We start from the raw sequence: 72,089 nt of genomic DNA, 5'->3' as shown, positions 1-72,089 counted from the left end.
CTATGCCTATCAGTAGTTAGTGCCTTCAGTAGTTAGAATCTTTTATTTAGCTGGCAGTATTGGCGCTCATAGTATTGCAGTAGTTCGAGTAACGAAGATTTTTGTAAGGTAAGTGATCTATAAAAGGTATAGGTTATTGTTAGTCAGGGCCAATCGTTTGTAGGGATTACTGAAAGTCAGACTGCGTTGCGCTAAAAATATTGTGTGTCAATTTAGTGGTGACCAGAATAAGTAAAGAGAGAAATGTCTAAGTACGTTCAGTTCTGCTTAGATGTTTGAAAATCAAATAACGTAAGAATCTTACCAGCACAGTCATTCATAATTTTTCTAAGGGGAGGTAAGAATCTGACGATGGCCCAGAAAGCAGAAATTGGGTTCATAACTAATTATTAAATATATATTACTGTGGAACATCTCCTCTTTCTATACGAGTTGTAAATCAGCCTGCGTTCCTCCAAGTACCAACGGGATATTCCAGAAACTCGATTAATATGCAAGTATCACATGTTTGCATGTTGAAAGACCTTCTTCTGTTCCAGTGTGCAAGATGGTGCACGACCGATGAAGTATGGATCAACTGCCCACTTGTGATATAAACAGTTCTAAAAATATATAGCATTTTACTCATCATAAAATTCTGTATCTGAAGAATTACCAATATATTCCTAACGTATTTTATGTATTATATCTCACTTAGATACGTATAAGGCTAAATATTTACAAATGCTGCGGACAGCACAACCTCATATTTAATAATTACAAAAACTGTAGAAACTGGCGAAAACCCTTGATGGCTGTCTCCAACACATATTTCTTCAAGTGATTCTAATACCAGTCAGTAACTACTGGCCAAAAAACCATCACGTGTTCCTAGGTAGACTGTCCTCTAGGTACAACACTCTGCACCACAGCCGGCCGGAGTGGCCGAGCGGTTCTAGGAGCTACAGTCTGGAACCGCACGACCGCTATGGTCGCAGGTTCGAATCCTGCCATGGGCATGGATGTGTGTGATGTCCTTAGGTTTAAGTAGTTCTAAGCTCTAGGGGACTGATGACCTCAGAAGTTGAGTCCCATAGTGCTCAGAGCCATTTGAACCGTTCTGCCTCACAGATAAATAAAGTGATAAATCATTAAGCTGCGAACGAGTGTTAATAGTTATTGAAGAAAGCGAGTAGAATAATGGGGAAGGAAATAAAATAACAATGAAAACTGAAATGAGTGGTTTTAGGAAACTAAATAAGGTTTCCAAAACTGATGTTCCAAAGCGTCTGAAGGTATTTAACAATCAGTATGGGCAACCAGATTTAACACGCCTCACTGAGAGATGACTTCCGTTTCTGAAATCCTGCAGAAACTGAAAGAAAGACCGATGTTCCAATTTACTTAGAGTGTCTGACGTTGGCCGTTCGTTTTGCTATTTATTAAGGCGACTGAAGTTCGTCAGCAGACGGTCATTAATGTGCATTACTATGTACTACACATGGCGTAGCACAAACGGAGATACGAATGATTATAAAGCTTCTAACAAAATTCTGTGCAGTAATCTCGAAGTTTTTTTCGTTTATCTGCTCAGTGTCCATTTGGCTGAGTCCTGCTTTACGAGAAGAGATACGGATTTTTTATATTTTACGCAATAAATTATGTAACATAAGGATACTTTAAAAATCATGAAAAAACAAATTTATCAAAATTTTGGAAACATACTGCAGATTATTGTTTTTGCTATTATTTATATAATTGTACGATAATTTGAAAACATTTTCAAAGTAAATTGTTAAACACACATGACTTTACCTTAAGTATAAATCAACAACTTGTAATATTTTCGTAGTGGGAGGTTCGCATCCTTGCTGACCATTGTCTAACTTTTGACACCTTGTAATGAAATTGTGTTGCAGGAGCGATATACTAATTATAGCATATACTAATTATAGTATATCACTACTGCAACACAATTCCATTACAAGGTGTCAAAAGTTAGACAAAGGTCAGCAAGGATGCGAATCTCGCAGTACAAAAATATTACAAGTTGTTGATTTATACTTAAGATAAAGTTACGTGTCACTAACAATTTACTTTGAAAATGTTTTAAATTATCGTACAATTATAGAAATAATAGCAATAATAATAATCTGAAATATGATTCCAAAATTTTGACAAATTTGTTTTTTCATAATTTTTTTAAAGCATCGAGAAGCACAGTACGTAGCGAAAATTGACCACTGACTAATTCCATTGCTAGAGGTACACAAACATACAGTTTAATGAGGAGAGAGAATGATGCAGGAGGTGCATTTACGTCCATAAGTGAAATGAAGTGCGTGTGGGCTGTACGCTTAGCGAGAAAATGAACGTCATATGGCCCAAGTAATTTATTTTGTCGATTTGAGACAAGGACGTAAGTCAAAATGGGGAGTTGGTACTATCAAGATTGCTAGAGCGGCATGCACACCTATAGCCGAAGACTACAATCTGTGCAGAGGTGTACAGGAGATCTTTCAGATGGCTACTGCTGATGAAGAATGTTACATTTTCCTTTTTAGTGATTTAGTCTAAATATTAGACAACAGACATATTCTTTCCAGAAATGGGGACTCAATAGAACCTGGAGTGCGCTGTGTCTAATAGTTTCAAATTTAGAAAGACAATTGTCATGTGGTCTGCGCGGAACCCGTACAAACTGCTTTATATCATGCAATAACGTAAAGACCACAGTTTCCCTTTTTGTGGAATTCCAAATTTGGCATAAAAGTTTCAGAGATCAGCACATCGAAAACATGTGCACAGTCATGTATCTCATTCTTGGTAGTTCAGTCATTGTTTAGATAAAAAAAATCTTCTTGGGAAGTCTGAAGTAATGATCGGTGAATTTCCATCAGGAACTTGGAACGCTATCGGAAGGGCAGTGCTGTGAGCCCTGTCGTCCATCCTCAAAAAGTCTTGTGGCTGTTACTGTACCGTCTCTCTGGGCTGGGATTTGCAGGAGGCGTTGTTCATGTCGTGTGTATTTAGTGACTACACGCCCGCACACACAAACACACACACACACACTCACACACTGCATTCCGACCCATACTGAGCTGGCCTGCCTCGAGTAAGGAATTTCATTAGCAGCGCGAAACGTCCTTCGCTGGGCGGACACCTATATGAACTCGCCGTTATGCCCGCCTGTGGACGGCTGCTAGATCCCAGGAGACGCTTCATTTAATGAAGACGTCTTCATCTACACAGCCGGGGCTCCCTTCCGTATACTGCTCCACACAGGGCAGCAGTCTTGGTACTGCAGAAATACGTCAGTGTCTATCATAGACTGGTTTCAAACAACGCTTTTCTAAATTGTCTTTAAACAGATGCAAAAATTTATGATGACTGAATTTATATCTACCTAAACCACTGGGCAGTGTATTTCAGAGGATACATAGCATGGTACCACATGTTTCTACCCTTTCCAACCGCGTGTGGAGAACGGGATGAGTTGAATGCTTAAACGCTTCTGTGCGTGCCGTAATTCATTTAATCGTCTCTTCACTGTCGATACGCGAGCATTAGTAGAGAGACGAAGGAGTTCTCTCGATTCTTCACTTGATACTGGTCCTCAAACATTGTGAGTTGGCTTTTTCGGAATAACAGGCGTCTATCCTAAAGTGTCCGCCAATTCTGATTTTCATCTTTTTCCTGACACTCTCACCAGAGTCAGATGAACCAGTGACCACTCGAGAGCTCTTATTTGTATATGTTCAATACTCGGTTAGTGTAATTTGGTACGCGCGAATCGTAATCTGCCGCCCGTCTTAGCTACGTTGAGTCACTGACAGCGACAGAGTTTTTGAAGTGGTCAAATGGTCAAATGTAGGTTTCTCATAAGTAAAACAAGATAGGAATCTTACTAAGATCTGACTGAATATTTGTGCACCATTCACGGACATTGGGTGCCTGAATCAGTTCTCGTTGTTTTACTAATGCAACGTAGCGGAAACCTATTGAAGCGTAGAAACATCAGTCCTTCAGATCTGGGTGACTTTCGGGGGAGGGGGGGGGGGCTGAAAACAGCCTACGTGTTCATTGGCAATTGAGGAAGTGTTACTGGTTTCATCTTATCCAAATTCGAAGGGTGGAACACCTGGTCTGATATTTGGTAACGAATAACACTGAGCTAGAGTTTTATTAATTTTGATACAAAAACGCTTTCAATAGAAGCAGTACAAATATAATTATAGCAATATTTAGTGAAGCAAGTGCTGCCTTCTAGTTTCTTACCAGTACTGTAATCTTGATCCGTGGTAGAGATCACACTTTACCATTGGCACTTAAAATTGGGCTCTTAAAATTGGCTAAATAATTGAGAGTGCATAGAAATAAAAAATTATACAATTCCGCACCCTACAATACAAGAAAATGTATTGTGTTAAAAGATGCAAAACAAAATAGAAATCTCAGAAATTCAGTTCATTTTAACGTTAACCACTAATGCCAGCTTGGCCCAGTTTCTATCAAATACGAGTAGTACAGATTGAATGTAACAGCGTGAATACTGTCAGAATATGGACACTTATTTTTATAACAGCGTAGAGTTCAATGATTTCTGCAATACATATTATACACTTGTAGAATTTTGTGGGGTGCTTGCGACGGATGTACCCTATGTCCAGTTGCAAAAATGGAGGAAAAACGATTTTGAAAACAGAGGTGTGTTTGCTCTACCACTCATAAGGGTCATCCATCCGTAAAATTCTGCATTTGTGTTCAGCAGATATTTGAGGTTTAACAGTTCTAAAGAGTGAAAAGTCAACGATTGCATAAGAAAAACTACCGTAAAACAGACAACAGTGACCAGCTGATTCTCAACAGCTACAAATGAGGTATTATGTGGCCGAACACCAAAAACATCCTCGAAATAATATACGTTAACTTGCAAAGCACGTAAATTGACATACTTCCCTAGTTAAAAGTTGTTGTGTGGTCGTACGTTCTTCATATGTTCTCCGTCGGCGTCGAAGTGGAATTGAGAAGTGTCAATTAAGTGATTAAAACATAGCGGAAGGGAAAAGTATGCACTCTTGACTGTGGTAACACGTAGACACTGTATATCATTTTCTGTGTATCTGTGCTGCAGTAAGCCAATACCTGAATCCAGTGCGATCGTGTAATCCAGATGCTTTCCAAAAACTATTCTATTCCACAATATCAACAAGACTAATGAAACACCTTACTTATTTTACTTTCCCTAAACCGAGGAGTAATAAAAATGTGAAAACGCCCGAAAATGTTTTGCAACCAGTGTTTAGATATTCTAAATTTTCAACGTATTGCAAATATTGTTTGTAGTACTCGTGTTTCGCCTTATTATTTCAATTACAATCATCACAAGAATGGTGATCTATACTTCCTAAGTCACTGTGTAATGGATGGTAGGCCTACTTTCCGTAATATTGTCACTTATCGCTTTTCTTTTTCCAGTAGCGAAAGGTCTATGGGATGAACAGTTGTTAGTAAGCCATCATTGGAATTCGATCTTTCACAAGATATAAACTGTGTTACCCAACCGTTTTTCCACAGAGTCACATAACATATACAAGTTCATATTCAAAAAGTTATTTGATGGGAACATTTAACTGACACCAAAGAATATGATAAACAGTACTAGTGACTGTCGCCAATTGATTAATGCAAACTTACTCTTCTTTCACTCTTGATTCAGATCTGTATGCCTTTTAGAAGTAACAGAACGCTGGAAACATTGTGAATGTTGGAAATAGCACGAGGATCACCAGAGACAGTAGAATCGGCCACCACACCTAGAGGCAGTCTGCAGAAGGCGTGTTGAGTGGGAGGTAGAGTCAATATCTCACCGACATTGGCCATGCTTTTGTAGTGCTGCACCGGAATGTTCAGCTTTGTTCGGAACGAACGCAGACAGAATCTCGCCAGGCGCAAACTACTCGTGAGAATATTTGACAACCAAGGAGTGGAGTGAGAAGGTTCGCTTTTCAGTAGAAGACACTGTAGTGCTGAAATTTATAAAGCTGACATTTCCTCCAGAAAGACCTGGCATCAACGATAAACTTCTTGAACATGGATGGTGTCCCACAGTTTTTGGCCTTTGAAGGCATGAGACGGTGCTAAACGTTTTGACTTTTTTTTGTTTTTAATGCAGTTTAAGAACACGCAACACTGGCATAAACTACAGGTTACAGAGAGAAATGTGACAGTGAAGGGGAAGAAGAAGACTACAACAGTGGTCAAAGAGGGAAATAAAAAGTGAAGCAACTTTTTTCTCTGGCAGGTGATAAGACGAACGTCAGTGATTAACCAGGTAGGGGAAAGGATTACCTTTTTCTAGAGAGCATTTTCGTAGGTTGGCGCCTGGAAGATTTGGAGCCCAGCTTAATTGAATTTAGTAAGAGAGGCAAAGGATGGCGACGTGAGGTTTCTTTGTAGTAAACATTCGACCAGAAATCTGTTCATCTGCAGTTCCAGTTCAGTCTTCGTGTTATCAGCCTTCGTTGCCAGACTTCCAAGCTCAGAGCCGGCTTAGACTCTGCCAGCCTGCCGCACGGCCTGAATTTATGCATTTGGGACTTGGAAAATTTTTGAGGTGATCTGCACTTAACTACTGGTGAGAGTCATTGGTACTACTTGTGGTTGATTCTGCAGCCACTTGAGCATCTACCTGAAATTTTATGGTGAGATCGAGCCACAACCATGAAACAATGTGTGGTTTTGTAGTCATTCTGTTGCATTCAGTTTCACTATGAATACTTGTAATTTAAAGGCATGATCAAACCTGCTTTCAACTCCGACGACAGGTGTGACGTGTTCCCGTCTGTAGTATTATCTGTTTTCAGCTAACATCACAGCAATCATTGGGTGCTTTGCTTTGTAGTTGATATAAATTGCACGTTTACTAGTGTCTTCCCCCCGACCCATACGTCACATATGCCAATGCCTTATTATGTTAATGTCGCCAATGTTTTTAATTTGTTTTACCAAAAAATTCATGAGAACATGTCAAACTCATTGTTATCCATTCCTTACTTAATAGTCATAAGTTTCCCCAGTGATTACTTTGTAGAGCACCGTAATATTATTGCGACACCTGCTAGGCTCTGTTTCCTATTTTAAACAACCAAGGCACTGTCATATTTAGCGATGGCAGCCTTGAATTCACTGACCTATCATCCCTTGATGCAGAAGCTAGATTTGCGGCAGTTAAAATTAACGGAAAGATATACATCATTATCTCAATAACTAATATTTAATATGTCCATAATGTGGATATGTGTTTTGTCTAGCTGAAGAGTCGTAATAAAAATTTTTAACGGGATATTATTTATTTTGTGTATATGAGTGTCTTACTCTAGAAGGAGAATGAATTACAGTGTGCGTGCAGAGATAGAGGAATTTCGTGTTAGGCTGATCATATTTGCTCAGAATATCAGGTACACTCAAAATTAATATTCGTATTAGGAAATGCCAAGGTATACGAGAGCGAGGGTGAGAAATTTCGCACGAATGAGACAGACAGGGAAATTTCAAATAATTCAGAAACGGTTAGCGGAAATACAGACATGGTGGTGCCGCAGGAAAATATACAGGGAATAGATAACAGTGAACCATAGGAACACCGACGAAAAAAATGACGCGAGATGTAAGAAAAGGAAAGAAATTCTTAGAAAATATTATTGAAAGAACGAGGCACAATTCGAACAGTTAAGTGTACGACTCGAAAATAGCGATGATGAAAACTACTGTAGATATAAGGAAAACTATCAAAAATTGGTGCACTACTTGATGAGAGTAGGCAAGATGGTGGTGGTTGCTAGTGTTTAATGTCCCGTCGACAACGAGGTCATTAGAGACGGAGCGCAAGCTCGGTTTAGGGAAGGACTGGGAAGGAAATCGGCCGTGCCCTTTGAAAGGAACCATCCGAGCATTTGCCTGAAACGATTTAGGGAAATCACGGAAAACCTAAATCAGGATGACTGGAGACGGGATTGAACCGTCGTCCTCCCGAATGCGAGTCCAGTGTGCTAACCACTGCGCCACCTCGCTCGGTAGTAGGCAAGAGTTCAAAGATTTAGACAAAACCTTAGATGAACACGTGGCAGCCATAAAGCAGAAATTAGACGATCGCATTAAGAAAGGCGAAGAAAAGGATGCAACTTTCAATGAGAAAATGGACAACAAGCCGCAAGAAATAAATGCAAGGGTGGCTACATTAATGCAGGACACTAAAAGCGTGACCGACATATTAAGAAAAGATGTAAATTTCAATACCAAGAACAGTGAATAAATGAGATCATGGAGGAAAGAACGGATGGAGACCATACAGGAAGTAACAGAACAAGTGGAGCAGTTATCAAACCGGCAGGAAAGCGCATCTGATAGAATGGTTCTGACACACATTAGTGAAAACGCCAAGATACGAGAATTCCCGCAGTATAAGAATGCACAAGAAACCATAAACTGCCAGAACAAGAAGTTGGACACCCGCCATAGAAAAGGATGGTAGTAGATTGTCAACAATCCATAACAGAGAAGGTAAAAATGACGTCCGAGCGAAGCTCTACGGAAGCGGGAAGAACAAGAGATTCGCGATTATATAGGAAGATTATGCCACATCCGAAGCGAGAACTGAAACTCTGACTGCTGATACGATATCCTGCGACATTGACGAAGAAGAGCTTAGGAAGCAGTTCGTGTTTGTATGGATATTTTCACTGTTTCCGGACATTGCGAACCGTCTACTGTCAAAGTTGTGGATCCTAGAATGGATTGAGACATTATCAAAATTTGTCTTGAAAATTATATTCATGTTCGTTCATTTCAGATAGGAAGCGGCGAAGAAAATGCGAGGTACTGTGACACAACGTAGGACATACGAAGAATTTACACGTGCATTTACAGGAGAATACTGGTCTAAGGGCAAACAAGGGAAAGCAAAACTAATAATCATGATGACACAGAACTATGCAGGACACAGCTGGCTAGATATTGTGCAGTTTTTCAGACATGGTAGTGAGGAACAAATTTTTTACATGTGGTGTTTGAACGATCTGAAATCGTGCGCCTTTGATTGACGAAACTCCCATGTCAGAATCAAAAAGAAATAAGGTTCGCTAATAGGAACAAGCACTTAGTCAAACGATTCCAGCAGCTAATGCTTGAGTTACGCTGTAACAGGAGTAGAGAATGGAGGGTGCTAGTACATTTCGGGCAGAGAAACTTTCCATCAGTAAATCAAATAATAAATACCCAGAGCTGGGGAATGCGCCACCTACCAGGGAGGAATGGCAACAGAGTGTAGAAACGAAATGACAGCCTCACTGAGGGCTGTGCTATCGGCCTGATCACAGTAGAAACAACTGTAGAAATGACAGCAGAAGAAATATCGACCGGAGAGATGACAGACAAGAATAAAAGGGAAGTTAATCGAGGTTAGAGGCCGTGACACCTGACATAAACCCAGTAAAGACGAACAGAGGAAATTACGGAAAAGGTCCGCTCAGTGACGGACAGCATGGTTTAGCAGAACAGTCGTGGCTTTGTACATAGACTGTGAAGGAACTGGTTATATGTTGTTACGAGAGGAAGAGGAGGTAGAGTTACGCGAATACCCAGTTGTAAACATAAAACTTAATGGTACTCTGCACCTAATACAGATAGCCAAGTTCCTAATTTAGACGAGAATATGTATGATAGGAGGAACGAAGAAGTGTTCAAAATCACGAAGAATTGGAAAACGTTAGTGAAAGATACTGACTAGAGCAGACATGAGGAACGAAGAAGACATCAATATCAACAGGAAAACACTAACGAAACATGTAAAAAAGAACAGAAATGGATGATAAAAGGAATTACTAAATACAGAGTTTTCAACCTTAGAAATGTGGAGAATGCATGAAATGTGTATAATGTAAGAAAAGAACACTAGTTAAACAAACGGTCCTTTGATTGTGAAGAAGAGAGAATCTTGATGAAAAGGCAATTTACAGATAGAGTTTTCTGAGATACCGGAAAATCCAAAGAATAACCAGTATCTGCACAAGAAACCTTTCTATACATTTTGAAGACCTTGCCAAGTACGAGGTAATCGAATAATTGTCCACCATAATGTCATGGAATTTTAAACTGTATGGCGTCAGAGGGATCTACCATATTTCACAAATCCAAATATTTAAGGAATAACAAGTTCTGGACAACTGAACAGATATGTAATACCTAGCCACCGGTCTGTCATTAAAAAGAAGCAATAACACAACAATGAGGTGACCCTATGGCGCAGAGTAAACATACAGTTAAAGGAATAAATCTGCATGGCAAAGCGAGATTATACTTAGAAAAAGTGATGAAAATCTTGCAGAATATACAGAAAATGAGAACACCGGAAAGATTATTGGGAATATTGAAGGTTAAATTTTGTAGGTACGCCAGGTGCGATTACGCATTTAACAAGAAGTCATGGTGCTTAACGAGTTGCTAGGAGCCGTGAAGGAACGTTATTCAATTAGGTTTTAAGAGGCATGAAGAGACACAGCACGGTTAGGTATTTAGCAGGCGTAAACGGGCACTGTAAAGTTAGAGTTTTAGAAGACATAGAGAGAGCTGTCTGTTATGAGTGATTACATCTGGATGATACATTTTAACTTGTTTGCTGCCTTAGATACGTATTTCATAAGTAAATGACAGTATGTACTGATCTGATGTATTTCCAGGTGCTGGTGATGTGACAGAAAGACGAAGATACACTTGTAATTCAATTAAAACTGATGAGTAGATGAAAGAGTGCTACGACCTTTTGAAGGCAAGCGTGTTTGTGAATGTTGTATCTACCACAATTATCCAGACAGAGACCAGATGACAGTGTAATATGGTAAAAGGTAAGCGACTAAAACAACAGGGACAGGTAATCAAAAGATGCACAGAATAAGATGAACTGATGTAGAATAGATTTTGTTTGTGTTAACAGCCGAATTATGCTTGCGAACCAAAGTAAGTGAAGGGCGATGACGAATTTACTAGATGAGACGATAAAAGGAAACACTGATGGCCAAAACGGCTAAAATCTGGTGTGAAAACTTTTGTATGGCAGCAGTAGTTTAGAGGGGAAGAGTAATGTATGGCGAGACACGGGTAACTGAGAGAGAACCCATAAGTTCCAGTAGACCTCTCTGGAGTGGGGTAATTCATGAAAGAGAAAATTAATTAAACGAAGGAGCGAAACATTAAGATACCCAACCAATGAATCCTATACTAAGTTAGAAAACTTTGAAAGATAACAGTTTAACAGGTTACAAAGAGAAATTAATAATCATGCAAATATATGGGAAGGGCTGATAATAAGAATAATTATATGATGTTGTGTAATCCAGTTTTAACTGAATGATGAATTAACATAACTTCATTAGAAATAATCTTAACACAAGAACAATGGGCTGCATAAACGCAATTGAATCTTGACGGACTTCAAAGAAACTGAGACTAATAGTTGAGTAAACGTGATTCAATCTTGATGTAGGCCAATGAATATATAGTAGTAGTTTGAAAATGTCGAGAGTTGCTGAAGAGCAACTTTTCAATAAGCATTACGTCCACTTGTGGGCAAAATTGAGTTTTATATGAAATCCGGTATTTTATTATCCAGTCTACACACTCCTGCAATCAGATAGTGTCGAAACGCTATTTAAAACCTTCAAAAAGAGCGCTGAAAAGTAGCAGATGCAACAAATACCACTGTGTCCTCTAGTATGATTGAATCAAACTGCATTAAGTCCAAGAGTTGCCTTTATTTTGTTTTATTAAGCTATATTGGCTACAATTTAAGACTGATGGACTAAAGCGAAACCCTTTTACTGACTAACAATGATCAGTTAATATTCGTTTTCAGTATTACAGCATTGTTATGTGTAAACGTTTATCACTCTGTCTGTTAGAATCATAGAAGTCAGACGTAAAAACGTTATTGTGCTAAGATACAGAGTATTATAGCGAGTGAATGTGTGACTTGAAGAGGAAATGGATTGTTGAATGAGAAATCGATGAAGAGAAAATCAAAAAAGTAGAGTATGAAAACAGGTAAGAGAAAAGAGTGGTAAAGTAATTGTTGTTGCAAAGCTATACAAATTAATCTATTTTTACTTACCTGTATAATATTTTTTCTTGTCATTTTTTATTTTCAGATATTGGGATAAGGATCCTCATCTCATGAGCTTCGAACCTTCTTGCCAGCATAAAGGAAAACGCTTTTACTGTTGTTCGATTCCTGTTAAGTCTACACAAACTGAAAGGGTAGTATTAGCTAAACCAGACCAAAAGGAACAAGATAAAATGCATTCCTTCCTTCTCAATATGAGCAGTCCTAAGCGCAGGAGAGTATGGAATGATCAGAGAAATAAACAAACTGCTCTAACAGTGCAGTATCATGTAACTAAAAGTTCGTCGAATTTATGATTTATTACTCTGATAAAACGTGTTAGAGGAATAGTACAGTAATTGCTATCATTAATGCTTCTCAGGTTTATTCAAAAGGTGGTAGGATTCCTGTGTGATGCCTTTTGGCATTGGTCAAACAAGAATGCATACCATCGCTTATGGCCCTAAGACAGGCGAAGACGTGCCTGACAAGAGAGGAGGAGACCATAAAGCTGGAAAGTATAGTCCAAAAAGAAAAAAGGCAACTGAATTCATTTCACATCTACAAGCAATGGTGAGTCACTACTCCAGAAGTAAGAGCCAGAGCCTTTAATCTGCCAAGAGCCTGATTATAAACAAACTTTTCCTCATGTGTAACAGCTTTTCACAAGTTAATGAAGCAAACTTATGACTGTAGCCTGACATTTGTCTTTGATTTACAGCATGCACAACCTCTTCCAAAATTATCTATTGGTGAGATATACTATGCAAGACAGATATCTCTGAACTCCTTTTGTGTAACAAATGTGCCAGGTACAGAACCTACATCTTAAATTTGGAATGAAACGCAGGCAGGTGGAGGATCACAAGAAATTTCGTCAGTCATCACCGATTTCTTAAATAAACTGACCATTGACGTATCTGTCACATTTCTCAGGTTGTTTGCGGATGGATGTGCTGGCCCAAACAAAAATGAGCACCTTATTCGTGCAATTACTTTCTGGTTATTCAGATAATCTCATGGTACTTCTCTGCTTTCTAGTTCGTGGACATTCCTTTTTACCTCCTAACAGCATTTGGACGAGAAGAAAAGGAACTTCGTAAAATGAAAGAAATATTAAATCCAAACATGTACGAGGATGTTTATGCAGAAGTGACCGAAACAAGGATTTTTTTTTTTTATTTCAAGGAACTAAGCACAATTGTGAGGCCTGTAAATGGGATCAGTGATCTGAAAAGAATCCATTTGAAGAAGTATATGGTAGGTGAAAGGGTAACTGATGTGAAAACCAAAACGAAAACCAACAACTACTCTGATATTCCTTCTAAGAGCTTTTTGCCATTTGGTAAATGTGGATACATCTTGAACAAAGTATCAAATATCTCCAAAGAATCATAACTAATGAGGTTGAAACAAGAAAAGAAGGATGATCTGGGAAAGAGTACTGAACCCCAGATATGGAAACCATTGGAGAGGAAATGAAATTCTTGAATTTTTCACTCAGATTATCAGCCGTCAATGTAACGAACTTATGCCCAAGATACCATTTGTGATTCTTTAGAAGAGGAGCCAGTTTGGGGAAAAATATTGTGAACTTTGTTATTGTAAATGAAGTACAGTTTGATTTTGTTCCTACTTCTGGTGTTAAAATGTTTTACTTAATGCTAAGATATGTATTTTCAAATAATAAAAGTATTTTTGTCACTGAAAACTAATCAAAACGCATTATGTCCAAAATAACGTAGACTAAAAGGCAGATTCTCCAACAGAGCCCAACAAAACGCATTTTGTCCATCACTAAAGTGCTCATAGCTTGAAAGTATAAAAAGCAATTTCCTTGCATTAAACGAATTTTGATCAACAGCCCTGCTTGAGTATGTGGTGTAAAATTCGTAACAATTAATCGAATATTTTTTGCGGTATACATTTACCGATTCTCCTGAAAAATTTACTTTTTGCGACATAATGAGTTTTTAAAAGTAGCTCGTCAGTTGCGAATATGCATCAGAGAATATTGCATATTTGTATGTGTTCGTGTCTATGTAAACTGCATCAGTAATGATTCCTTGCTAAAGTTGTTTCCCGGATACCCAAACCACACGAGAACCATAGGGGAAAAAAAATCAGACTGTAGATGGAAATGATAACATGAAGGGCATTGACACACACGCACACACATGCAGATGCACCCACACATACACATACACACACAGACACATGTACATACACACACACATGTACACACCCATACATGCACACACATAAATACATACACACACATACATTCATACACACACATACATACACACACACACACACACACACACATACATACATACACTCACACACACATACATACAAACACATACACACACATACATACATACACATACATACATTCACACACATACATACATACACACACATACATACACACATACATACACACATACACACATGCATACACAGATACATACACACACACACACACACATATACACACACATATACACATACATATACACACACACACATATACACACACACACACACACACACACACACACACACACACACACACAAAACAAAGATGACAACTGAGTAGCAGGTTGTATCCCTATGCCACATGGGTACAATTATAGCATCGTAGTTGTAATATAGCAGCTTAAAATACATTTATTACATTTTTTGTTTAAAGTGTGACTATAAAAATCCGTGTAAAAAGAATAAATGCTTTCAAATTAGGTTAAATGGATCCATGTTTTCTAACAATGTTTAATAACTTTGAGAATCTAATAAAAGTAAACGAAGTTCAGGTACTGTTTAAGGAACCCAAAACCATAATAATAGATGTGTTATATTATTTTAACGACTGTAATATTCAAAGGTTAGTTGAAAATAGTAACAGCGAAAATAATTATAAAATGCCTTCTGCACCATTCAAAATTTTTCGCCTTTTTAATATCCGTTTATAACTTCTACTCTACTGTAAATTCTGAGTCTGCAGGCTTTATTACAGAAATTACATTTAATATGTAATGGATGTAACAGTGTATTTATTTCTCACTGTGTATAAATGACTAATTATATTATAAAAATCATGATTTGCTGGGTTTTAGCCAAGGGAACTCTATTTCAATGTATCTATAGCAACGACGAAATGGCAGTAGCTGTGCCGTAGTATACCTATGCATAGGGAGAGTCTCTGTCGCGTTGGGAATAAAGAAGCAGCAGAGCAGCTTGAGTCACGAAATTGTGCGAAAGCGTTTGTTGGGCGCTCCCGCAAACTTGGTGTGCTCCTGTGATCGCACCAGTGTGGGTGCACCTAATTTGTTAAGCCGCAAGTATTGAGAGCACGATCGGAGTGGACAGGCGGAAGAAGCTACAATTCTAGCTATTGACTGTCTCATCATCCTTGGCTCTGGAAACTACTCGTGGTTTGCAAACACCAGCGTTGTCGTCTACATCTACATCTACATCTACATTGATACTCCGCAAGCCACCCAACGGTGTGTGGCGGAGGGCACTTTACGTGCCACTGTCATTACCTCCCTTTCCTGTTCCAGTCGCGTATGGTTCGCGGGAAGAACGACTGTCTGAAAGCCTCCGTGCGCGCTATAATCTCTCTAATTTTACATTCGTGATCTCCTCGGGAAGTATAAGTAGGGGGAAGCAATATATTCGATACCTCATCCAGAAACGCACCCTCTCGAAACCTGGCGAGCAAGCTACACCGCGATGCAGAGCGCCTCTCTTGCAGAGTCTGCCACTTTAGTTTATTAAACATCTCCGTAACGCTATCACGGTTACCAAATAACCCAGTGACGAAACGCGCCGCTCTTCTTTGGATCTTCTCTATCTCCTCCGTCAACCCGACCTGGTACGGATCCCACACTGATGAGCAATACTCAAGTATAGGTCGAACGAGTGTTTTGTAAGCCACCTCCTTTGTTGATGGACTACATTTTCTAAGCACTCTCCCAATGAATCTCAACCTGGTACCCGCCTTACCAACAATTAGTTTTATATGATCATTCCACTTCAAATCGTTCCGTACGCATACTCCCAGATATTTTACAGAAGTAACTGCTACCAGTGTTTGTTCCGCTATCATATAATCACACAATAAAGGATCCTTCTTTCTATGTATTCGCAATACATTACATTTGTCTATGTTAAGGGTCAGTCCCACTCCCTGCACCAAGTGCCTATCCGCTGCAGATCTTCCTGTATTTCGCTACAATTTTCTAATGCAGCAACTTCTCTGTATACTACAGCATCATCCGCGAAAAGCCGCATGGAACTTCCGACACTATCTACTAAGTCATTTATATATATTGTGAAAAGCAATGGTCCCATAACACTCCCCTGTGGCACGCCAGAGGTTACTTTAACGTCTGTAGACGTCTCTCCATTGATAACAACATGCTGTGTTCTGTTTGCTAAAAACTCTTCAATCCAGCCACACAGCTGGTCTGATATTCCGTAGGCTCTTACTTTGTTTATCAGGCGACAGTGCGGAACTGTATCGAACGCCTTCCGGAAGTCAAGAAAAATAGCATCTACCTGGGAGCCTGTATCTAATATTTTCTGGGTCTCATGAACAAATAAGGCGAGTTGGGTCTCACACGATCGCTGTTTCCGGAATCCATGTTGATTCCTACATAGTAGATTCTGGGTTTCCAGAAATGACATGATACGCGAGCAAAAAACATGTTCTAAAATTCTACAAGAGATCGACGTAAGAGATATAGGTCTATAGTTTTGCGCATCTGCTCGACGACCCTTCTTGAAGACTGGGACTATCTGTGCTCTTTTCCAATCATTTGGAACCCTCCGTTCCTCTAGAGACTTGCGGTACACGGCTGTTAGAAGGGGGGCAAGTTCTTTCGCGTACTCTGTGTAGAATCGAATTGGTATCCCGTCAGGTCCAGTGGACTTTCCTCTATTGAGTGATTCCAGTTGCTTTTCTATTCCTTGGACACTTATTTCGATGTCAGCCATTTTTTCGTTTGTGCGAGGATTTAGAGAAGGAACTGCAGTGCGGTCTTCCTCTGTGAAACAACTTTGGAAAAAGGTGTTTAGTATTTCAGCTTTACGCGTGTCATCCTCTGTTTCAATGCCAACATCATCCCGTAGTGTCTGGATATGCTGTTTCGAGCCACTTACTGATTTAACGTAAGACCAGAACTTCCTAGGATTTTCTGCCAAGTCGGTACATAGAATTTTACTTTCGAATTCAATGAACGCTTCACGCATAGCCCTCCTTACGCTAACTTTGACATCGTTTAGCTTCTGTTTGTCTGAGAGGTTTTGGCTGCGTTTAAACTTGGAGTGGAGCTGTCTTTGCTTTCGCAGTAGTTTCCTAACTTTGCTGTTGTACCACGGTGGGTTTATCCCGCCCCTCACAGTTTTACTCGGCACGTACCTGTCTAAAACGCATTTTACGATTGCCTTGAACTTTTTCCATAAACACTCAACATTGTCAGTGTCGGAACAGAAATTTTCGTTTTGATCTGTTAGGTAGTCTGAAATCTGCCTTCTATTACTCTTGCTAAACAGATAAACCTTCCTCCTTTTTTTTATATTCCTATTAACTTCCATATTCAGGGATGCTGCAACGGCCTTATGATCACTGATTCCCTGTTCTGTACATACAGATTCGAAAAGTTCGGGTCTGTTTGTTATCAGTAGGTCCAATATGTTATCTCCACGAGTCGGTTCTCTGTTTAATTGCTCGAGGTAATTTTCGGATAGTGCACTCAGTATAATGTCACTCGATGCTCTGTCCCTACCACCCGTCCTAAACATCTGAGTGTCCCAGTCTATATCTGGTAAATTGAAATCTCCACCTAAGACTATAACATGCTGAGAAAATTTATGTGAAATGTATTCCAAATTTTCTCTCAGTTGTTCTGCCACTAATGCTGCTGAGTCGGGAGGTCGGTAAAAGGAGCCAATTATTAACCTAGTTCGGTTGTTTAGTGTAACCTCCACCCATAATAATTCACAGGAACTATCCACTTCTACTTCACTACAGGATAAACTACTACTAACAGCGATGAACACTCCACCACCGGTTGCATGCAATCTATCCTTTCTAAACACCGTCTGTACCTTTGTAAAAATTTCGGCAGAACTTATCTCTGGCTTAAGCCAGCTTTCTGTACCTATAACGATTTCAGCTTCGGTGCTTTCTATCAGCGCTTGAAGTTCCGGTACTTTACCAACGCAGCTTCGACAGTTGACAATTACAATACCGATTGCTGCTTGGTCCCCGCATGTCCTGACTTTGCCCCGCACCCGTTGAGGCTGTTGCCCTTTCTGTACTTGCCCAAGGCCATCTAACCTAAAAAACCGCCCAGCCCACGCCACACAACCCCTGCTACCCGTGTAGCCGCTTGTTGCGTGTAGTGGACTCCTGACCTATCCAGCGGAACCCGAAACCCCACCACCCTATGGCGCAAGTCGAGGAATCTGCAGCCCACACGGTCGCAGAACCGTCTCAGCCTCTGATTCAGACCCTCCACTCGGCTCTGTACCAAAGGTCCGCAGTCAGTCCTGTCGACGATGCTGCAGATGGTGAGCTCTGCTTTCATCCCGCTAGCGAGACTGGCAGTCTTCACCAAATCAGATAGCCGCCGGAAGCCAGAGAGGATTTCCTCCGACCCATAGCGACACACATCATTGGTGCCGACATGAGCGACCACCTGCAGATGGGTGCACCCTGTACCCTTCATGGCATCCGGAAGGACCCTTTCCACATCTGGAATGACTCCCCCCGGTATGCACACGGAGTGCACATTGGTTTTCTTCCCCTCTCTTGCTGCCATTTCCCTCTCCGTCGTCTGCTCAGCGACAACATCGTAAGACGATTAACTCCCAGACTATTATCAATATTGAACAGGCATTACACAGTGGTACCTTTTTTCACAAATTTTAATAATTATAGTGAATAATAACCTACAGCAGTTAAAACTTTTAGGGCATCTGTTTTGCCATTGCCCTCAGACATTACCAGAGTCCCTTTCGTCTCCATGCAATCACCGAGCGTCGTAAAAATGCGAAACTTGGTTAACTACTTCATGCCAGGTTTGTTGGTTTGCTACAGACCAGTTTAAGTCTAAATTTTGCTGCCTCGTAACTGCATAACAGGGGCTTAAACACCCCAAACCCTCTTTCCACACACACTATATATATATATATATATATATATATATATATATATATATATATATATATATATATATCAAATAAATAAATGAGATAATAAAAAGTGATAATTAAATAAGTACAACTCACACCCATTCACCCACACACACAAAATGAGTTGTGCACCCCACAAAGATTGAAAACTCGTGCACAGAAAGCAGTTAGCTAGTTAGGTGTCCGCCAGCTTGTTCTGTTGTTTTGTAAACAGTGACACGAAAAGTGACATAGTGCAGGCCTTCACAGTGAAGATAACTGGAAAACCAGCAAAAGTGAAACATATGGCTAACACACACGCAATCTTCCACATAGTATTAGTTAATAGTAGGCATAGCCATAACATACCCAATCACGAATTTTCGAAGTAAATAACTATTCTGCATTAAGTTCTGAATGGTTGCCGAAGACAAACTTTGAAGCAAAACAAGTGCATGATAAATTATAAAGTCCAGGAAATCCACAGCATATGGTAACAAGGTACACACAACTGTTTCTTAAATATGTAAATACTGTGGTAAGACATTCAAATTTTTGTGCCTACAACTAGTAAAACTATTTTTCCTGTTCTATAGCAGACAACAAAAAAATCCATTGATAATGATGAAGCTTCAGTGAAACATGTCTGACATATAAAAATAAAAATTGTGTTTCCCTTATGGCGGACCCTCACCAAAAAGAAATCGCAAGGATAATCCTTTACACACACGTATTCTTAGAGTACATGACTTGAGTATGGATATAATTCTGGACACTGATCGGATAATTAAACAGCAAGCTTTAATTCATCGTCGACAAAAAATTATTACCTGACGCGCAGAGGAGAAATCTTGAAGAATTTCTTTTGAAGCTGCAAATACATTTAGGAATGTCGACTGCAAGTAAATCACTTAGGAGTGAATGATAGTCTAGGAGATAGTATTGACAAGTTATTTTGTGCGAAGTATTGTCGAGAGTGAAGAGAAGAAATACAACTATAGAAGCATGTTATAATTCACTTACGGAATATAAGAAAAACAAAAAGAGGATTTACTTAAAAAGGTAATGGAAAATGAGAAGGTATTTTCCAACACGCCAGGAAAGATAGTAGGTTTCGAACATCACATGACTGTGATAGAACAGTAACCACTTTACAAACCATCTTTTGCCCATATTATATGCAAGAAAGCTGAACTTCAAAAGGAAATAGACGCAATGATGGAGTGGGGAGTAACTGAACGAAGCGATAGTCCATATAATTACTTGGAAGTGCTTGTAAGTGATAGAACACTAAAAGAAATTGTAAAAGGAAAGATGGATCGTCCTGAATATCAACAACTTCTGCAAACGATTCTTAATAAACAATACATGACCTGTCAAGATAGGACTCCTGGATACTGGCAGATAGCTTTAACATAAAATCGCGGAAATATACAGTGTATCCCTTCGTGGGCAAGAACTATCTGCATAAAGTTTTACCCTTTGTGTTGAACACTTTAGTGTTTATAAGAGTGCTAGATTGTATAACGGATAATGAATTAAATGTCACAGATGTCAGTGTGTGTTAATGATCCAATGATTAGCATGGAAACCTAAAAATAACATTTAATACTACTGGAATAGGTATTCAAAGAATTGACGTAATAAGGTATGACACTGATATTGAAGTATAATTTCATGAAGAAAACAGTAAGTTCCTTGGGTACGTCATTACGATAATCGCTATTGAAAACAATGGCTATAAGAGAATGGGCTAGGCCTAAGTAGAGAAAGTATTTAAAGGCATTTCTAGGCATGTCTTCGTTCTACCTTAAATATGTAAATGATCAAGAATGTAATGATCCAACTTAAACCAGTTACCTTTATGTTCATAAGTACGGCAATTTTGAACCACTGCATCTCGGTAACGGATAATGATACCGAAAACCGTTTCAACGTCCCTGCAGGAAAACATCTTCAGAACTTATGGGAGGAGTTTCGACGATTTGCCATAAATAAAAATTATCGAATTGGCAATCCAAATAAATGGTACATTTGGTGCAACACACTCATGATTTTTCGCATACACCTCAGGAACGGCACGTGAACAAATATTACTGTCAGAAACTGCCTAAGGCCCACCCTAAAGCGTACTTAATATAAAAGATCCAACCAATTTGCTCAATTTGCGTGGCTGGAAGAAGTGCATAATGGTCGCTAGCCAAGCGCTAAGTTCATATACGTGCGCGTGCGGGCCGCTTCCACTTCTTCCAACACCGCTGTCTCTGAATAATTGAACCCGAGTTATGGCCGCTGAAAATCGTAGTTTCAAGCGCAGGTTTTTGGAACATGTTGGTACCATGCAGTGTCATGCAAGGACTGATTCTATATCTATATTTACGTACACATTCCCGAACCATCGATACGGTGTATGGTTGAGAGTATCTTCTACCACTACTAATCCTTCCCTTTCCTGACCAATCCACAAATGGAGCGTGGGAAAACTACTGTTTATACACAACGAATTTTGTATTCTGGCGTCCACAGCTGTTAAAAGGCATGGTGTTAAGAATAATTCCAATGAGAGCTAGTAAAATTCTTGTTTTATTGATTCACAGCCGCCAAAAGCAGCATCATCAGGCGAAACAATGTTGAAAGTTCATATATGTGCTCGTGCGGACCGCTTCTACTTCTTCCAACACCGGGTTCTCCTGCCGTAACACCAATGCAGGGAAATTATAAACAATGGTCTATAACTTTATGATCCACCCACCAGCAACTTCTACGAAATTAATGTATCACGTCTCTGTCACCCATCGTTTGCCAATGTAAAGTAGACAAGATTCACTGAATAATATATCTTGACTTGGAGCCATGGGAACACATATGACCTTTTAACATTGTTGCACCTGATGACGCAGCATGAGGCTTACGAAATCAGTTCTTTATCAACAAAACAAGAATCTTAGCTGCTGTCAGCGGAATTCTCTTTACATCATACAGTTTATATGACTTCATACGAATTCTAATTTCTCTTAGCGGTCCCAATGTTAACTGTACGTTGACTAGAGTAGAATCGTTCTGTAGTCAACAGTAAATGCTGGATCTTTACATTTCTTCAGCAGTGTTTTGCAAAATGAACGTTGTTATCCTTCAGGGATTTCCTTTTGAGTTCACGAAGCATCTCGTCTTGATCGAGACCACCGGTACCAAATCTAATAGCACTCCTTTGAAATGTTTTGGTGTCTTCCTGACGGCAATCGAAAACATTAGATCAGCACTCAAGGATGGGTAGCAACAGTTTTATATACAAAATTTCCTTTATAGGTGAACTACGCATAACTAGAATTCTCACTATAAATGAAGTCGCACATCTGCCGATCTTTCGTGTTCTAGTAATATAGGGTAGCAAGGTTACGGATAGATTTTCAGTCTGTGTAACTGTGTCGTGCAGAACACTATTACTACTCTATTGGAACATTTCAGGATTGTTTTTCCCATTCGCCTGAAGTAAGTTGTATTTTTCTGCATTTTTACATTGTTTTACTCTTTGCAAATCTATATCTTTCCATATTTAGCTGCCATTCATCATACCAATCAGAAACTCGGAGTCATCCTGTGTCCTTCTGAAGTCACTCTACTATGAAATTTCCGTCACAAGCAAACTTTCGCAGGTTGCTGCACAGCACATCGGTCAGGTCTTCTATGAATATAAAAAGCAAGAGTGGTCTTGTCACACTTCCCTCAGACTCTCTTGACGATACGCTAGATCCATTCGAACTCTCAGTGTCCAGGACAACGATCTGAGTTCGGTTACTTAAGGAATTTTCGTATCGCTAACGTATCTGAGAACCTATTCCATATGCATAGAGAATCGTTAATACTCTACAGTGGGGCTCTGTGTCAAACGTTATCCGTAAGTCTAAGAGTATGGAATATGCTTTTGCCGCTCACCCATGCTTCACAGGATATGATGCGAGGAAGGGTCAAGGCGAATTTCACACAAGATATGCTTTCTGATTCCATACTGCTTTTGTCCCAACGAATGTTGTTATACTCGAACTCAGGATATTCTAAAGAGTTTTACAGGAGACCTATGTTAACTTATTGGTATAAAATTTTGTGAGTCTGTTCTTTCATCCTTTTGTTATTGGGTGTCACTTATGGACTAAAATTTTGTGGAACTGTTATTTTATCCATTTGGTATGTGGGAGTCACTTGTGCTTTTTTCCTGTAGCTTGGAACCTGTGCTGGACGAGAGATTCGCAATAAATGTCAGCCAACTAAGGGGTTAATGCCGAAGAATAACCATTACAGAATGAGACTAGGGTTCAATTCGCATCTGATAACCTATTTCCTTTCATCGCTTTCAGTTGCTTCACACCACCGGGTACCTATTTCTACATATTCCATAAACGAGTCTGTGACGGTCAAACGAAAGTACGTCGTTACGATCAGTACCGAAAAGCTGTCCAGATCCCCACATTTGAACTGAGTTAACATCAGCTTCACACGCTAAAATACAAGTTTTTCTGGACAATAAACCGAAGTCTCCGATGAACACATAATAAATATTTCAGAGTGACGATTCAAACAAGCATAGGTCTAGCCTCTTCAAATCTAATCCGAACAATGTGAATGAGCAAGAAGGCGGCCACCCTTTTCTTTCGACAGAAAAACCGAGCATCTAAATCACTGAATGACCACATGCGATCACTAACTTCATTTACAGCTTTTTACAAATAAAAGTTATTAAAAATCTGAATGTGCCATCAGATGCACGCTAAAAATCTAAAACAACACATATACATTTCACTTTTATCCACGTGCAGCAGTTTGCTTCTTCAGCAGGTATTGCACCTATTACCAAATATTACGTCATTGTGTTTGAAATTGAGATGTTTTCATTACAAAAAGCAAAATTACAGAAAATATTTAGAAATATTTTTAGTGAAGCTTGCTCATGTGTAATCACATTTTATCTATTTTTGGTGTGAGAGTCATTGACCCTGTCCAGTATATGAGTGTATAATCCACTTAATCACCATTCATGATTTAAGCATAGTAGGGCTCTGTCTTAAATCTTTGACAATGAATCCAACAACGTGTAGTGTGCCACTTGGAAGATTTGTACAGTCTACTGGCACACATTTGATATTAGATCTAACAATGTGTACTGCGCCAAATTAAAGCCTTGTATATGCACGTGGGACACTACACATTGTTGTATCCATTGTCAAATGTGCGGTATTTTAAAAAGGTTTAAGACAAACTGCTGCAATAGAGAGCTACTATTTTTAAATCACTTACTTTAAATGTTGATAACGTGGATGACATGCACGTGTACTGAAGTCAACCACTCCTACATCGGATATGGGCGATATGTGAATCTACATGAATATGCTTCGCTAAAATTATTTGCAATCATTTCTTGAAAGTTTGCTTATCATAGTCTTACCCTCTCAGTTGCACACGTAATGTCGTAATATTTGTTAATAGGTACAACACTCTCTGAAAACAGTTTTGAAACTGTTGAAACAATGGCTAAGGCTCAATAAGCCTGTGTCCTGGAAATGGTTGACTATTATTTCGAATCCATTGAAGCTCGTGCATGAACAGTTGCAGAACCACAGCAATGTTTAAAATTTTCAGTTAATTACATCAGAATACATGTAAACTGTTCAATCGGTATACGAAGTGTTACTATCTGATAGGTCGATCTTCATGGTACCATAAGAATTATGAAAGTTAAAAATTACTTACTGAATTTCAGATAAATAAATTTTCTCCACACTGTAGCTTTCCACACACATTAATTACAGAGAATATCTTATTAGCAGAATCATTTTCACTTCCTCTTTAAAATGACGTATGGTGCTTCTCTGTAACTTTAATTGTTTGTGTTGCAGGTGTTCAAATGCGATCAATATAAATCTTCTCTTTGTTCACTGTCGGCGCAATTGACGTCATATCCGCCGCATCTGAATCTTGACATACGCATGGTTAATCCAGCCGCCTCTGCTTTGCCTACTAGTCCTAACTGGAGCATGCACAACTGGAGTCTGCAGTACATCATGTTAGAATGATTTTTAACTTGTAAACGTGCATATTCAAACGCCGTACGTGCGTACAGTTATCAACAAATCGCACAATGTGTGTGAGTCCAATGGTGGAACTGGCAAACCACAGGAAATGATGAAGGGACGACAGGCAAAGAGATTCCATGAAAGAGAAAGGTATAGTATAAATCTTGACTCCCCAACCATAAGTGGAGGCCTATAAAAGAAGCCACACTCTCTTTCCTACATGTTCGCAGAGCTATAGGCTGCAGACCTGTGATCGCAATAATAGCGCTGGTAAAATAAAGTACTGGCAAGTGTATCGTTCGATTTTATATTGCGAAATTGTGTCTTCAAGAATGGCAAAATTTGTTGAAAACATTCTTCTTATCTTAATTGACTGACACATATACACTGAAGGGCAAAAAATACTGGTATAGGCATTCGTATTCGAAAACAGAGGTACATAAACAGGCAGAATAAGGCGCTGCGGTCAGCAACGATTACGTAAGACAAAAAGTGTCGGGCGCAGGTGTCAGATCGGTTACTGCTGCTAAAATGGCAGGTTATCAGTATTTAAGTGAGTATGAACGTGGTATTAAAGTTGGAGCACAAGCGATGGGACACTACATCTCCGAGATAGTGATGAAGTGGGGATCTTTCCTTACGACCATTTCACGAGTGTATCTTGATTATCAAGAATCCGGCGAAACATCAAATCTCCGATAGCGCTGCGGCCGGTAAAAGACCCGGCAAGAACGGGACTAACTATGACTGAAGAGAATCGTTCAACTTGAGAGAAGTGCAACCCTACTGCCAATTGCTGCAGATTTCAGTGCCGGGCCATAAACAAGCGTCAGTGTGAGAATCATTCACCGAAACATCATCAGTATAGGATTTTGGAGCCGAAGGCCCACTCTTGTAACCTTGATGGCTGCACGATACAAAGCTTTACGCCTCGCCTGGGCGGACGAGTCTCGTTTCAATATGTATTGAGCGGACGGAAGCGTACGGGTAAGGAGACAACCTTATTAATCCACGGACCCTTCATTTCAGCAGGGGAGTGCTGAAGCTGGTGGAGGCTCTGTAATGGTGTGGGACGTGTGCAGTTGGAGTGATAAGGAATCCCTGCAACGTCTAGATACGACTCTGACAGGTGACACGTACGAAAGCATTCTGTGTAATCACTTGCATCCATTCATATCCATTGTGCAATCTGACACCCCACACGTCCAAAATTGCTACAGAGTGGCTGCAGAAACACTCTTCTGAGTTCAAATACTTCCGCTGGCCATCAAACTCCCCAGACATGAGCGTTATTGAACACATATGGGATGCCTTGGAACTTTGCTGTTCAGATCTCCACCCCCTAGTACTCTTACGGGTTTATAGACAGCCCTGCGGGATTCATGGTGTCAGTTCCCTCCAGCACTACTTCAGACATAGCCGAGTCCATGCCATATTGTGTAGCGGCAATTCCGCGTGCTCAAGGGGGCCCTACACGAAGTAGGCAGATATAACATTTTCTTTGGCTCTTTAGTGTACTGCTGAAATTTGCAAACACATATTCCTGAAATGATATATTTAAGTGACTTGAGATGTAGTGGACGTTATAATAAAGCGATAATATAAACATATTATTATTGCTATGTTAGTGCGATTTATACGTTTTATAGGCATCTGTTTTGTGTTAAAGGTGGTGATGACAGCAACTGCCATTTGCAGGTGGGTTGGGGGTTCGGGCATGGGTATAGAATATACAAGTGTGAGCTACCCAATGAACTGAAGTTTGGAACTACATCTGATTACAGAGTAGTTCCTTCAGGACTTGATGCAGTTTAGATTATTTTCCATTCATGGCATACCATTTATACCATTAAATATCGGCAGGCTGTTTCTTAGTGACAAACTGTCCGGCACTGCTGTCGGGTGGCCGTATAACAGGTCTGTGGTCGCTGAGCTACGAAACGTTAGTAGTTTACCTTGAGCAATTGCAGAGGAGACAGGGAGCTGTTGGAGTGGACTCAGTGCCAAGAAGAGGTCAAAGCATAAGTTGACAGATCTGTGACTAGTGAATCCAATGTAAAAACTAACCTGGACTTCAGGATATATCATGAGCTTCTGTGATCGGTATATTCTACGGCCAGGTCAAGCGAACACGTAATTTAACCGCCGTGTTGGCACATGTTTCACTGTCTGCAGAAGATCAGGAGAGTGCTGGAAGCATCTACTTCCATGAGCTATCACTGTATTCGTTTTATTACTTATCGGTTACCGAACACATCATCAACTGTGACGATGGTAGCAGGAATGTATAGTCGCCACTCAGCTTTCAGATCAACCACGCTGCATCTCAGGTGGCACCAAAATGTTTAACTGTCGGTGTATCTTCGAACACTATCAACAAATTTTTTTCCTTTATTGTAGTGCGGAGCTTTAAACATGTTTAGATATCTACCTCAAGTGAACAGAACTAATGGCAAGAAAGAATAAACTCCACACTTCCAAGTTAAATTAGTATATCTACACTAAAGCACAAATTACAAACACGGAGAGTTAGAACGAATACATATCGAGAACGAGCACTCGAACAATAGATCAAAAAAGTATATACATGAAGATAAAACACATCTAAATCTACCACTGCCGTCTACGTTCACTGATGGATTTCGCTTGCCGCTACACCACCCTCTCGTTTGGAATTTCGGTGCCTCAGCTACATCGCGGGCAGGTGGCGAACACTTCTTCCGGCCCGTGTGATCACTGGAGCAGTAGGAGGAGGGTCTGTAGTATTATACTGTGGTCTGTAGCTCGAGGTCTGTGTGGCCCCCGAACGTTGTGGGTTATAACGGCCGCCCTTGAAATCACTTTGTCCTGTGAATCGAGGTGAGTGTGTTTTATCCGCTCTAGGAGACCTTTTCATGCTTTCCGTTTCAATCTGTCATGAAGTCGTTCAGTAATCCGCGCAGCACTCGGAAGGGACCTGTACATACACTCATGTTCAGAAAAACAGAACATCTTGAACGTCTAGAGACTGGACGTTCATATTCATAGAACACGCAAATTAGTAAGTTCTGTAGAAATGATTAGCGTTTCAGTCGCCTCAGTTCAGAATGCGTCCTGTTGCCTAGTAGGCACAGGGCCGGCCATGGGCACTGATAACTTGTTCCGTGCGTCACAGCATCGATGCGTATAAGGTGCGAATGGTGTGCTGTTGTACAGCCATCCATGCTGCATTGACCTGGCTCGGAAGTTCATCTGCGGTGGTTGCACTGGATCAAAGCCCTGAGTCCATCGTTTGACCATATCCCACACATATTTGATTGGCGACAAGTCTCGTTATCTGGTGGGCCAGGACAAAAGGCTGACATCCCGTGACATCAGGAAGTCACATGTTCGAGTAGGAACATATGGTCGTGCATCGTCTTGCTGAAAAATGGTGTCTGTGGTACGGTGCAGAATGGGTATGGTTACAGGTCGCAGGATGTCATTCAGGTAGATCACACTGGTAACAGTGTCCTGAACACGCTTCAAATGGGATCTGTGGCTGTACCCAACACCATCTCACACTATAGGGCCTTGAATTGGCGCTGTATGTCTTGAGCGAATGCTGTCACTGTGATACTGCTCCCCCTGACCTACGTTGGTCCGAAAACACTGTCTGATCCCGGTCGTATCCCCAGTGACTTCGTTCCACACACCATTGCCATCTAGCATATTTATGCACATAGTAAACAGCAAAGGCGACGGACGCCCCCCCCCCCCCCCCCCTCCATGGTGGTGATGTACGATGTGTTACACTGTTCCCGTATTGCTCCAGAGTCGAGGAAGACGCAGATCAGTTCTTCAACGCCTTTCGGATGATGTGTCGATATTCTCAGGAGATACTTTGGATGGTGCGACGTGATCCATCTCACCGTGTTCTCCGTCCTTCTGTGAACCATTCTGCACACACTCTGTGTACTGCCGAAACACTTCGTCCTATACGAGCAGCATTTTCGCGGATGGGTGCATCCCATCGTCTGAGGCTAATAAGGCGCCCTCTTTCAAGCGCCCTGATTTGATGGTATGGTTCACGCATATGTCTGTGAGGCATCCTGCATGTTGGCTCAAGTAATACTGATCCATTACCTTCCGTTTATAGTGTCAACAGGAGCCTCAGCACATTTTACCTGTAGGTCGTGTTGCGCCGTGATACCGATTTTGACTTTCAACGCGCGGTCCGACATGGTTCAAATGCTAATCATTTCTGCAGAACAAACTAATGTACACGTCCTAGCTCTAGTCGTTCAAGGCGTACAGTGTCAGCCCGTAGCCAGACGTGCGTAGATGCGACCAGCACTTCACGGTTTGTAGTGCTCCATATGCGCTGTGTTTCTGTCTGGAGACGTCGAAAAAAAAAAGACGACAGGAGTTGCCAATCACCATTGGTCCTCTGTGGTAATGTCGCGCCGAATGTTTACCACTTGACGTCAGGCGTGGCAACACCGAATGAGGTGACGCAGTGGTTAGCACACAGGACTCGCATTCGGGAAGACGACGGTTGAAACCCGCGTCCGGTCATCCATATTTAGGTTTTCCGTGATTTCCCTAAATAGCCTCAGGCAAATTCCAGGATGGTTTCTTTGAAAGGGCATGGCCGATTTCCTTATCGAACCTTCCTTAATCAGATCTTGTACTCCGACTCTAATTATCTTGTTGTTGATGGGACGCTGATCGCTAATCTCTTCATCCACCTCCTCCTCCTACTACGTCTGTCAGTTTGGCATCGTGAATAGGATGCTGTAATGATACAGCCTCCGCCATAGCATCCGTAAAATCCTTAGACACCTCCAGTACATTCTCGTTCCGCTGTACCTTCTCGCTCCCTGAGGTGAACTTTCCCTTCAGAAGTGCAGTCAAAGGAACATGTTTCACAGCTGCTTGTGGTAGATGACGTCTGGTAAAAATTAATCGCTCTCAAGAAACTTCATAATTCCATGAAAGTCATCGGAACCGACAAGTCAGGGATGAGTTGTACTCTTTCAGGAGATAGACCTTTAGCGCAGACGATGAACTCGAGAAACTGTAGGCTCTCTTTCCTGAAAATCCACCTGGCTTTCTTGATTACCACTTTGAAGTCCTTAAGCCTCTGAAAAAGGGTTCGTAACTGTGTGTTTTGTTTCGTGTTGTCGATGAAGACTATAAATTCGTCCATGTCTACAAAACCTCATCTAAAATCGTGGCGAGAAAACATTTGCCATAATTGTGCGGCCTTTTGAAGATCAAAGGGCATAAAGTTGAAATGGAACAATCCAAATGGAATAGCGCTAGCAGTCATCTTCCTGTCACCCTTTGCTGCGGGAAACCGTTATGCGCTTTATGGCAGGCGATAACGTTGAAAACTGTCACTCGCGCTAAGGCGTCATTGCAGCCACCTGAGGTAACGGTTATCTACCCGGAATAGTACGGGAACTTCAGACTCTACAACCCCCACAAAGGTGCCAATTTCGTCCTTTTTTTGTGATGGAGACAGGATGCTTTCAGTAATGTGTGTCTCTATGTCATCCTTAACTGCGGTGAATTTTTTGGCGTAAGACTGCGTGGGCAGCCTGTTGCTGGAGATCGGAGTGGAGTCAGAATTTAGTGCTTAGTGTTGTGCTTGCAAGCCTTTCCCGGTTTCCTGATTTCTGTGATCTCCGGAAATTCTAGCAGTTACGCGTCGCATCCGTTGGAAACTTGCGTCAACTTTAGCTATCTACCGTAAGTGAATAAAACCGATGGCGAGAATGAATAATCACCACACTTGCAAGAGTACATCATATATTTACACTAAGGCGCTTATTACCAACACGGAGAGTTAGTGTCAAAATATATTTAAAGTGAGGACCAAAACAATGGAACAAATGAATACAAACTTGAAGACAAAATATACTGATACATACCACTATCTTCTATATCGACTGATCTATATCGCTTGCCGCTACACACTTTACGCCTCTTTTTCAGTGCTATTACCATAATTATGCAGTCTACATGATACGTGTGTATGTACTGTAATGTATCGATCAGAGGAGGCACTCAACTAGCCATCCAGAAACGATAGTCGCCTGCTGACACGTATGCAATTTGGAGTCACACGCTCAAAGACGCCAAAGGACGGTCATCAGCCTCCATTGTATATTCCATCAGGAAGCGTACCGGCCACGCAGTTCCAGCTTAAGAAAGTACACTATGTGATCAGAAGTATCCGTACTCGTGGCTGAAAATATCTTACAAGTTCATGGCGCCCTCCATCGGTAATGCTGGAAGTCAGTATGGTGTTGGCCCACCCTTAGCCTTGATGACAACTTCCACTCTCGCAGGCATACGTTCAGTCAGTTGCTGGAAGGCTTCTTGGGGAATGGCAGCCAATTCTTCACGGAGTGCTGTACTGAGAAGAGGTATCGATGCGGTCCGTGAGGCCTGACACGAAGTCGACGTTCCAAACGTTCCAACGGTGTTCTGTAGGATTCAGGTTAGCACTCTGTGCAGGCCAATCTATTACAGGGATGTTAATGTCGTGTAACCGCTCCGCCACAGACTGTGCATTTATGAACAGGTGCTCGATCGTGTAGAAATATGCGATCGAAATCCCCGAATTCCTCTTCCACAGTGGGAAGCAAGAAAGTGCTTTAAACCTCAATGTGGCCTATGCTGTGATAGTGCCACGCAAAACAACAAGGGTTGCAAGCCCCCTTCACGAAAAACACGACCTTCGAATTTTACTGTTGCCACTACACACGCTGTCAGATGACGTTCACCGGGCATTCGCCATACCCATACCCAGCTACCTGATCGCCACATTGTGCACCGTGATTCGTCACTCCACATAACTTTGTTCCCCTGTTGAATTGTCCAAAGTTTACGCTCCTCGCACCAACCCAGGCGTTGTTTGGCATTAGCCGGCGTTATATGTTGCTTATGAGCAGCCGCTCGACCATGAAATCCAAGTGTTCTCACCTCCTGCCTAACTGTCGTAGTACTTGCAGTGGATCCTGATGTGATGGTGTGGACAGATGTCTGCCTATTACATGTTACGAACCTCTTCTACTGTCGGCGGTCTCCGTCAGTCAACAGACGCCGTCGACCTGTACGCTTTTGTGCTGTACGTGTCCCTTCACGTTTCCACTTCATTATCACATCAGAAACAGTCGACATAGACATGTTTAAGAGTGTGGAAATCTCACGTACAGACGTAGAACAGATGTGACACCCAATCACCTGACCAAGATCGAAGTCCGTGAGCGGCGGAGCGCGCCATTTTGCTCTCTCACGATGTACAATGACTACTGGGGTCGCTTATATGGAGTACCTGGCAATAGGTGTCCGCACAATGCACCTAATATGAAAAACGTATGTTTTTGGGGGTGTCCAGATGCTTTTGATCACATAGTGTATGTTTCGCCAGTGACCGGTACGTTTGTGAATACAAAGGCAGAGGTGACTATTGGGACGCCCACAGTGCATTGTATGTTAACACACAGCAGACGGGACAGAACATGCCAAATGACAGACCAACTACTAGGAATTCCTTTCTCGGCGTTTCTGTGTAGTTTTTGCTCTGAGGAAATTATGGTTTGTACTTAACTGTGTAGAAGGATGAACCCAAACAGTTTTGTTAGCTAGGAAGAAACTTGAGCTCTCCAATTTGGTGTATGGCCACACCAAGAGAGAGATCTGTTTAAAACGCAATGAGAGAGAGCGACTTAGTGCAGGGACTTCGAATCTGCAAAGGAGACGCTTGCTGAAGACGTTTGTAGAGATTTCCGTTGGTGACTCCAAAAGAAGCGCCGTGATGAAGTGCCTGGTACCACTTGTCCTCTGAGCATCACTGTCGTTATCGCAGGATACTCAGCACCGGCCGCACCCGTGACCAACACAGCTCTTGCTGCTATCAGTGCACTGCTTGGACGGGGATGCTGCCAAGACCACACGAGCGTACATTTAGGCACGCCAAAAATTTGCAACCATCACGCGGTAAGTGACCCATTCTGCAGCACTGTCAAGCACAACCCCCTGACACTGTTCTCTTCGTCTGTTAGTAATCACGATTGAAACCTTCGCAACTGTCCTCAGAACCTTTTGTATTGTTAATGGACTTACAATTTTTTTAATTCCATTGGTTTGGAGTTTACTGAAACGGTAATTTGTAAAGCATTGATAGCTGTGGTCCAGACCGCTTTCTTCTTTTTTCTCAAATAGACGTTTGTGACAATCTAATTACATTATTGCAGCTTTATTTGTTGTGCAGATGCTGCTCTCAAATGCAAGAGGAATTAGATCAAAATTCGTAAATACCAGCAGATACTTCAGTCACCAGTACGTAGGATGACGCCCAGCGAGTGGCTGACCTTGGCTACATTTTGGCGGCTACAGTGTGTCTGAAGTCCATAATTTCTCTTCTTTTTGGTTTAAGTACGACTATCGTGTAACTAATGTCTGTGAAGTGCTCCTCATGTCCTTTGGTTTTATATACGCTTCTAATGATGTCAAATTTGATAAAGCATAATTTCACCATACAAGTACGGAGATAAGTCTGGCGTTTGGCCTCCTAGCTCTTTTAGGAAGACCTCAGACACGTTCCCACTTCTAGTAGAGATTAACTGCTGACAAAGAGTAGGCCTAACCGAAATTTTGTACTGTCCGAACACAGAGAGTACTTTCACAGTCCTGGTGTGAATTGCTGGGAGTAAATACTGGCGAACTGAAATCATAAAATTTGGCGATGCTGATCCCTTGTGCACCTACGAAGTTTGAGCAAAATTTATTTTGTGCTTTTAAGTGTTGTATTGGTTTCATCTTGTCCTGTGTATGATGTAGATCATGACGTCTTACTTAGATTGTTGTTTCTTTCCGTAAACAGTAGCAGCCGGCCGAAGTGGCCGTGCTGTTAAAGGCGCTGCAGTCTGGAACCGCAAGACCGCTACGGTCGCAGGTTCGAATCCTGCCTCGGGCATGGATGTTTGTGATGTCCTTAGGTTAGTTAGGTTTAACTAATTCCAAGTTCTAGGGGACTAATGACCTCAGCAGTTGAGTCCCATAGTGCTCAGAGCCATTTGAACCATTTTTGAAACAGTAGCTAGGTGAGCTATAGACATTTACACGTTTAACTTTTGAAAGGCTATAGCCCGCAACCTTCCCCCGACTCCTATGGTGGATTCGACTGAATTCGCTGAAAATTACAGCTGTATGTGAAATATGATTGGAGTTAACTAACAATGTACGAAAAATTTTTCGACTCACGTAAAATAGTTTAGGTACTTGGAGGTAACGTAAATCTTTCGTGTAGCGTCTTTTGCAGGTAAATATTCAAAATACGAGAATTATAAAGGAATAAAATTACAAATACTCTACAGAATGAAATTGCAAATGAAAGAAAGCCATTCTGAAATGCAAAGGGAGTTTTAATTGTGCTCTGATACTGCAATAGGTTGTGATTAGTTGAGATCAGAGAAAGTGATTTGTTACGAAAATAATAAAACACTGCCGTTACGAACCATCTTTAGATATTCTTCTGTAACATATCGAAAGAAAATATTTTCTTTCTTTTTATTTACTTTTCCTCCTTTTTGGGGTATTACAAATGGACGATGTATACGTCTGTAAGTGAAAACACAATTTGTCAAAACTAAGAAGAAAATTGGAAACGTTTCTGAACTCAGTATAGATTAAACAAAATGGCAGTTTAATCCAAGATAGCATTAGAGACGTTACAATATACTGAAAGGTTTCAGTGAAACACAGAAAAAAAAACGATGCTCTACGAAGGAGTTAACTGAATGAGACGGAAATCGGTAGATGTTATATACATATACAGATAACAGATGATTAGAATTTGAGAGAAACTGGATGATTATTCAAGAGAAAGTGCTTCACAAATTCAGTCAATGACTTGTTGGTCCACCTCTGGCCTTTATTCAAGTAGCTATTCACCTTGGCATTTATTGAAACAATTGTTGGATGTCCTCCTGATGAGTATCGTGCCAAATTCGGTCCGACGAGTGCATTAGATCGTCAAACCCCGGAGCTCGTTGGAGGGCCGTGCTTATAGTGCTCCAAACGTTCTAAATTGGAGAGTGATCCAGTGTCCTTGATGGCCAAGGTAAAATATGGCAAGCACGAAGACAAGCAGTAGAAACTCTAGCCGTGTGTGGGCGTATGTTATCTTGCTGAAACGTAGGCCAAGGATGGTTGGCCATGGAGGCCAAGGAAACGGGGCGTCAAATATCGCCATCGTACCGCTGTGTTCGGCCTGAAATCTCAGTGACTGGAGTAAAACTGTCTTCAGTGATGAGCCCTGCTTCGAACTGAGCCCCAATGACCAGTGAAGACTTGTGTGGAGATGGCTGCACGGCAGTGGGCTATCAGCATGACTTTCACCGATTGGACAGAATTTCGCACGATATCCCTCAGCAGAGCATCCAACAACTTTATCAATCAATGCCAAGCCGAATAACTGCCGCAAACGGTTAAGTCTTTCGTGATGCATCGTGTCTTTTTTTTTTTTATCTCAGAGTGTACGCGTACATCCCTACGAGACAAGTATTGGAGGACCTAACTGAGATACGGTACTTACACCATCTGATGGAACAACCCACTTATCGACTTTTCAATAGGGTGTGCTCTTTCACCAAAGCAGTGAATGTCAGAGCTTTGTTTCCTCAACGACGATTCTAGATAATCATCAACCACTCACGCGAAACGCAGCGAAATTGAAGCAGCACAATATGCAATCAATCGAAAACATTCTGAAATATAACAGCCATGTTACACGGCTACATCTACATACGTGATCCGCAAGCCACCGTATGATATATAGCGGAGTGTACCTTGGACAACTACTAGTCATTTCTCTTCCCATTCCACTCGAAAAGAGCAGAGGAGAAATTGTTGACTGTCTATATGCCTCATGCATAAAGCATGCATGCAAATTGAAAAGTAAGTAAAAACTGTGCGTGAATTATAAATTGTGCTTTAATTATGAAATATAATCACATTAAATGGCGTTGAAACACGATAGAATGAACAGCATTATTTCATCAAATAATCAGAAGTAATACGCATTAATAAAACACATTCTTCAATTATTAGTGACGTTACTTTTCATTTTTGTTGCGAAAATCATCAGTAATTCTTAAAACAAAAACGAAGGCTAATGAATGGATCCTAATTAATTCCTCTCCGACTGGCTTTATGTACTTCTCCGTTTGTTACTACTGTTTGGCGATGTTTTAATTCTGGCGAGTGTTACGACACAGTTAAATTCCTAATTTTACTGAATTATTGGTTTTAAATTGTTCCTTATAAGAAAGAAGCACGCCTATAGGATATAATTTCAGGTACGTGACAGAACAAGTAATTTTCTGTCATTAAGCTCACAGTACGTAGTTAGTAATGGGAACCAACATCGTAAAACCGAAATGAAAACTGCCTTTTGCTCAGAATGCGTGACTAGCCACTATCTTATTTTGGTCTGTGTTCAGACTGTCCAAAAGAGTGTCACGTATTCCTACAGGAATTCCTAAAAGAAAAGTTCCCATAGTTACCGAAGACCAGTTCTTGCTGAGAAGGGTCATTTCGTTTGTGGCGCTTAATGTGTAGTATTTGCAGGTGGGGTAGGATTCACAAGAGACGGCGCAGCAAATTATGACAATACTTACATGTGGGCAGGTGCAGGTTCTCGAGCCGCGCGGGGTAGGTGTGCGGTCTGGGCGTTTCGTCACGGTACGCGCGGCTCCCCTCGTTGGAGGTTCGAGTCCTCCTCGGGAATGGGTGTGTGTGTTCTCCTTAGTGTAAGTTAGTTTCAGTTAGATTAAGTAGTGCGTAGGCCTAGGGGCCAATGACCTCAGCGGTTTGGTCCCATAGTTCTTACCACAAATTTCCAAGTCCTCAGATGATCATAGAGGGGAGGCATCATGATCACCGCAGTATCAACGTACCGGCTGAAATTGTTAGTGGCAGACTCATGGGGCCATACACTTTACTAGACGAATTAACCGGTACCGATTTATTCATGATCAATTATACAGCGGAGAACGTTATACTTGCAGAGAGGAACTAACTCATTTTCAGGCGATCGTGGGACAACACCTAACAGCAACATCTCAAGACCGACGGTTTGGTCGAGTAGGTCCGTTAACATGGGCTTGCACTTTGCCGGATACGAATCTGTAGGATTCTGGATATATGGACATTTACAGGCACTGAAGTATGGCCAATGCTTCTACCATGTGCAGTCGTTACAGGTACGTGTGACGAATGCAGTTGACGCAATCTGAACGGAGCCAGGTTTATCTGAAAGAGTGCGTGAATCATTGCAAAAACGGCTGAATTCAGCCAGGATACGGAGTAACCACATGCAGCACTTCTATAGTGTTTACTTCCGCATAAAAGGCAGATGGGGATGATAGGCCAATATCTCAATAGATAATGTTGTCTGGACGTACGAGTATAGAAATTTCTCTACTAGTTTGGACCAGTTGACCTGTAAGAAAATGCGACACCTTCCTTTACACGTACTGTATGTAGTGATTCAGGAGATAATCTGAGAAGCCGTCATAGATTTTTGGCAGAAAATCTAAAAGAATTACATAATTATTTACGCGTGAATTTCGAATGATCGGAAAAAGTAGCACCTGGTTATAAAAAACAAGGGGGCGAAGTCCTCTGCGCGTTTATGATGGGAGTTTCGTTAAATTTCTCATTCATGATAATCGACTCAGTTACAGAAATTACAAATGAAGTAAATTTCGAGAACTACAACCAGGAACAACTTCAACTGAAATAGTGTAACGAGAAAGGTGAAACTGTTACTACTCTTTATTGATGAAACCCTTGGTAGATACTACAAATCAACTGATGAAACTGCTTAAATTACGATTTAAAATCCTCTTATAAGACTACTGATGCACTGAACGCGATACGTATGTGATAGGATCGACAGAAGACATAGACATAGACCAAAAAAAGGCTGTTCTTTTTATTTTGTCACGAATTGATATTGTTTCATCCACATTAAAAGTGAGTATTACGATCATCAAACTAAGTCGTATTCCACTGCGAGACAATATTTTCACGTAACGTCTTGTAACAACTTTCTCCTCCGAAAAGCCAAATTTTTGTCACCCCACCACCAGTTGCATATAGAGGACTGACAACAGTAAGAGAATTCCCACACGCAGTTCGAGAATTGAGTGGTATAATGTAGGTTTATATCTAGAACCTTCTGTTAACCAACTGAGTGTGAACAATCATGCAGACGTAAATACAGACGTAGACATAAATGCTGAACAACTAAGGTTCAATTCCTTTCGCATGGCGAGGACAGGATTACGAACTCCTTTCAGTGTGTCGTCTAAACTTGAATGGAATGCTGAAGTAACCAGGCGTGTCAGGACCGTCACCTAACAATCATATGAAAGTTTCAAATATCTTCGTTTTATGTCGTTTATATTCTGCCAAATATGGAAATCCGTCTGAAACGCGATCGTACACCTCATTTCCAACTGATATATGGCGTAGTTAGTATCGTATGACGTAGTAATGATCGGAACTATTTACATATACAAACAAAATAAATTGTTTGTGTAAGCTTTGACCTTAAATTCGTCAGATGGCAGTAGTACTGCTTGGAAACATTCTCGCTCTAAAACGTCTCCGCCGTGACGAATTCTTCATTTTCTGGGTGAGAAAGTGTATCACTTTGCAGCCTATAGGAAACTATAGAAATCAATCTTCATTTGAAATGGAAATGTAAACTAAAAGAAATACGGGAATTCAGGCGAAGGACTGATTTAGTTAGAAGGGCTGCCATGGAGAAAGATGGAAGAGGAAAACAGAAAACATGCTCACAATTCCGCGAGCAACTCTTAATTTCTGATTCATTTCCCCTGCCCCTCAACTCATTCTTTTCAGTTTCCGCCAGTCATTCGTGTTCTTTTTTTGCCTCTTTTTTTTCCTTTTAGCGAAAAAAAGAGAGAGTTGCGTAAAATAAAGCAGTCCTCGCTTCTCGTTTCCACTGAAACAATGGATTTACCCCGGGGAACAACCCAGCGTGAAAAGCAGCAATAAAGTATCTCTTTTGTGCTTTAACTGGATTCTGCTGCCGTGAATGAAGAGGCGGAGAAAAGGGCGTGGCAGGAACGAAACAAAACAAAACAAAAAGAGGGAAAAAATCCCTCCGACCACAGGCGGAACTCGATAAGAATTCCGCGTCCCAGCTTGCATTTGTCTCGCGCAGACTGAAAAACACTTTTGGCCGTCAGTTATACGACCTCGTGAGAAACAGCGCAACCTTCCAGTTATATATGATAAAAATTAAAAATATTCCCTCTCGTTTTTCAAAATGTATCATAGCCGCAAGTCTGCGACGAGGCATGACATTTAACTGGCGACCTCGAAGTATATCATGTCAGAACAGAATTTTTTGCAATCGCCTTAACATCTGTTTCAATATGATAACTCTTCAATTAATATTTTAAGTACCTTCTGAAAGTTAGTCACATTATACTTCTCCAGTTCCACTCGAGATTTGCGTGCAAAATCTGACACCTAAATCCTTGTATTCGAGCTCCAGTCATTTGAGGTCGATTATCATTCATCCCTATACTGTGGGAGGCAAACCAATAATGTAGCATTCAAATGAAAAAGTTTTTGATGAAAACTCTCAGCTCGAATAATGGTCATCTATCAAAAGTTGAAGAGCAATTTCTCTCTCGTGCTAGAAAATGGAGCAGATGGACTACCTAAGCTTTCAATCCAACTGGTAATAAGAGATTTCAAAGTCCAAGTGGGAAGAGATAAGAAGTATCGCCCAACAATTGGACCTGATAGTAGCCGTGATACAATCAATGAGAACGGTGTCAGGCCAATTAACTTCGCTCAAACAATTGAGAAAGAACAACAGAAGCACATACTTCACACGTAAAGAAATGCAGAAGGTTACTTGGATGTCCCCAGATGGAAGTACGAAGAACCAGATCGATCATGTTCTAGTTCACCGAGGGCATCATGGAAGTGTAGTACATGTACGACCTTCCGCGGGGCAGATACGAACTCTGATCACTTTTTGGTTGTAGCCAGCTAAACTACGTCAGAAACTGTCAACCAAATGGCGAAATAATGAAAGATGTAGCAGTAGACAGCGCTACCGAGAAAAAACTGCAGAACATCTCACAGCATTGTAAGATGCGGAAAGGAACATGGCGCATGACTGGGACTACGGAATGCAGTGCTACTGAGTGGAAATGAAGAGCTTGTTTGCCTTCCAAAGCGTAAAAGTAAACAATGGTTTGATGAAGAATGGCGGAAACCCGTAGAAACAAGATCAGCGATGATACAAGAATAGATTATTGTGAGGTGAGGGGAAACACAGACCAGCTCATAAGGAAAAAGAAACAGAAACACCAAAATACTGCCGGCCGTTGTGGCCTAGCGGTTCTAGGCGCTTCAGTCTGGAACCGCTCAAACGCTACGGTCGCAGGTTCGAATCCTGCCTCGGGAATGGATGTGTGTGATGTCCCTAGGTCAGTTAGGTTTAAGTAGTTCTAAGTTATAGGGGACTGATGACCTCAGTTGTTAAGTCGCATAGTGCTCAGAGCCATTTTTGAACCAAAATACTCCATTGATACCAGTCGAAGAGTCAAAGTCATCATGCTCTTTTTTCCAGGCCTCATGATGTGCCAGAGGTGTCTACCGGCGACATATATTGGTTTCAATGAGTGAGACTGGTGACGTTGTACCACCACTAGGCCAGGCAAACGTATTTAAAAAAACATTTTGAGATTTTATTAAACCATGACAGCCCTACAGTGTTGACACCAAAGGTACGGGTCCAATTTGATAGAGAGGACATTCCTGAGCCATCAGAGGAAGAATTCCGTGTTGCGCTTAGAGGCCCTCAGGAACAACAAGGCTCCAGGTGGTAGTGGTATCACAAATGAGAAAATGAGATACAGCGTCTGGGGGTAGGGGGGGGGGGGGGGTGACGTATTGATGAAGGCGTTGAAGCGGTTAATATCTACCATCTGGACAGTGGAAAAAAATGCTGAGGAATGGAAGGGTGCAATTATATGTCCTAACTTCAAGAAGGGAGTTGTCACACAATAATCCAACAAACACGGGCTTTCACTACTTGAGAATATGAGAATTGATAATATGAAAGTACAATGCTGCACCTAAACCGCTTGAAACCATTGCCTGAAGGAATTATAGCCCCTTATCAATGTGGCTTCATCTCTGGGCGGTCGACTCTTGATCACATTTTTACCCTATGGCAGCTAACAGAAAAATTTTACGAGTTTGGTCAGGAACTACTTACTTGCATTTGAAGCTGGATCTGCATCAGATGTGAAGGACACTGAAATGCCGCCTACTCGCTTGAGACAGTGTTATCAGCATCTGACTGTGTTTGAGAGGGTCTCACTGTTATTCTCCGTTTCGTCGATTGGTCGAATCGTCAAATATCCAAATTCGCTTGAACGTTCTGACGTGACAACAGAAAGATTTTGAACTGTATTCGAACGTGCGGGCAGGTATACTCCTTGAGAAGATTCCAGCCGAACACGTCTGACCCTTGCCAGGTAGGTTCGCAGTATACATTGTAACTCCTGCGTACATTCGGAGAACAAGTACAGAACTCCCTGCAACATTATTATATTCGAGCACACGGATACCATCATCTACGTGAAGGGGAAGGAGAAGATCACATGGATGTGTCTAATCTTTAAGGCCTCGAATTCTATGTGTGTTCTGCCGTCCATCGACTCAAGAAAAAGAAGAAGATGTGTGACAATAGTGTTGTGCCTGCTTACTAAAATGTAAAATTACTTTTAAGTTGGATGAGTACTACATCAATTTTTACCTTATAATTTGTGTGTACTTCTTTTGTTTTTACTGATTTCATCCTGATCCATGTAGTTTAACCTGGATACAGCGTTTGTGATTTTCGTCAAGCACTGGAGATATAATTTTAGAAATTTTGGCTCTTTGTCTTTGGAAACGGACACGGACACGTGCCACCTGCCACCATAGCACAACTACAGGCAGTGCGATGGGATAAGTCCCATGCCATCATTTCGTGTATTGTTTTTCACCATCTTAAAACGTCACCTCCCCCATGCTTCAAACTTATATCTTGTGCGTCTTGCACAGCCTTTGTACACATTAGTGACGGCAGAGATTTTTAAAATATCAACAAAGATGTATGGTGACGAATTTATTTTTATTCAGAAATATGTATGTTATGTGAAATATTTTACGGAGTTCCTTCAGTTCATATCACAGCTGTTTGAAATATTTTACAGACAGATTTCTTTTGGTACACATCACAGATCCAAAGTATCAGTGACTGAAATATTTTGACTCACATCGCAGATTGAAAGTGGTACAGTATGAAAAATTTTCGTTCACATCAGAGATACAAAGGACTATAACTAATGCATAGGTACATTTTTCTCTAACAGTAACACTAATATTAAACAAATTTCACAGAAACAGGTGAAATAATTTACAATGGAATGAATGGATCTACGTACACCCACACGTGAAAACTAATCGGACTGGTTGGCTAGCAGTAGGCGAAACTTAAAGACTATTTCAATTTACATGACGCACATGGTGCACAGACATATTTTCAGGTGTAGGCAGTACACACGATGTGTATAAATCAGTAAATACTTCGATAACTAGCAACAGAGATACTGAAATATTTATTTTTACAATTTTTACATTTTTTAAACTTTGTTCTCACTCAGAGTGAGTCCTATACCCTTTCTCTCGATACAAGTGAACAGTGTGGGTATGGCAGAGATTCAGTCCCATCATCACAAATGACCCTTCCATCGTTATGTGGCGACAGGCAGATTTTCGTCTGCACCACAATGTAAAATTCGTTCTCTCGACGGAATACTAATTTGTTGTAGTATATGCAGTGTCTGCGAACATCGCTGTATAGGCACTGCAAATAGTCTGCGATAGAAAGGGCTCTCGATGCCATACGATGCATAATCTTAGCCCGCCTCTGTGTAGCTCCTTCGAATGCGCGAAACGGATTCTTTTTTGATTACAGACCTACAAACTGCTGTGGCCGAGTGGCTCAAGGTGCTTCAGTCCGGAACCGCGCTGCTGCTACGGTCGCTGGTTCGAATCCTGCCTCGGGCATTGATGTGTGTGAGGTCCCTAGAATAATTAGGTTTAAGTGGTTCTAAGTCTAGGAGACTGATGACCTCAGGTCCCATAGTGCTTAGAGACATTTGAACCATTTTTAAACCTCATGAGCAGAAGCAGCACTTTCCTGAAGGTGGCGACCAGCTGGATCGCTGAAATATCGAGTCAAGTTGATTTTAGGATCCGGCAGCAAACCCGAAGAGGCTTTCAAACTACGTTCTGAGAAATGAGTCCTCGAAAACTCATAGTGGAATCGGCACATGTGGAGTTTGGATAGGTCTAGCGTGCACATCCCCATATAAAAAGTCTTCGTAAATTCTACTGCAGTCTTCTCCATCTTTACAGCAACGACGTTCTTATTGAATAAGGTGATCCGCTTAAAATTCGGTCTCCCTACGCACTCTCTTACACCATAACGGACATCTCAGAAAGTCAGGGGGACAGCTTGATCGAGATAACCTGGGTGATTCTAACCAGTTGCACCTCCAAGCTGAGACACTGCTGGAGATAACTATAATGAATAATACACTACAGGCCATTAAAATTGCTACACCACGAAGATGGCCAGCTACAGACGCGAAATTTAACTGACAGGAAGAAGAGGGTGTGATATGCAAATGGTTTGGCTTTCAGAGCATTCACACAAGGTTGGTGCTGGTGACGACACCTGCAACGTGCTGACGTGAGGAAAGTTTCCAACCGATTTCTCATACACAAACAGCAGTTGACTGGCTTTGCCTGGTGAAACGTTGTTGTGATGCCTCGTGTAAGGAGGAGATATGCGTACCATCACGTTTCCGACTTTGATAAAGGTCGGATTGTAGCCTATCGCGATTGCGGTTTATCGTATCGCGACATTGCTGCTCGCGTTGGTCGAGATCCAATGACTGTTAGCAGAATATGGAATCGGTGGGTTCAGGAGGGTAATACTGAACGCCGTGCTGGATGCCAACGGCCTCGTGTCACTAGCAGTCGAGATGACTGGCATATTATCCTCTTGGCTGCTGTAACGGATCGTGCATCCACGTCTCGATCCCTGAGCCAACAGATGGGGACGTTTGCAAGACAACAACCATCTGCACGAACAGTTCGACGACGTTTGCAGTAGTTTGGACTATCAGCTCTCAGACCATGGCTGCCGTTACCCTTGACGCTGCATCACAGACACGAGTGCCTGCGAGGTGTACTCAGTGACGAACCTGGGTGCACGACAGGCAAAACCTTATTTTTTCGGATGAATCCAGGTTCTGTTCACAGCGTCATGATGGTCGCATCCGTGTTTGACAACATCGCGGTGAACGCAAACTGGAAGCGTGTATTCGTCATCACCATACTGGCGTATCACCCGGCGTGATGGTATGGGATGCCATTGGTTAGACGTCTCCGTCACCTCTTGTTCGCAATGACAGCACATTGAACAGTGGACGTTACATTTCAGATGTGTTACGACCCGTGGCTCTACCCTTCATTCGATCCCTGCGAAACCCTACATTTCAGCACGATAATGCACGACCGCATGTTTCAGGTCCTTTACGGACCTTTCTGGGTACAGAAAATGTTCGTCTGCTGCCCTGGCCAGCACATTCTCCATATCTCTCACCAACTGAAAACTTCTGGTCAATGGTGGCCGAGCAACTGGCTTGTCACAATACGCCAGTCACTACCCTTGATGAATTGTGGTATCATGTTGAAGCTGCATGGGCAGCTGTACCTGTACACGCCATCCAAGCTCTGTTTGACTCAATGCCCATGCGTATCAAGGTCGTTATTACGGCCGGCGGTGATTGTTTTGGTTACTGATTTCTCAGGTTTATGCACCCAAATTGCGACAAAATGTAGTCAAATGGTTCAAATGGCTCTGAGCACTATGGGACTTAACATCTATGGTCATCAGTCCCCTAGAACTTAGAACTACTTAAACCTAACTAACCTAAGGACAGCATACATACCCAGCCATCACGAGGCATAGAAAATCCCTGACCCCGCCGGGAATCGAACCCGGAAACCCGGGCGTGGGAAGCGAGAACGCAACCGCACGACCACGAGATGCGGGCAAAATGTAGTCACATGTCAGTTTTAGTATGATATATTTGTTGAATGAATACCCGTTTATCATCTGCATTTCTTCTTGGTGTAGCAGATTTAATGGCCAGTAGTGTATATTTCTCATTTATTCCCCAGCATTGTCATCAGCTTTGGCGTGGAACCTCCTCACAAAACTAGTTGCTCTGGACAAAATGGCAAATCTGCATGCGCATCGTGCAAACTAATACGGTATGTGAGGTATGTGAGTCTCCACCACATACTTCATGTCGGAATCAGCCGGCATATCCTCCTTCATTATTCCACCAAATCCCTTGCGTTTGTTTTCGGGCACCCATCGATACTCCCCAGTCTGTAGTGACTGTAGCATAGTATGCCCTCATAAGTTATTTACGTCCAAGTAAATGATGTAGCTGTAAACAAGGGTGAGCCTATGGAAACATTGGCAAGGTCGCCCACGGATCACTTCCTCAAAGAAATGAAGCATGTCGGGAGCGATCAAGAGCTCGATGCTGCGCTTGGTTTTCTCGAGAGTAGTGTCTCAAGACAACCTAGGTTCCGTGTAAAAGAGGCGAGATCCAGAGAATATGTGCCCATGCACAGAGTTTCGAGTTTCTCAAAAACATCAGCAATCAAGTGCACCTCTGTGTCTATGTAAAGACGTGTTAATTCTCCTAAAGTGGAGATGTTGATTTCCTGCCAAAGATTCATGGCATGCTCATACTCTGCATCCTTTATGGCATCGCCTGTAAAATTGCTGGAGAATGAAGCTCTATTGGGTAGTCTTGTTTCGTTGACTTTTGCCATTCTATCCAGTTACTCGTACGGAAAAGCCTCTTCCTTGACATAAATTGAAACTTCTCCTCGTCGGTAAATTCAGCTCGAGTGACGTGCGTAACTTCCCGAGGTAGAGCTTCAAAGAGTTTCTGGAGTGGTGACTGCATAAAACCTAGAAAGTCATGGAAGCTCAGCATAATTCTGAACGTCGTTCGTGCGGAGAATGAAATATATTTCTCGACGCTCTCAGGTAGGACATTGCCCTGATTTTTCTCCACGCCGAAATCAGCTAAGATCTGAACATGCAAGCGTGCGTCTTACCCGCTTATGTTATGGAAGAAAAGAGGTATCTGCCTTGGTAACTGGTTCACCAAAAATTTTCAAATGTGTGTGAAAGCTAATGAGACATAACTGCTAAGGTCATCAGTCCCTAAGGTTACACACTACTTAATCTAAATTATCCTAATGACAAACATACACAGCCCGAGGGAGGACTCGAACCTCCACCGGGATCAGCTGCATAGTCCATTACTGCAGTGCCTTAGACCGCTCGGCTAATCCCGCGCGACAACTGGTTCTCCAAAACGCATGCAACTTCCCTTTAAGATGACAGCGGTCCCTTCGAAGAATTTCCGCTTTTCTATCAAATGGCATCCCGAAAATATAACCATCAACCGCGTTATTGTGCAAATCCTCATTCTCCTTCGATTTGGTCATGGGAACAGCGTCCCATGAAAATTCTTCGAGCTCAGTGGGAAGCAGAGCGGCAGGGTAATCCCTGGCATAAGATTTGTATCGGTTACGATTTGCATCACAAGACGATACAATTTGGTACGCTGCCACAAATGGTAGTTGTTTCTCTGTAAAGGCACTATGTGAGATTAAGGGGTCACCTTCAGAGCAGATCACAGAAGAGACGAGACATTAAAAGTCGGCATCACTTCATACACCCATCGCTTCTGATCGTGAGCATTTTTAAACCTTATGAATTGGTTTCCCTCGTTACTTGGATGCGCGGTCTACTACATGCTTACCTCATAACTTGTCTGAGGAAAAATAATTGAGACACCTGAAGCAGATATGCTTTGCGTAATGATCGCTTGTCAGTTGGGAGGAAGGGAGCCCCGACGGGTCTTTGATCCAAACATAATGATAATTGCCTTTCCCGTTATTTTTCTCATGAAAGATTAAAAGCATGTTTACTGGCTGCTGAGCCGTGTGCAGCTCGCGTTCATGCCATTTGTTCTTTGCATTCTGTCACATCGAGTGGCGTCTTGTTTCTTCCTTACTTACTGGCGTAACAAAGTTGCTGGCTTGCCTTCTTAAGTGGCAACAGCAGTGCTTATCGATACTACTACTGTTGTACTATCTTTGGTGTGACCGCTAGTATTTCTGGGTGGTGGTGGTGGTATGTGTTGTAGTCAGTCAGTTGGGACGGAGCAGCGGGGAACTCTCCGCGGCGTGAGACCAGGCTGGGACCGCTGGCGGCGTGCCCCCGCTCTCGGATCGTGAGGCGCTAGCTGCGAGAGCGACAAAATCCGGTACCCACCGAGCCTGGATGCTGAAGTTGAGTGATCAGTTAACATTTTACGAAGCCTCAACTATTGTCACATCTCTTTGTTCATTTGCGGGTTGTTGCTCCGTGGACCGGCGGGCTAGCAGCAACTTATAATGTGTTGAGGTTGGCGAAATCTTGTAGCCGTCTTCCGATACTGTAATTAATTATTACATTCACTGGTACTTACCAATGAAGTGCACCAGCGGTATTTTCTGCCCTGTGGCCGTTAATACCCCAGTTACCAGCCCTGTTCGTTAGCATAGTTTTCCGACAGTGTGCCTTTCTTCATTGGGTTGATGCTGTCCAGCATGGCGTGTAGTTCAAAAGCCTTATAAGTTGATTGGTTCATATTTGCTTAGAGTGGTTATTGTTCCCTTGGCTGTTTTTAAACGCCAATTTCTGAATTTCGCATCCTCGTCCTTGGCCGATATTTTCCATCGTTGTGCCATTGGTCGGGCAGAAGGGAATTGGTTAAATTGCTGGTCGGTCCTTGGGCCGTCCCTAGTTTGGGTTGACATCCGATTACTTAACTTCAGCTCTTGCCTGCCTGTCTCAACTCACCTTACATTTGAGATACCTTCTCAGGAAGACCCTTGGAACACTTCTGAGCAACATTTGTACTGTTTGTCTTAGATTGTGATTTTCATTTTAGTTTGAAGTGTTGTGCGAGGCACTTGACGGTGTATTAATTCAGTTCTTTTTAAATTTCACATGAAGGCCTCACGCGTGCTAAATTAAGATTTTGAAGATTGATATTATTTTAAAAAAGAAAAAAATATTTTCCTTAAAATTTTTTATTTCTGAAATTGTTTGTAATCTAGGCCCTAATCCATTAGTTGTTCGATGTGTTATGTGTGGCCCTCAGCTGAGGATTTACATGAACCCCTTTTAATAAGGCCTTCAGCTGCATGTGTTCTTTAAAGAAAATTTTTTATAAGAAGGAAGGGGTTAATTTTATATGGTTTTTCAGACTTGTTGTTTAGGCCTTCAGCCGTTGTTTCAAATTTGTTTGTGCCCTCCGGCTGTGCAATAAGTTAATATTTCTATAATCAGGCTTTTGGTCGTTCTGTTGTAAGTTTGAAAAAAAAATTTCTTGGTTGGAAAAATTGTTTATTAATGTGTTTTAATCATAGTGGTCCTTCAGACGTATAGTGAAGGCCTTCAGCCACTAATTGTTTTCATTTCTATTTTTATGGAAAAAAATATACCATCTATTTGTAATTGCTTTTGGTTTCTAGGCCAGGCCTTAAGCTGTTCTTGTTTTTGGTGTGGTTTTGGGCCTTCAGCCCAGGAATCATTTCAATTTCATTAACTAGACCTTCAGCCGTATTGTTTAATTGTGTAAATGAGTGTTTCTTTCGCAGGAAAGCTTGGTCCGTTTTATTTTCAACATTAATACTTGCCTTCTAGTCAACTACATCGTCAAAGAGCGTGATATAGTTGGAACCTCCATTTACTGGGCCGTAGACATGTCCATGGATGTCCAGGTGTCGTATTCGTCTCACTTCCATCTCATAAAACTGGGCCAGTGTAGCACTCTAGATGGACTCACGAAACTAATCGGCGATTGATGTCGTCCCTGTTATTACGACATTTTCCCCTCAAAGGTATTTTTGGGGGGACGGGCGGGGGGTTACAGTTCAATGTAGAGAATTTGACAGCATTTATGACGGTATACCGCGGATCATGGACTACCTCGAAGAGCTTCTTTTCTACACCTTAGGAAACCAACAGGGTCGCGGCACCCTCCTGCCGGATTCTCGAGCCTTCTGAACGAGATTCGCTCCTCAAAGGCGTCTGAAATCTCCGAAGATTCTAATTGTTGTGTGGTTCACTGACCTGATGTCCTTCAGTAAAAGGATGGGAGAGGGAACTGCCGCTAGCCACAGGATCATCTCTGTCACTAAGACTACTAATACCACAGGGTGATGCGGTCCATCTTTTTGAGGATGGAGTCGTTAAGGTGCACAGAGGTACGCATTGGGGCACCCATACCTTGCGAGGTCGTCAATTTTGACGAGGATGAGAAGGAGGATGAGGTGCCGCTACCCGGTCACACTAATGGCAGCAGCATGGATGTGGCGGCGACTCCTGGTGCTGCTTCTGTAGGCCTGACCTTCTAGCCAGATGGGTGGTACCTCCTTATCCGATTAATAAACGCCAGAGCGATGTTAGGTTCAAAATGGTTCAAATGGCTCTGAGCACTATGGGACTTCACATCTGAGATCATGAGTCCCCTAGAACTTAGAACCACTTAAACCTAACTAACCTATGGACATCACACAGATCCATGTCCGAGGCGGGTTTCGAACCTGCGACCGTAGTGGTCGCGCGGTTCCAGACTGAAGCTCCTAGAACCGCTCGGCCACAGCGGCCGGCAGCGATGCTAGGGTACCACCAGCAGCGGTCACGGCACCTCGCGCTACAATTAGCGGCGCTCTTGCCTATGAGGAGTGTCTCACCAGGATATGCTTTGGCGAGGCAGGCTGATACGTCACTGGTACCTATGCCATGGCACGCTGCCGCTGTGGAGTCGTTACCGCTGTAGAGTAATGAAAAAATTAAATACATCGCCTACTGCTGCAAGAAAAGAAAGAATGCAGACGATCACAACGTCGTTATATATAAGCAGGGTGAGTAATTATCTTCTCCACTCTGGGCCCAAGGCATGAGCATTTCATTGACGCTGTCGGTATCTCTACCAACCAATTGGAAAAGTCGTCTTCCTGTACAAGGGCCAGGTCACACTACTTTCGCAGCTCTTCTTCTAGAGCCATTCACTGACGCATTGAGGCATCTCATCCTCGTCAGAATCTATATGGTGCCTCCGATCCATCTCGCCTACAACAAAGCCATAAAGTATATGTAAATATACCCACTTGCTAGAGAAGAAAAATAAAACAAATCTGAATTCTTCTCTTCTACTTACAGGACTGCTCGACTGTCTCTTTAGGTCCTGGAGACTGTTGCTATTGGTGAGCAGTCTGCACCTGTCTGTCCATGGCGTCTAGTGCCTTTAGATTTGTTGCTATAACAAGACGAAAAATACATATTTTCTGTTTATTACGTAGCTACTGTTACTACATAGAGATTTTTTTCTATACTTCCGCGATTGTTGCCACTGTGTTTATTCCAGCATCGCCACTTGTTTGCCATCCATTTCAGCCACATAAAATATAACATGAACAAGAAATAAACCAACGATACAATACAACAACAAATTGCCCTACTACCGTGAATTTTTTTTTCTACTCACATGGCAGTTGTGGTCGTGGGCTTTTCTCAGGGAGAGTTCGCTACTCCACACATCTTCCCTCGCATTCCGCTATAAAATGCTGCAGTTGTGCTGTGAAAAAGGAAAAGAAACGGAATTACTGAGAAGAATTTTTGTGACGCACCAATTTTTTTCACGATTTCTACACTATAACCACATATTTACAAAAACAGATTATTATTTACCTTCAGGGGTCAGGGATTTTCTCTGCCTCGTGATGGCTGGGTGTTGTGTGCTGTCCTTCGGTTAGTTAGGTTTAAGTAGTTCTAAGTTCTAGGGGACTGATGACCATAGATGTTAAGTCCCATAGTGCTCAGAGCCATTTGAACGATTTACCTGCATGGTAGATCGCATTCTTCAATTCTATCGCTTGCCGCTGACGCTGATGCTACTGTTGGTGCACTTCATTCTTTCCCGAGAAAAACTGACACAAACACACACAAACAAACACACCGACGAAGTGACGATAGCAGAATGAGAGCTGCTACATCACCACGAGAGTTTATGTAACCTCTAGCCCCTCCCACCCACCCACCCACCATTTCACCCTAGAAGCCAGTAGGAGTGCGGCATTCATGCCAACCTGCTGATGAATGCTGGTCTGAGCACACAGGACAAGTTGGTGCTGGTCTGCCGGCCACGACTTTGAATGTTCGTTCCGGTGCACTCTGGAAATACCCACGAAATATAGCCTAGGCCACTGTATTGTAAAGGATTGTCACAACAGGTAAAGATACTTTAGCGATGTCAAAATGCGTGCATGGTCCGGTTTCTTCCGTCTTAGAAAATAACTAGTATAAAATGGAGGAAACTATATTTCGTGTGAGGAATTAGAGTTGTATATGCAAAACAAACAACATACCCGTCTCGGATTTCTTAAACTGAGGAGTCTGCGTCAGGGGTGAAGCTGCAGTTAGTCTGAGTCGCACAGTATTGCGGCGCTTTCAGTGGCAGGAGTGGTCGGGCGACACGAAGTTCTGACTTATCTTCGTGGTGAACGCCAGGTTCTTGGCTGGCCGGCTCGTAATGTACTCAGAAACAATCGATGGATAGCGCAGGACTAGACTGGAAGAGAATGGTCAGTTTTTCTTTTTTCTCTCTCGAAATGCTGTATTCGGATAAGAAGCTTTGCACTGCATTCGTAGAAAATATTGTACGATATATTGCAAGAGGTCCATGACTAAGGAATTTATTGCTAGAGCAATCGAGCAGATGTAACTGCGATGGATTGCTCACGCGCTGCCTGCGATATGTAAGCTACAATAGAATCGCAGACCAGAGAGCAGTAGTAGTAGTAGTAGCAGTAGTAGTAATAATAGCTCGCAGTCGGGCGGTTGGGTCAGGTCGCTCATAGAAAGCAGTTGTCGAGTTGCACAGCTCACAGAGAGCACTTGTGTCCTGGAGTTCGGACAACGCAATCCAGTAGTGGTGTTTTGTCGTGGAGAACGATGGCGGTGCCTGAGCAGTGTAGCATGAGGTAAAAGCAAAATATTATAGCTTTTTATTGCCGGTCGCATACGTTAGTTGCTAAAACTGATTTTTGTACTATTGCTATATCAAAGTCCTATGCAAATGTTTTCAAAAGTCTTTCAATAATAATCTTTCTTATAAAGATAACTTTTACCACACCCAGGTACTACAAGAAATTTTTCCATTGCCACCGACAGTTCTAACACCGCTCTAGGCGTACGCATTTTTCAGGAAATCGAAGAAGACGGTACTACCGTAATTAAAAACATCGCTTTGTAAGTCGCATTCTGTCACCTGCTGAACGCAATTATTCTGTTACAGAACTTGAAACATTGTGTCTTGTACTGGCATTTACCAGATTTAGGCACTTTCTTTATGGAAGACATACTACCGTTTATACAGATCATAGAGCAACACAGTTTTTACTTTCCGCTAAATTTACACATGACAAGTTAAGCTGATGGAAGCTTTATTTACAGGAATTTAATTTTACAATTGTTGACATTCCCGGTACACAAAATATTGTAGCAGACGCACTATCCCGTTCTCTCAGCAATAATCAGCAAAACATCGCAACTGACATCTGCCAAGCCAATTTTAGCCTCATGTATATACAACAAGTTGCATTTTAAAATTTCATTTCGTCGTCATTACGAGACGTAGCACAACAGCAGAGCAAGGACTACGTATGGAAAGAAATTAAACACCTTTGGCAAGATAGTAATAACGTTACCGTCAGAAACAATTATACTGTACGCAACAACGTTCTGTTTCGCCGCTCTCACCCTGACAGCAACAACCGGTTTTTATGCATTCCTGACGAGCTTGTTAACAAATTAATATGGTATACTCATTTAAGTTACCCACATTACGGAACCAGAAAATGATTTCTTATACTGAGACAGAACTGTTATTTTGCCAACATGGAGAAATGGAGAATCGTATTCGACGAGTTTTAGCGCCATCTAAAATCTCCCAGGAAGCTAAATCAGACACGACTTCACATATTTCTCCGTTACATCCCATTGTATCCGTTAAATTGAGAGATATGGCCGTTGTAGACATTTTTGGACCGATTCCCAGATCTAATAGCGGTTTTTGTTACCTTTATCGCTGTTGAACTCACTTTGAAATTTGTTACCTTCACTCCGTTACGGAAAGCTACTGTTTCAAATGCATTTGTAAAACATTTTTCATTTCATGTAGGGCATGTATTGAAAGTAATTTCCGACAGTGGACTACAATTTCGATCTGAGATATTGTCATGTCTATTACGAGCTAGAATCATTTCGCCGATCTATATATCCAGGTATTATCCGGGTATCATGCCTCTTCGAACCCTTCTAAACGATTGATGAAAGTGATTGCTAAACTATGTAGAATATACTGCCTTAAAAGTCATATTGATTGGGTCACACACATACTATCATTCCAGGATGTAATTAACTCCATACCAAATGAATCTACTATGCTATCTCCGACTGTTATATTGAAAAATGTTGAACCACCCAACAAAATTAAAGAATTGGTATCTTTTCCTAGATCTCATCGACTACGCCACCGTGAAATAATTGACATTGCGCTCAACAACATCAAACGTGCCGCAGAGCGCCGCAGAAGACAGCAAAAAGCATGTTTGTACACGCCATGAATTTTACATAGGAAAGAAGATATTAGTATGCACATACTATTTATCCAACAGAAGAAAGAGTAGATGCAGTAAATTTGAGCTTCTATACGCTAGTCCATATAGAATTCACTGCATTCCTCACCCCAATGTAGAACATGTCGAAACTCTGAGAACCAGAAAAAACAAGGGCAATCACCATATTTCCAATATTAAACCCTTTATTGAATGGACGTACTTTGTGATTTATCACACTGTAATGACATTTCCAGATATTTATATCACCAGTAACTGATGATGATCATACTCTTTCTTGGCAAATTCCCGGAAAGGTAAGGTTAGCAGGTCGCTTTTCTTGTCGTTATACCTCAGACCGTGCACATTTTTCCAGATAAACTAACATATTATGTGACCACTTATGCACTTATATCTATGTGACTACTTACTGATGATGATCATATTTTTTCTTGGCAAGTGCCCGGCAAGATAAGGTTAGCAGGTCGCTTTTCTTGTCGTTATATGACAGACCGTGCACCTTTTCCATTTTTAATGTATTTATGATGGTTTTCCTATCGAATGTAGAATTTTCTCTGTATGCACTATGAAATCCTTAAGATATAACAAACACCAGTTGACTTTGACAGTTTGCCTTATGATATCCCAATATCTTGATAATTCTACTTTTTTTTCTACTACATTATGATATTGTGTGTACATTTCTGCACTTGAAAATTGTCTATAGTTTTGCCTAATACGTTTTCTGTCATGCTATGCTGTATGCTTAGTCATATCACTAGAAACAGTTTTCATTTAATTGGTATATGATTTAAACGTAAGATATTAATCCATATTCATCATTTTCAGAAAACAATACTCTGTAAAAGAAATAAATTAAACAACCACAGCGGTTTACTTGAAAATGAAAATTTTATCATAGGAATTAATGAAAGAAAATGTAATACATTGTCATGAAGTGTAAACGGAACAGAATTAACAAAGCTTACCAAAATATAGTACATGCACTGTATGATAACAACCTTGACTAATTACTTTTCTTTCAGAGTATGACGCAATGGCGGCAGACCGTCGAACAGAGCTATGTATGTTACTTTCAGTAATGAAGTATGCTTGAAGTAAGAAACTTAGTAATATATGAAATGAGGGCACTGATGAATGATGCTGATAAATAAGATAATGAATAATGAACTGTTTCTGCAGAGAATAATAAATCATGGTGTCTTGTTATATGAAGAAAATGCTATTGAATAATGAAGTTTTTTCTTTTTGCAGATGAGAATAGTGACGAAGTTTATGTAGTTATTTAAGTATTTGTTGTAGTTCCATTTGACAATATGTAATATAGCACATAGTATAATGATTGAGTGTTTTGGAAAGGGACAGCTAGAGTACATGCATGTTAAGAGCATGAGACATTACCTGTTAATTAGAAGTTTATCGCTTTTCAGCATTATATACATTTCTTCTATTTGCTCAACAATCCACTTTGTATTTTATCCAGGAGAAGCTTCTCATGACATTGAAATGATTTCTGAAATATGTCGTTATGTTATGTGCTACAAGCACTTAGTTATTAAACCTGTACTAGTACTGGCGTTTTTATTTTTTTACCCAGTTGTCACTATCATTCATGAATGTGATCACATATACTCTACTTGTTTGATAACCTTGATACAGCAAATGTATCCTTATTTCCAGCAATAACTCAATAGCATATATTTTCATGCCCCAGCAATTGACTATTGATCCCAAAGCAATACATTGCTAGCACAAAACAAAATTATTACTAGTCCCAACTATTACCAGTATACAACTAAGTAATGCTACCACTTTAAGATATATTGCTAGTCCTAAAAACAATGCAAATTTTTCTGATGTGTTGATTCCATTCTGTCTATGTATTATTGGACTAAACACATTGAGTACTAGGTCCAGTGTCTTATATTTTAAATATGTCTTATGTCACTTGCATGATATCATATATACTCAATATCAGCTTGTTCATACATGCAATAATTCCTGTTTTGTATAATGACCTCTATGTCAATTGTAATGCTTAATAATGTTTTGTAATACTGCATGAATGCTTTGTGACTGGCCAATGAGTGCCAATAATTACTGCATTGAGATGAGTCCTGAATAATGTTTTGTAATACTACATAAATGCTTTGTAACTAGCCAATGAGTGCCAATAATTACTGCATTGAGATGACTTCTGAATAATGTTTTGTAATACTCCAGAAATTCTCAGTAACTGGCCAATGAGTGTCAATAATTATTCAAATCAAATGATACAGTAGTGTAGTTCTGAATGATGACTAGCATAACTCTTAATCTATGATTCACCTTATGACCTACTTAGCGCCAATTACTCCGATATCCGTATGTCCTGTCTATCCTCATGGTAATGGAGCATTCCATTTGGTTTTTGCACTAATGCTACATCGATATAAGATTATGGATTCTACAAGAATGTGGTGTTGACATACCAAGCTGTCCACCACTCTGACAAACGGAGATGTCCATATGGTCCTTCTGTTTCGTGTACCTAATGTACTACCAAAAGGACAACATGCAGTCTTAATACTACATTTCAGTGTCTTGGCTACACTGCTTCAGGGAAAAGAACTTTAGATTATCACACTTGGTGTTGTGCTTCTGTGAAAAGATATGGACTTTTGTGCAGTCATGTGAAATCCGCTGCCGTACAACCGTGATGCTAACCTTCCCACTCCTTTCCTAATTCTTCTATAATTGGCAACGACTGGTATATTGTGTATGCACTCTATTTCGTTTCTTAATATGTTCTGTACTCAGTGTGTGTGCACTTTATGTCATTTCTTAACATGTTCTGAGCTTATATTATTTATCAATAACGTTATGCACACACACACACACACACACACACACTCACACACACACACACACACACACACACACACACACACACACATATATATATATATATATATATATATATATATATATATTCTGTGACTGTAGACTTAGTAAACTAAATTGGTTATAGAAAAATTTGTTGCTTATGGGAAGTCCAATTGGCTCACCATCATGGTCAAATTCTTACCTCCCTGTGGAGGGTTATGTAAGAGGTCCGTAACTAAGGAATTTATTACTACAGAGCTCGAGCAGATGTAACTTGGACACATTTCTCACGCGCTGCCTGTAATACGTAAGCTACAATAGAATCGCAGACCAGAGAGCAGTGTTGGCTCCAGTAGTAGTAGTAACTACAAGAACAGTGTCGAGTTGTATAGCTCACAGAGAGCACTTGTGTCCTGGAGTTCCTACAGTGCAGTCCAGTAGGGCTGTTTTGTAGCTCGAGAAGAGCAGTAGAGTTAAGGAATTTCCAAAGCCGATCGTGGAGGACGATAGCGGTGCCTGAGCGATGTAGTATAAGGTAAAAGCAAAGTATTATTGTTCTTTATTGCCGCTCGCATATGTTAATTGCTACAACAGATTTTTGTACTATTGTTGTATAAAAGTTTCATATAAATGTTTTTAAAAATCTTTCAATAATAATCTTTCTTCTAAAGGTAACTTTTGACAGTCATTCATCTGAATTTAAAGTTTTTACTAATTTCTCCCCCGATTATTGTAAAGAAAATCAGTTGTTTTACATACATGACAAAATCTAGTGACCAGCATTGCACTGGGCTGTGCCATAAAAATTTCTTATGGGAGCAGTTAGATATGCGTTATCCGGCGACATTATTGAGGTAAGAATTTTCAGTTTAATCAGAATGATTTTTCAGGGCCATGACGCAGCACTGCTGACGTCTAGATTTACCAGTATAGATTCACAGTCAGTTAATTATTGAATTACATTTGGAGATTTCTGTTGAAAGGTTATATATGAGTCACACCTTCATTGGGAGGTTGCGGAATTAATCAGTTGGGACGTTACAATATTTCCCATGTTTCTGTTGGCTACTATGCACCTTGTGACTCTCAATAGGTATAAGTGTGTTTCATTCCCAAATAATGTTGCTACAGCAGTTCTGCATGTATGGGCAGGATATTACAGCCCCGCATTAGAGGGCTGCAATTCATCCTCCTATCAAGTGTAACGACTGCCTAAGTTATCCTCGGATTTCGAATGTCACCAGCGAAAATTTTTCGGCCATCGCAATTTAAGTCGTTACCGCCAATCCTCGCGGAAGTTGGCCACCGCCTAGTCGTCGTCGTCGCCTGCCTGCCGTTTCCTTCCAGTCGTCGTCGCCGCCTTCCCGCATCTGTTCCCGTCCGCATCGCCGCAGCCCCCACCTCCCTCCACAGCGCACTCACCCCTCCATATACTCGCCTTCGTGACCGTCGCCGTCGACGACTCGGCTACTCATTCATCCTCATCACATCATCTTCGACATCGTACCAGCAGTCATCAAACATCTTCGACATCGTTGCAGCAATCATCCACTATCCCAGCGACACTCCGAAATCGGAATCTATTGATTTCCGTAACTCTCTTCTCAAATCATAATGAAGACCCAAATTACTACTATCATCTACACAACCCCTCCACCATCATCACTTGAACCGCTTCCTCTAGACCACCACCATATGTTCACCCCCTTTTCAAACTGCTTCCTCCCCATCAACAGTCACATCTACCTCCTCCCTCCCCTTGCGGTGATGCCTTCTTCACCAATGATAGTTTCGTTTGCCTGTTCTCCTCTTCCATCCTATCCCACACTCAACATTGCCCTGCAACACCTGTGTCGATTGCTACCAGCTGTCGCTACTTCAGATGCCACAACACTATCCACCAGCAGCTGCAATGGCTTCAACCCAATGCGAGGACCGGCCCAGCGCCATATTACACCAATTCCACAACCTCTACCCCACTCCACAGTCACCAAAAAACCACAGAAGCTTCAAAACACAGTCATCATAGGCACCATCACCCCCAAGGAACCTGAAACTTGCCAACACCCCGTTGAACAAATGGACACTGGCCTTTCTCGCATACCCTCCCCTCACCTATCCACACCTTCCTCCTATCCTATCCTGACCCCAAATTCCGTAACGCAAAATCCGTCACCCTTAACATGCAGAAGTATCTCCCCCATCACCCAAATCATCCCTCAGAAAGACTCCATCCTCATCTAATTAATCAACCCCATCTTCCACACAGATCATCTATCCAAAATATCCTGCATCACCTTTGATCCTCGTGGTTACCTCACCCCCTTCCAAAGTATCCCCACATCCAAACAACCTCAGCCCCCACAATCACCACACCCTCACTGCAGTGATTATGAAGCTTGGCACTGAAATCACAGCAGATGACGTGTTAGTTGAATTTAACTCCAACCCTTCCCCAGAGTTAAGCACCACCCACCACATCTACAATGACTCTGGACCTGCCTTCCTTAAGCATGTATTTATGGAGCATCCACCAACACTGAGCACCTCCTCATGGAGGGAGTCCTCATCTACAACATCTGTCAAAAGTAGAACTCTCCAAATACCACCCCATCCTCCCATCCCACAAATGCCAAATATGTGCCCTCTGTATTGACCACCTTACTCCAGATTGTAAGAGTTTTCCTATTTGCCCCCACTGTAAGCAGTCCAACTTCTTTAAGCAATGTTCCAACCTAGGTTCCCTGCCTACCTGCAACACTTGTATGATGCACACCTTACATACTTCACAAGTGGAAGGCCAAACCCCCACACATCAAACCTGAGTTAACTATGCCTATATATCCTACTGACCACGCCACCTATCCTAACAACTCGATCCACCAACACCACACTGCTGAGGAAATCATCCATTTCCTTGCTGCTGTACTCCAAAATGTCCATATCTTCCTACGCTCGCACACTCATCAGCAAATCTCTCTCACCACCCATTCAGTATTCCAATTCAGCACGAAAGCCACTTCATATTTACCCATCTTGATGCCCTCATGTAAACCTCTCCACCCCTAAACAACACAATTTTATTTAAGTGTACCTTGATGGACAGTGGAAAATCGAAGAATAAGCCACCGAAGTGTTGGACACATGATGTTACCAAAGCGTGCTGAAAATGAAGTAGACTGAAGGTCGAATGAAGAGATTCTCAGCAAAATCGTCCAAGAAATAAATATATGGAAGACACTAATTAGAAGAAAGACACAATGTTTGGATGTGTGCGGGGACATAAGAGCATAGATCAGTTTCAAGGAAAGAGGCGTCGATGTAATGTCCTCCTCTGCAACGTTTCTGCCTCCCATTTCTGAGAAAGTACAAAGATAACAGAGAAACACTGAACTGAAATCTGATAAGGGGCAGAGAGAAGCACTCTCTCTCTCACCCCCTACTCTTAATGGGATAATGAAAGTAAACAATCGAGAAATGGAAACATAAAAAGAGATTATAGCAAGTCTGCAGCTTATCGCCTTTTAAGTTCATGAGATATTTCCGATATGTTTGAAACCTGGTGGTAGTCAAGGGAAGACAGGATTCGGTTACGATAGTGGACGGGGCCGTGATCAGTTACTATTGGGACTTTTATAGTTACAGACATTTATTTTTAAAACAGTAATTCCCAACTCAACAACAAATATAAAAATACCACACGTTATTAATGAAGGAATAAACAACTTTGTAAATAATAGTGTCAGTGCGTTACAATTTAGCAAAACACAAAAAAATACAGATAACGTTTTTCGAAAAATAAGGCCACTGTGATCACGGATGAAGGCCTTACACGCCAAGAATGGGAGTAAATTAAGAATGTTTAATATCTCGCTGCAATTACAACTTACAGGTATTAAAATATTAAGCAGTAAGTGGCCACAAACACAGAAGAAGGTATCAGACGTCAGGAACGGTGGTAAATAAGGTTTTAAGGCTTACTGCTAAAATACAAATATCTAATTTGTTTTTTCAAAGCAAATGACCACAATCACGGCTGAAGGCCTTACGCGCCAGGAACGGCAATTATATAAAAAATTTAGAAACCTGGTGGAAAACAGCAATTACAATCAAAGGTTAATTAAAACAAACAAGCAACTGACCATCAAAAGGGGGAAATAAGTTGATGGTAAGCTAGTAATACAACCTTTACACTGCTAGGTTTATTCCAGAAGGCGACCGGAACTATTGGCCAGACATACATAGCCTTTAATGTAGGGATTACAAGGTACGCTCGCAAATAATACAATAATAAAACACAAGGGTCAGTCACGGGCAGTGCTCCAGGAATCGACCTCTGGGAAGCTCCGGCAACAAACACTTTCGCGAGCGATGAGATAGGCAGCCTAGAGTTCCATTCACTTCACAAGATGGTAACTCATACTAGTAGCCGTCTATCGAATGACCAATGGTAATCTTTCTGAAGCTACCTGACGTCCAATAAACCAAATGCAAGAATGGAGCAACGCGCCAAAGCCGGAATCGGCTGATTGCATTACACCCAAGGCGAGGGAAGGTACACTGCCTTTACATACACTAACCCCAGGGCAGGTAACTGGGGCATTATCGGCCACCAGGCAGGTAAAACGCCGCTGCTTGAGCTCAACAATGCCGGCTGCCGTGGCCGAGCAGTTCTAGGCGCTTCAGTCTGGAACAGCGCGACTGCTTCGGTCGTAGGTTCGAATCCTGCCTCGGGCACGGATGTCTGTGATGTCCTTAGGTTAGTTAGGTTTAAGTAGTTCTATGTTCTAGGGGACTGATGACCTGAGCTGTTAAGTCCCATAGTGCTCAGAGCCATTTTTTTGAACTCAACAAATTGTAACAAACTGAATGCAGTAAATAGTAATAAGAAGTCGTGGAAAGCTAATCAGATGCGCTTTCCCCAAGCACTCCACTCGCTGCTATTCCCCTCGGCGACACTACGAGCAGCAACACTAGCCCAAGTCACTGGACAATCGGAGATGTCACAGTGGTCGAGGTTTCTCTAGTTGAATTGAAATTCACTCATCTTAAGGCCTGCAGGATGTAGTTTATGACGAGGTCGTGCACCCTCGTAACCTTAGCCCTTCCATCTGGCAGTCCATGCACCCAACCAAACTGTCACACTCACACGGCCCAGGAAAACAACGGCGTCGCCCCCAAAGATAGGGCAACAGTTACTACATATCTATAACCACCTCTGCTGCCACCATTGGAGAGGCAGCGCTTGCGAAACCGAGTGGCGCCAGTCAACATGAGAAGAAGACAAACAACCGCAACCATTCCAACAAAACGATACCGGTTCAAATGGTTCAAATGGCTCCGAGCAGTATGGGACTTAACATCTATGGTCATCAGTCCCCTAGAACTTAGAACTACTTAAACCTAACTGACCTAAGGACATCACACACATCTGTGCCCGATGCAGGATTCGAACCTGCGACCGTAGCGGTCACGCGGTTCCAGACTGAAGCGCCTAGAACCGCATGGACACACCGGCCAGCTAAACGATACCTTCTGGCCTGAAATAGAGGGCGAAAACCTACAAACAGCACCAATGCTAGCTGCAGCACGGCTCAATGTTGTTCCCACAGTTCTAATGTAGCTTATGATATACCATTCGTGCGAGAATTACAGTCAGCTGTATCTTCTTCTACAGTTTATAAACAAATTACATTGTATTGCATTTAGTAATGCGTTACATATCGTTAGGTTATTAGTATTTACGTGCTGCAGGATTGTCATCAGTCTATAAAACATCAGCTTACCACTTGTTTGTATAATCCATCGTTATTTCGATAACGACGATGCTGCCTAAAGATCATAAACAGTTAGGGTCAAATCTGTATCTAAATTTAAAGTTAAGATACAATTCAAACTATTGGTAGAATTTTTATGATGGATGTCAGTAAACATTTTAATTTGAGAAATCAGCCCCTAGTGAAACACGTATCTGTTGTCGTCAGATATCAGTATGAGTTCAATATTAAGGTGTACATCGTACCCTGAATATTATTTCAAACGCTTTACGTTATTATCGAGTAACCAGTGCCAATGATCTGACCGTACACGAACTCATAGAAACAAAGTGAAACAGCAACATGCTAAGGGGAAACTTTTTTCGTGATGGTGATTATTTCGTTGATCGAAACATGTAGCATGGAACAGAGCTTCAGTTAGAATCTGTCAATGTGTTTTCTAACGTGGGCTTAATAGCTTGAGATTGAGTATGCTAGAATCTTTGAAAATAATGACTGCACGTTGTAGTACAGAAGGGGTAAATATAGGAACGAAATAGACATCACCCATAAAATTCTCCCGGGACCTAATCCTCCTTGTTGAAATTAAAGATGATGTGCAACGGCAGAAAAATTATTTGTCAGCTAGTTGGCCTAGTGTATGAACCGAGAATAAACATTCTCAAGATTCAAGTGTCGCCTAAAAATGAAAGAGGAGCAGTAAATACTAAATATATAAATTGGACAAAGAGTTTTCTAAACGGACTGATCGAATTAAAGAAGACATCTGAAACCAACTCGCGATGACAAAGCAGGCTTTACATTCCACAGTTCATCCGCTAGTAGAAAAAACGACGATTCTGAAAACTGTTGTTAAAAAAACCATTGCGTGAATTACTTATATCCGTGTGACAAGTACATTAACGCATCATAAGTATCTGGTCATACACACTACTGCCCATTAAAATTGCTACACCACGAAGATGACGTGTTACAGACGCGAAATTAAACCGACTGGAAGAAGATGCTGTGAAATGCAAATGATTAACTTTTCAGAGCATTCACACAAGGTGGCCCCGGTGGCGACAACTACAACGTGCTGACATGAGGAAAGTTTCCAATCGATTTCTCGTACACAAACAGCAGTTGACCGGCGTTGTCTGGTCTAACGTTGTTGTGATGCCTCGTGTAAGGAGGAGAAATGCGTACCATCACATTTCCGACTTTGATGAAGGCCGGATTGTAACTTACCGCGATTGAGATCTGTCGTATCGCGACATTGCTGCTCACGTTGGTCGAGATCCAATGACTTTTAGCAGAATATGGCATCCGTGGGTTCAGGAGGGTAATACGGAACGCCGTGCTGGATCCCAACGGCCTCGTATCACTAGCAGTCGAGATGATAGGCATTTTATCCGCATGGCTGTAACGGATCGTGTAGCCACGTCTCGTACCTGAGTCAACAGACGGGGACGTTTGCAAGACAACAACCATCTGCATGAACAGTTCGACGACGTTTATAGCACCACGGACTATCAGCTCGGAGACCATGGTTGCGGTTACCCTTGACGCTGCATCACAGACAGGAGCGCCTGCGATGGTGTACTCAACGACGAACCTGGGTGCACGAATGGCAAAGCGTCATTTTTTCGGATGAATCCAGATTCTGTTTGCAGCATCATGATGGTCGCATCCGTGTTTGGCGACATCGCGGTGAACGCACATTGGAACCGTGTGTTCGTCTTCGCCAAACTGGCGAATCACCCCGCGTGATGGTACGGGGTGCCATTGGTTACACGTCTCGGTCACCTCTTGTTCGCATTGACGGCACTTTGAACAGTGGGCGTTACATTTCAGATGTGTTACGACTCGTGGCTCTACCCTTCATTCAATCCCTGCGAAACCGTACATTTCTGCAGAATAATGCATGACCGCGTGTTGCAGATGCTGTAGGGGCCTTTCTGGATACAGAAAATGTTCGACAGCTGCCCTGGTCAGCACATTCTCCAGATCTCTCACCAACTGAAAACGTCTGGTCAATGGTGGGCGAGCAACTGGCTTGTCACAATACGCCAGTCACTACTCTTAATGAACTGTGGTATCGTGTTGAAGCTGCATGGGCAGCTGTAACTGTACACGCCATCCAAGTTAGACTTAATGCCCATACGAATCAAGACCGTTATTACGGCCAGAGGTGGGTGATCAGGGTACTGATTTCTCATGATCTATCCACCCAAATTGCGTGAAAAAGTAATGACATGTCAGTTCTAGTATAATATACTTGTCCAATGAATACCCGTTTATCATCTGCATTTCTTCTTGGTGTAGCAATTTTAATGGCCAGTAGTGTATTAGTGGACACGGATACGCGGTCGGTCCACCCTTAGATTTCAAGATGGCTTGAATTCTGCTGGGAGTACATTTAGTTAGGCGCCAGAATGTGTGAGTAGAGAAGGCAGCTCATTCTTCCTCAAGAGCCGAAATCAGAGAAGGAGTGATGTTGTGTGGCTGAGATCTTGAGGGAAGCTCAATTTCTAACTCTTCGTTCTGTTCGGTACTCCGGGAAGACTAGTCCACTCAGGAATGTTTTCGTCCACAGACCAATGCCTCACAGATGATGGTCTTTGACGGGGTTTAAGGTCATGCCGATACAAGCATCCGTAGTCTTCGAACTGCTCGTCTACTGTCACAGTACACAACACTGTCAAATATGTTCATATAATTCCGCATTTAGCTTTTGCTTAAGCTCAATAAGGGGACCACTCTATAACCACTAAAACAAGCCCAAATCCGTAGCGCCATCACTTATTTTATTGTTGGCAGTAAACATTATGGCAGGTAACACCTTCCAGCCATTCGCCAAAAATGGTTCAAATGGCTCTAAGCACTATGGGACTTAACATCTGAGGTCATCGGTCCCCTAGACATAGAACTACTTAAACCTGACTAACCTAAGGACATCATACATATACAGCCCGAGGCAGGATTCGAACCGGCGACCGTAGCTGTTACAGACTGAAGCACCAAGAACCGCTCGGCCACAGCAAGCCGTTCGCCAAACCCACACCCTTTCAACGGATTGGCACAGGGCACAGCGTGATTAAGCACCTCAAATCGCTCGTTTTCATCCATCCACTGTCCGGTCGTGTCAGTTTCTCTTTACATTTTATCAAGTTAAGGTGACAAGGGAGTGTACTGTGATTGGACCTTCCATTATTTTATCGAAAGCCTATGTAAAAATTGCAAAGTTATTCTTAGACTGCTCAGCACACACTGAAAGTGTCTACATCTACATCATTACTCTGCAATTCACATTTAAGTGCTCTACCATTCCACTCCCGAACAGCTCGCGGGAAAAACAAACACCTAAACCTTTCTGTTCGAGCTCTGATTTCTCTTATTTTATTTTGATGATCATTCCTACTTATGTAGGTTGGGCTCAATAAAATATTTTTGCTTTCGGAAGAGAAAGTTGGTGACTGACATTTCGTAAATAGATCTCGCCTCGACGAAAAACATCTTTGCTTTAATGACCTCCATCCCAACTCGCGTATCACATCTGCCACACTCTCACCCCTATTACGTGATAATACAAAACGAGTTGCCATTTTTTGCACCCTTTCGATGTCCTCCGTCAATCCCACCTGGTAAGGATCCCACTCCGCGCATCAATATTCTAACAGAGGTCGAACGAGTGTAGTGTAAGCTGTCTCTTTAGTGGACTTGTTGCGTTTTCTAAGTGTCCTGCCCAAGAAACGCAAACTTTGGCTCCCCTTCCCTACGATATTATCTATGTGGTCTTTCCAACTTAAGTTGTTCGTAATTTTAACACCCAAGTACTTAGTTGAATTAACAGTCTTGAGAATTGTACTATTTATCGAGTTATCGAATACCAACAGATTTCTTTTGGAACTCATATGGATCACCTCACACATTTCGTTATTTAGCGTCAACTGCCACCTGACACACCATACAGCAATCTTTTCTAAATCGCTTTGGAACTGATACTGGTCTTCGGATGACCTTACTAGACGGTAAGTTACGACATCATCTGCGAACAACCTAAGTGAACTGCTCAGATTGTCACCCAAGTCATTTATATAGATCAGGAACAGCAGAGGTCCTAGGACGCTTCCCTGGTAACACCTGTTATCACTTCAGTTTTACTCGATGATTTGCCGTCTATTACTACGAACTGCGACTTTCCTGACAGGAAATCACGAATCCAGTAGCACAACTCAGACGATACCCCACAGGTCCACAGCTTGATTAGAAGTCGCTTGTGAGGAACGGTGTCAAAAGCTATCCGGAAGTCCAGAAATACGGAATCAACCTGAGATCCCCTGTCGATAGCGGCCATTACTTCGTACGAATAATATTCCGTTGCACAAGAACGACGTTTTCTGAAACCATGCTGATTACGTATCAATAGATCGTTCCCTTCGAGGTGATTCATAATGTTTGAATACAGTATATGCTCCAAAACCCTACTGCAAGACGATGTCAATTATATAGGTCTGTAGTTCGATGGATTACTCCTACTACCCTTCTTAAACACTGGTCCGACTAGTGCAATCTTCCAATCTGTAGGTACAGATCTATCGGTGAGCGAGCGGTTGTATATGATTGCTAAGTAGGGAGGTATTGTATCAGCGTAATCTGAAAGGAACCTAATCGGTATACAATATGGAACTGAAGACTTGCTCGTATCAAGCGATTTGAGTTGCTTCGCAACCCCTAAGGTATCTACTTCTAAGAAAATCATGCTAGCAGCTGTTCGTGTTTCAAATTCTGGAATATTCCAATCGTCTTCCCTGGTGAAGGAATTTCGGAAAACTGCGTTCAATAGCTCCGCTTTAGCGGCACAGTTGTCGGTAACAGTACCATCGCACTGCGCAGCGAAGTTATTGACTGCGTCTGGCCGCTTGTGTACTATACATACGACCAAAATTTCTTCGGATTTTCTACCAAATTTCGAGACAATGTTTCGTTGTGGAACCTATTAAAGGCATTTCGCATTGAAGTCCGTGCCAAATTTCGCACGTCTGTAAATTTTAGCCAATCTTCGGGCTTCCCGTTCTTCTGAACTTTGCATGCTTTTTCCGTTGCCTCTGCAACAGCTTTTGGACCTATTTGTGTACCATGGGGGATCAGTTCTATCTCTTACCAATTTATGAGGTATGAATCACTCAATTGCTGTTGCTACTATATCTTTGAATTTGAGCCACATCTCGTCTACATTTGCATAGTCAGATCGGAAGGAATGGAGATTGTCTATTAGGAAGGCTTGTAGTGACACTTCATCCGCTTTTTTAAATAAATTTATTTTACGTTTGTTTCTGGTGGATTTGGAAGAAACGGTATTGAGCCTAGATACAACGACCTTGTGATCACTAATCCCTGTATCAGTCATGATGCTCTCTATTAGCTCTGGATTGTTTGTGGCTAAGAGGTCAAGTGTGTTTTCGCAAACATTTACAATTCGAGTGGGTTCATGGACTAACTGCTCGAAATAATTTTCGGAGAAAGCATTTAGGACAGTCTCGGGAAATGTTTTCTGCCTACCACCGGTTTTGAACAAGTATTTTTGCCAACATATCGAGGGAAGGTCCGACAACACTTGCCGTATTTTAATCAACTGCTGTATGCTGCCGGTCTCTGAAAGACTTGTAATTAAATACAATTACCGGGAATTGTTTAGATATGTAGATGTGATAGCAATATCAGCTGCTCTTACGTAGGGATACGTCGTAACAGAATGCATTCGGTGTTTCATAAGCGCTTCCAAAAGTTCTTAGCGAGTAATCCAACAATATGATACGGTATCACGGAGTGCCAAGGAAAGAAAATAATATCATAAGGAAAGTGTTTCTGAAAAAAAGGAACTTGTTAACATCGAGTATAGACTTAAGTGTCAGGAAGTCGTTTCTGTAAATATGTGCATAGAGTGTAGTCATGTATGGAAGTGAAATGTGGACGATAAATAGTTTAGACAATAAGAAAATAGAAGCTTTCGAAATGTGGTGCTATAGAAGAATGCTGAAGAATAGATGGATAGATCACATAACTAATGAGGAGGTATTGAATAGAATTGGGGAGAAGAGAAATTTGCGGCACAACTTGACTAGAATAAGGGATCGGTTGGTAGGACATATCCTGAGGCATCAAGGCGTCACCAATTTAGTATTGGAGAGAAGCGTGGAAGGTGAAAATCGTAGAGGGAGTCCAAGAGATGAATACACTGAAGACATTCAGAATGATGTAGATTGCAGTAGGTACTGGGAGATGAACAAGCTTGTGCAGGATAGAGTAGCACGGAGAGCTTCATCAAACCAGTCTCAGGACAACAACAACGACAATAATCACTGACATACCTAAAAACTGCATCCAAATGGTATAAACATGTACCTCACAATCTGCCATACCCTTTCCAGATGTTATTTGTCGATGACGATATAGTGGCTAACAGGAACAAAAAATGTACTGAAAGTAAATGCAAAATATGTGATTCAGAAAATTCTTTCTTAACAGACGCATTCCAAAGTACGATGTGTAGGGATGCAGTCTACTCACGCCGTAGTAAATTCACATCAGTCTTTCCATTGTGTGCCAGCCAGTCCGCTGTAACTAGCTCTCAAAAAATGGCTCAGAGCACTATGGGACTTAACAGCTACGGTCATCAGTCCCCTAGAACTTAGAACTACTTAAACCTAACTAACCTAAGGACAGCACACAACACCCAGCCATCTCGAGGCAGAGAAAATCCCTGACCACGCCGGGAATCGAACCCGGGAACCCGGGCATGGGAAGCGAGAACGCTACCGCTCGACCACGAGATGCGGGCGTAACTAGCTCTGACGTCATAAATGTTGCGCAATACTTTAAAAACTAAGCAAATAACCTGAAACGGTTCTAGCATGTCAGGAGTAACATTAAATTAGTATGTGTTGAATATCAGTTCGATAACTTTAGCCATTTTCGAAATTTGGACGTTTTTCTGTAAAAATCATTGGCGCAACAGAAAAGAGCTAGAGAATTAAAAATACATTTACATTCATTTTTCATAATTATTTAATAGAAACAGTCTTCTGGATCTCACAAATTAAGATTTTAATTGAAATTCATGATTTTCTGGTTTTTTGTCTAAAAAATTAAGGAAGCAAGATAGATTAAGTAGGCTAATAAGTAAGGCTAGGATGTTTATATTTAAGTAGAATGGAGATCCGCTATAACCATAAGGATGTGAGAAGTTTCATTTGAATATCTATAAAACTATAGCTATAGCGTATCTCCAAAGGGCCAGTTCAGAGCTCGTCTACTGCGTGCAGTGTAATTAAATTAATTCTCTCGCCCAAAATATTTAACTTAGCCACGTCAAACTTTTATCATGATTACTTACATGTGTGCTGAATGCACATTTAAATTAAGAGCTTCATCGGCCATCAGCAAAAGAAGTTATGATTTATTCGGTAACCTAATGTGGTGCATTACTAGCCCAGCGGCTAGTCGGGAGAGCCGATTTCATCAGGCGTTCCCTTAGCCGTCCGCTCCGCGGCTTTATATATAAGAACGCTGCGCGAGGAAGCAAGGCCCCAGTTCTCTCCACACGCTGAATAGCACGCCATCTGTGTCGGGAGTCGGAACGCGTCGGTATCATTGCTACAAACAGCCTCGGATGCCGTACTAAGTTACTCGAGATACGCGTAACCATGAAATGATTTTCGAGTGAAGCGTTAATTCTGGGATGACTATAATTATCGATCTTCAGTTTGTGTATTGTCGTATTTTCACGTGCCGCCGCGGGACAAACATTCTACCATTAGTTAGCGTGGCGTTTGAAGAACCGTATCATCAAATTATGGCAAGCATTCATTTAAATATTTAATTTGGACAGTTATAGTAGCATCAGCGCATTAGACTCTGAACTGCTCTGTTAGTTAGATTGTGTGGATTCTTTTGTTTTCAACTGTGACTTTCAGAATACAGAACGTTTTTTCACGACCGTTTTTAATTAGAAATCCCAGACAATCTCCTAATTCCTCAGAGCTATGAGCTGTAATTATAAGTGTATTCTCAGATGAAGTGGGTACTAGGAATTGTAATTACAGGCTTCACGTTTTGTTAATCACTTTCTGGTTGCCAATATTGTAGTTAGAGAGCCAGTGTTGAGAACGGCGAAAGACAGTATAAATAACATTTCTACATAATAGGAACTGGTTTTACATTCTACAAACCAAACATTTATATAAACAACATATTTTTCCACCCGCCACCCCACAGATGGAGCAAACTCGCTTCCGGCCATCCCATAATAGGTTTTCCGTAATTTCCCTAAACTGCTTCAGGCAAATGCCAGGATGGTTCCTTTGAAGCACACGGCCGATTTCCTTCCCCATTCTTCCCTAATCCGAGCTTGTGCTCCGTCTCTAGTGACCTCTTTGTCGACGAGGCGTTAAACGCTAATCTCCTCCTCCTCTTTCTTAACAAAGTGTTCAATTCTACGAGGAAAAAACTGCAGTGTTTGTAAGAAATCAGCGTCCTGCACAAAACAAATTAATTCTTCATTGTACATGTGACAAAATTTAGTAAAATGGATCACACACGAAAAGAAAACGGGGAAACATGGTAAATGCTGTTTGAGAAAATGAAAACCTATTCTTGACTCGGTGTTCGTTATAGGTAAAATTTTACGAAAATGGTAAATGTGAACTTATGTTATGGTAATCGTACAGAGATATATGAAAATTGTGATATATTCACATGTTTCGGTTTTGTGCACAAGATAAAATGTATCGAAAAAATATTTTCATTGAGATTTTTGACCATCCTCATTAAATTCATCAAAATAACAACTAGAAATAAAAATATGTACGGACGACAACGTTAGCAATACTGTTACATCACTGAATAAAGAGTGAAGACATTCATCGTAGTATCTTCATGTAGACTGTTTCCATCCGAGGCCTCGTTTGGGCTTGAAAGCAATTTCATTTGTTCAGAAACTGACTCACTAGACCTAGCACTTAAGGATATTTTTCTCTCAATCTCTGTTGGGTCATCACGGCCAGGGGCATCTGCTTGTACGTATTTTTCAATGTCAATAAACTTTTCCAACAGCCGTACACTTTAAGATACTTTTTT

The sequence above is a fragment of the Schistocerca serialis genome, chromosome 5, assembly GCF_023864345.2.
Source record: "Schistocerca serialis cubense isolate TAMUIC-IGC-003099 chromosome 5, iqSchSeri2.2, whole genome shotgun sequence".
NCBI lineage: Eukaryota > Metazoa > Arthropoda > Insecta > Orthoptera > Acrididae > Schistocerca > Schistocerca serialis.
Note: the sequence above shows the minus strand (reverse complement) of the source record.